Source organism: Capricornis sumatraensis, chromosome 20, assembly GCF_032405125.1.
Source record: "Capricornis sumatraensis isolate serow.1 chromosome 20, serow.2, whole genome shotgun sequence".
Taxonomy (NCBI): domain Eukaryota; kingdom Metazoa; phylum Chordata; class Mammalia; order Artiodactyla; family Bovidae; genus Capricornis; species Capricornis sumatraensis.
This window is the reverse complement of record NC_091088.1, coordinates 21,216,312-21,288,400: the sequence shown is the minus strand read 5'-3', so window position 1 is coordinate 21,288,400 and position 72,089 is coordinate 21,216,312. Positions and strand designations below refer to the sequence as shown.

Below are 72,089 nucleotides of genomic sequence, written 5' to 3'. Positions count from 1 at the left end.
ACAGCAGGGTGGCCAGTTCTGAAAGCATAGGAAAAGGGAGTCACCAACAGACAGACCAGCCTCTCCTGAGCAGTGTCCAAAGGAAATGGTGGCTCCATTTCAGCTGATCAAAAATAGAAATGGTAACTAAGTCAAAAAGAGAAAGACAACATATGATATCACTTATATATGGAATCTAAGAAATGACACAAATAAACTCATTTATGAAATAGAAACAGGCCCACGATATAGAGAACAGATCTGTGGTTGCTACTGGAATGGGTAGCCTTTCCCTTATCCAGGGGTTCTTCCCAATCCAAGGATTGAACCCAGGTTTCTCTCATTGCAGGTGGATTCTGTACCAACTGAGCCATCAGGGAAGCCCTCAAGAAAAAGGGGGAGTAGGGTGGCGAATTTGGGATTAGCAGAAGCAAACTATTATATGTAGGCTAGAAAAACAATAAGGCACAATATAGCACAGGGAACTATATTCAATATCCTGTGATAAATCTTAATGGAAAAGAATATGAAAAGAATGCATGTATAACTGAATGACTTTGCTGTATAGCAAAAATTAACACAATATTGTAAACCAACTATACTTCAATAAATTTCTTGGAAATAAAAAGTCATCACACACACAAAAAAAAAAAATGAAAGAAAAATGTTTGACTTGAGAGGTTCTGGAGGAACGTGGGGCTACATTGGGAAAGGTGGCTGACTCAGACCACCATTGACATCCCAGCGCACAAGTCATCGCTGTGTGCCCACTGTGACCCCTTCTGATAACCAGACCTGCCACATGACTGGCCAACAGAAGGAAAGGCTCTGGTCCAGGCCATATAAACCTCTGCCAGGCAGTTATAATTCTCACCAGTGACTCATCAGTGGATGTATGATTCTGCCTCCCACTTCCGTGGCTTTGGAGGTGTGGGTCAGCTTTCCTGAGTCCTGTGGGCTTGAAGATGCTGACCAGATACAGATTCTGAGCTCTGAGGACTAGGCGTTGGACTAGGGGCTGTGGTAAGTCCACCAAAGGAAGAACTACCCTATAGATTCAGCCTCTCCCCCAATGTCTGCATGCAGTTTCTCTACCCAAAGTGGGTACTTGGTGTAGGATGGATGAGAGACAGATGGACACACAGATGAACAGAAAGATGAACTACAAGATTAATTTCCTGGCCTCAAGAGCTGAGACTTGCTCACCTGGGACAGCTCCTTGGCTGTATCTTTGTTCTTTCCTCTCCCCAGTGTGCCCAGCCCATTTAATCTGGAATCCAGCAGCAGGAATGGGGTCAGTGAACTTCACACAGTCAGGAGAGGAGACTGTCCTCCTCACTGGAGGTCCTGCCCTCACCCCCGTCCAGCTCTAGAAAGGAGGAGTGGGTGGGATAGGAAACCCGTTCCTCAGGACAGTGCCCTGCTTGAAACCATGCAACTCAGATTGGGACTTGAACCCACGGACTTTTAACTGAGATCACATACCTGGTCTCAGGCCTTAGTAAAGCTCATGTTCTTGCTGTCTTGTTGCAGAAAGAATTCAGTGAGAGACAAAGTGACAGGTAAGAAATGGATTCATTTAGAGAGAAACACACTCCACAGACAGAGTTTAGACCATCTCAGAAGGTGAGAGGCCCTGAGAAATGGAGTAGTTAGTTTTTATGGACGGAGTACAGGCTCCTCTGTCCATGGAATTTTCCAGGCAAGAATACTGGAGTGAGGGCCATTCCCTTCTCCAGGGGATCTTCCTGACCCAGGGACTGAACCCAGGTGTTTGTGCATTGCAGGCAGATTCTTTACCATCTGAGTCACCAGGGAAGCTTTAATTGAATAGGCTAACGGGTGGGAGGATTATTCCAACTATTCTGGGGAAGGAGGGATTTCCAGGAATTGGGCCACCACCTACTTTTTGGCCTTTTGAACTGTCGTAACTCTGGTGGGTGTGTTATTTAGATGCTAATACATTACAATGAGCAAATAATGAGGATCAAGGCCCACTGGAAGTCACATCTTCTGCTTTCTTGGACCTAGTTGGTTCTAACCAGTTTTGTCCTGTCCTCTGGCTACGTCATTCTTTTAAAGTTGTGCCCTGCCCCCTTTTCATACTGCCCCTGTTTCATGCTGAGAGCCACATTTCATGGGCAGCCATCTTCTGGGACTGTCTGTGGCTAGTAACACAAGAGATAGGAATGTTTTAGAATTTGTTTGTTTTGGTATACAGCATAAAGAAGTCTCCACCAAGCTCTGAACACTGTCCAGGCAGTCAGCATGGACATATGGCAAATGGTTCTGAAACAGGAGGGAAGAGGGCAGGGCACAGCCTTTGAAAAGATGAACATAGCTCAAGGACAAAACATAAACTGATTAGAATCAAATGGGTCCGAGATAGCAGACAAGTCAACTTCCACTAGACCTTGGTCCTGAGTATACGCTCATTGTCACACATCAGCAAGCTAAAAGACACACTGAGAGGCACCGGGACAGTTCCAAAGCTGACCATCAAAGACCAAAAATTGGGGGGGTGGGGGGGGTGGAGTGGGCAATTGGGCCCAGTTCCTGGAAATCTCCACCCTGTTGGCTACAAATTGGCACTTACCAAGAGCACTGCCAGTGACTGAACAAGAAGGCATTTGCCACCTGCCTCTAGGGAGACTGGACCCCATGCTGCCCTAGCTATTGACCTTCAACACCCCCTGAGGGAGTTCAGGGTGGAGTCAGACGCTCTGCGCTCCAGGGAATCTGGTGGGACAGGTCTTCAGATAGTTGGATGTTTTTAGAAACAGATTTTATGATCTCAACCCTTGCATCTCCTCATATCTAGAGAAGCACTAAATCCCTTCATGGTGACGTCAGGCCCTCATGACTAACAAAAAACCTTTTGTAAACTGAGGGCTTCGTGGTACTGAACTCCCCCTCCACCAAAACCTTATATACTGACTTTCCCCCACTGCCGCTTTGGGGCAGTCTCTCAGAGCCATCTGAGATGCTGCCTCCCTGGCTGCAGTCCTCATTTTGCCCCAAATAAAACTTAACTCACAACTCTCAAGCTGTACATCTTTTTCAGTCAACAACCCCTTCCCCAAAATAGTTGGAATAAGCTTCTCACTCATTAGCCTATGAAATTACCTGGCCCATAAAAACTAGCCACACCACCTGCTGAGGCCTCATTTGCTTTCTGTAATGGTCCACACTCTTGTATGTGGAGTGTGCTTCCAAGGCTGCACTTGCCCTCTGAGAGGGCCCAACTCTGTCAGCAGAGTGCGTTTCTCTCTAAATAAATCCACTTCTTACCTATCACTTTGCCTTTCACTGAATTCTTTCCCCAATGAGACATCAAGAACCTGAGGTTAGGTCCTAAAACCAGGTCTATGATCTCAGTTGGAAGACTGTGGGTTTTGGCTAGCTTTCAATACAGGCCACATGGATTCAAATCCCAAACTGAGGAAAATGGTTTCAGGTTCTGCCCAAGGCAGTTATCAGTCTGTACCTAACAACCCCTTACCCAAAGCAGAACCAGGCACCCTAGGACCAGAGGATAGAGAATCAAACTTCTCGAACCATGTTGACTTTCATGATTACCATGGTGTTCCCCACCCTTCCCATTGCCCCATTTTCTTCTGGACTGTTCTAGGGGTGGAAGGAACTAGGAATTTGGAGTTCAGAGACCATGGTTCCAGCCCAGTCAGGGCTGCTGGGTACATTTGTATCCCTTGTACCCCCAAATAACTGGCAGATTGAGTTCTGCTGCCAGCTGTGTGTCTATAGGATTGAGTTCATCCAAAGGTACTGATACCAAGCAGGACTCTATGACCCCCATTTCTTGATTACAGGAAATAAGCATCATTGAGCCTCTATGATCTTCCAAGGAGCAGGTTCAAACTGTTGCTAATCAGGGAAGGGAAGGAATGTAGAGATAAGGAACAGTCAAAAGAGATAATAGTGCAGCCTTGGGGCAGGGTTCTGACTCCCCATCAAGGGATACACACAAGAATATCTTTGAGTTGTTTGGGAGATACTGAAACCCCCACCAGATCGGAGGAGAAATTAACAGAATGCTGCCCATAAGACCAATTGTGGGCACTTTCCTCCCATTTACCTCACCACCAACCAATCAGAAGAATGTCCTCAAGCTGAGCATGCCCTCTCTGAACCATTGCTATTGATATAAAACCTCTCACTACACCCTCCAGGTTAGGACACACGGTTCTGAAAGCATTAGCTGCCATACCTCCCTTTGCCTGGCAAAGCAATAAAGCTATTCTTTTCTGCTTCAACCAAAACTCTGTCTCTGAGAATTAATTTGGTCTCAGGGCATAGAAGCCGGATTCAGCTTCAGTGCCATATGGGCTGGTAGGGGTCAAGGCCCTCCCATTACTCAGCTGTGAGAGTTTAGGAAAGCTATGGCATCTTCCCCAGGTCTTAGCTTTCTCACCTGTAAATTGGGGGTAATGTTGATACCCTGACCAACTCCAAACTCACTTTGCTCGCTGCACAACAGGTCAATAAATCCTAGAGACAAAGTGTTAAGGCAAGGAATATGACTTTATTGGGAAAGCCAGCAGACCAAGAAGATGGCAGACTAATGTCTCAAAATAACCATATTATCAGGGTCTGGATGCCAGATTCTTTCATAGAAGAGAGATGAAGGGAAGTTGGGAAATAAAGTAAAAGGGCAGACTAGAGAGGAAGAGGTGATGAGGAAATAAGTTAAAAAGGGCTATCAATCTTGAAAACCATTTCCAGGAATGGCCAGTCCATGGAAGGAATGTGTTAATCTCTTCTTTCCTGTTCAGTTCAGTTCAGTCACTCAGTCATGTCTGACTCTTTGCAACCCTGTGGACCGCAGAACTCCAGGATTCCCCGTCCATCATCAACTCCCGTAGCTTGCTCAAACTCATGTCCATCGAGTCAGTGATGCCATCCAACCATCTCATCCTCTGTCGTTCCCTTCTCCTCCTGCCTTCAATCTTTCCCAATATCAGGGTCTTTTCCAATGTGTCGGTTCTTTGCATCAGGTGGCCAAAGTATTGGAGTTTCAGCTTCAGCATCAGTCCTTCCAATGAACATTCAGGGCTGATTTCCTTTAGGATGGACTTGTTGAATCTCCTTGCAGTCCAAGGGACTCTAAAGAGTCTTCGCCAACACCACAATTCAAAAGTATCGATTCTTCAGTGCTCATCTTTCTTTATAGTCCAACTCTCACATGACTACCAAAAAAAAACAAAGCTTTGACTATATGGACTTTTGTCAGCAGAGTAATGCCTCTGCTTTTTAATATGCTGTCTAGGTTGGTCATAGCTTTTCTTCCAAGGAGTAAGCATCTTTTAATTTCATGGCTGCAGTCACCTTCTGCAGTGTTTTTTGGAGTCCAAGAAAATAAAGCCTTTCACTGTTTCCAGTGTTTCCCCATCTATTTGCCATGAAATGATGGGACCAGATGCCATGATCTTAGTTTTTTGAATGTTGAGTTTTAAGCCAGCTTTTTCAATCTCCTCTTTCACTTTCATCAAGAGGCTCTTTAGTTCCTGTTTGCTTTCTGCTATAAGGGTGGTGTCATCTGTGTATCTGAGGTAACTGATATTTCTCCCAGCAATTTTGATTCCAGCTTGTGCTTCATCCAGCCGGAATTTCGCATGATGTACTCTGTATAAAGAAATGCAAAAAAGCAAAATGGCTGTCTGAGGATGCCTTACAAATAGCTGTGAAAAGAAGAGAAGTGGAAAACAAAAGAGAAAAGGAAAGATATACCCATTTGAATGCAGAGTTCCAAAGAATACCAAGGAGAGATAAGAAAGCCTTCCTCAGCGATCAATGTAAAGAAATAGAGGAAAACAATAGAATGGGAAAGATTAGAGATCTCTTCAAGAAAATTGGAGGAATCAAGGGAACATTTCATGCAAAGATGGACTCAATAAAGGACAGAAATGGTATGGGCCTAACAGAAGTAGAAGAGATTAAAAAGAGGTGGTAACAATACACAGAAGGACTATACAAAAAAGATCTTCACGACCCAGATAATCACGATGGGGTGATCACTCACCTAGTGCCAGACATCCTGGAATGTGAAGTCAAGAGGGCCTTAGAAAGCATCACTTAGAACAAAGCTAGTGGAGGTGATGGAATTCCAGTTGAGCTATTTCAAATCCTGAAAGATGCTGCTGTGAAAGTGCTGCACTCAATAGGCTAGCAAATTTGGAAAACTCAGCAGTGGCCACAGGACTGGAAAAGGTCAGTTTTCATTCCAATCCCAAGAAAGGCAATGCCAGAGAATGCTCAAAATTCTCCAAGCCAGGCTTCAGCAATATGTGAACTGTAAACTTCCAAATGTTCAAGCTGGATTTAGAAAAGGCAGATAACCAGAGATCAAACTGCCAACACTTGCTGGATCATCAAAAAAGCAAGAGACTTCCAGAAAAACATCTATTTCTGCATTATTGACTATGCCAAAGCCTTTGACTGTGTGGATCACAATAAACTGTGGAAAATTCTGAAAGAAATGGGAATACCAGACTACCTGAACCTGCCTCTTGAGAAACCTGTATGCAGGTCAGGAAGCAACAGTTAGAACTGGACATGGAACAGCAGACTGGTTCCAAATAGGAAAAGGAGTACAGCAAAGCTGCATGCTGTCACCCTGTTTATTAAATTATATGTAGAGTACATCATGAGAAACCCTGGGCTGGAGGAAGCACAAACTGGAATCAAGATTGCTGGGGGAAATATGAATAACCTCAGATATCCAGATGACACCACCCTTATGGCAGAAAGTGAAGAAGAACTAAAGAGCCTCTTGATGAAGGTGAAAGAGGAGAGTGAAAAAGTTGGCTTAAAGCTCAGCATTCAGAAAACGAAGATCATGGCATCTGGTCCCATCACTTCATGACAAATAGATGGGGAAACAGTGGAAACCGTGGCTGACTTTATGTTTTGGGGCTCCAAAATCACTGCAGAAGGTGATTGCATCCATGAAATTAAAAGATGCTTACTCCTTGGAAGGAAAGTTATGACCAACCTAGACAGCATATTCAAAAGCAGAGACATTACTTTGTCAACAAAGGTCCATCTTGTCAAAGCTATGGTTTTTCCAGTCGTAATGTATGGATGTGAGAGTTGGACTATAAAGAAAGCTGAGCACCGAAGAATTGATGCTTTTGAACTGTGGTGTTGGAGAAGACTCTTGAGAGTCCATTGGACTGCAAGGAGATCCAACCAGTCTATCGTAAAGGAGATCAGTGCTGGGTATTCATTGGCAGGTCTGATACTGAAGCTGAAACTCCTATATTTTGGTCACCAGATGTGAAGAGCTGACTCATTTTAAAAGACCCGGATGTTGGGAAAGATTGAAGGCAGGAGGAGAAAGGGACAACAGAGGATTAGATGGTTAGATGGCATCACGGACTCCATGGACAGGAGTCTGAGTGGACTCCAGAAGTTGGAGATAGACAGGGAGGCCTGGCGTGCTGTGGTTCATGGGGTCACAAAGAACTGGACATGACTGAGCGACTGAACTGAACTGACTGAACTGAACTCAGTTCAGTCAGTTCAGTTCAGTTCATTTCAGTTGCTCAGTTGTGTCCGACTCTTTGCGACCCCATGAATCACAGCACGCCAGGCCTCCCTGTCCATCACCATCTCCCGGAGTTCACTCAGACTCACATCCATCGAGTCCGTGATGCCATCCAGCCATCTCATCCTGGGTCGTCCCCTTCTCCTCCTGCCCCCAATCTCTCCCAGCATCAGAGCATTTTCCAATGAGGCAACTGTTCGCATGAGGTGGCCAAAACACTGGAGCTTCAGCTTTAGCATCATTCCTTCCAAAGAAATCCCAGGGTTGATCTCCTTCAGAATGGACTGGTTGGATCTCCTTGCAGTCCAAGGGACTCTCAAGAGTCTTCTCCAACACCACAGTTCAAAAGCATCAATTCTTCGGCGCTCAGCCTTCTTCACAGTCCAACTCTCACATCCATACATTACGACTGGAAAAACCATAGCCTTGACTAGACAGACCTTAGTCGACAAAGTAATGTCTCTGCTCTTGAATATACTATCGAGGTTGGTCATAACTTTTCTTCCAAGGATTAAGCGTCTTTTAATTTCATGGCTGCAGTCACCATCTGCAGTGATTTTGGAGCCCAAAAACATTAAGTCTGACACTGTTTCCACTGTTTCCCCATCTATTTCCCATGAAGTGATGGGACCAGATGCCATGATCTTCGTTTTCTGAAGGTTGAACTTTAAGCCAACTTTTTCACTCTCCTCTTTTACTTTCATCAAGAGGCTTTTTAGCTCCTCTTCACTTTCTGCCATAAGGGAGGTGTCATCTGCATATCTGAAGATATTGATATTTCTCCCGGCAATCTTGATTCCAGCTTGTGCTTCTTCCAGTCCAGCGTTTCTCATGATGTACTCTGCATATAAGTTAAATAAGCAGGGTGACAATATATAGCCTTGACGTACACCTTTTCCTATTTGGAACCAGTCTGTTGTTCCATGTCCAGTTCTAACTGTTGCTTCCTGACTTCCATATAGGTTTCTCAAGAGGCAGGTCAGGTGGTCTGGTATTCCCATCTCTTTCAGAATTTTCCACAGTTTATTGTGATCCACACTGTCAAAGGCTTTGGCATAGTCCATAAAGCAGAAAGAGATGTTTTTCTGGAACTCTCTTGCTTTTCTGATGATCCAGCGGATGTTGGCAATTTGATCTCTGGTTCCTCTGCCTTTTCTAAAACCAGCTTGAACATCTGGAAGTTCATGCTTCACATATTGCTGAAGTCTGGCTTGGAGAAGTTTGAGCATTACTTTACTAGCATGTGAGATGAGTGCAATTGTGTGGTAGTTTGAGCATTCTTTTGCATTGCCTTTCTTTGGAATTGGAATGAAAACTGACCTTTTCCGGTCCTGTGGCCACTGCTGAGTTTTCCAAACTCGCCGGCATATTGAATGCAGCACTTTCACAGCATCATCTTTCAGGATTTGAAATAGCTCAACTGGAATTCCATCACCTCCACTAGCTTTGTTCGTAGTGATGCTTTCTAAGGCCCACTTGACTTCACATTCCAAGATGTCTGGCTCTAGATTAGTGATCACAACATCATGATTATCTGGGTCATGAAGATCTTTTTTGTACAGTTCTTCTGTGTATTCTTGCCACCTCTTCTTAATATCTTCTGCTTCTGATAGGTCCATACCATTTCTGTCCTTTATCGAGCCCATCTTTGCATGAAATGTTCCCTTGGTATCTCTAATTTTCTTGAAGAGATCTCTAGTCTTTCCCATTCTCTTCTTTTCCTCTATTTCTTTGCATTGATTGCTGAAGAAGGCTTTCTTATCTCTCCTTGCTATTCTTTGGAACTCTGCATTCAGATGCTTATATAAGTTAAATAAGCAGGGTGACAATATACAGCCTTGACATACTCCTTTCCCAATTTGGAACCAGTCTGTTGTTCCATGTCCAGTTCTAAGTGTTGCTTCTTGACCTGCATACAGATTTCTCAGGAGGCAGGTCAGGTGGTCTTGTATTCATATCTCTTGAAGAATTTTCCACAGTTTGTTGTGATCCACACAGTCAAAGGCTTTGGCATAGTCAATAAAGCAGAAGTAGCTATTTTTCAGGAACTCTTCTCGCTTTTTTGATGATCCAACGGATGATGACAATTTGATCTCTGGTCCTCTCCCTTTTCTAAATCCAGCTTGAACATCTGGAAGTTCACAGTTCAGGTACTGTTGAAGCCTGGCTTGGAAAATTTTGAGCTATACTTTGCTAGCGTGTGAGATGAGGGCAATTATGCAGTAGTTTGAACATTCTTTGACATTGCCTTTCTTTGGAATTGGAATGAAAACACCTTTTCCAGACCTGTGGCAACTGCTGAGTCTTCCAAATTTGCTGGCATATTGGTTGCAGCACTTTCACAGCATCATTTTTCAGGATTTGAAATAGCTCAACTGCAATTCCATCACCTCCACTCGCTTTGTTCACAGTGATGCTTCCTAAGACCCTCTTGACTTCACATTCCAGGATGTCTGGTCCTAGGTGAGTGATCACACCATCGTGATTATCTAAGTCATGAAGATCTTTTTTGTATAGTTCTTCTGTGTATTGTTACCACCTCTTCTCAATATCTTCTGCTTCTTTTAGGTCCATACCATTTCAGTCCTTTATTGTGCCGTTTTCATGAAAACTTCCCTTGGTATCTCTAATTTTCTTGAAGAGATCTCTAGTCTTTCCCATTCTGTTGTTTTCCTCTATTTCTTTGCATTGATCACTGAGGAAGGCTTTCTCATCTCTCCTTGCTAGTCTTTGGAACTCTGCACTCAAATGGGTATATCTTTCCTTTTCTACTTTGCTTTCTCTTCTCTTCTTTTCTCAGCTATTTGTAAGTCCTCCTCAGACAACAATTTTGCCTTTTTGTGTTTCTTGGGGATGGTCTTGATCCCTGCATCCTGTACAATATCATGAATTCTGTCCATTGTTTTTCAGGCACTCTATAAGATCGAGTTCCTTGAATCTATTTGTCATTTCGACTGTATAGTCATAAGGGATTTGATTTAGGTCATACCTGAATGGTCTAGTGGTTTTCCCTACTTTCTTCAATTTAATGATCTGAGCTACAGTCAGCTCCTGGTCTTGTTTTGGCTGACTGTATAGAGCTTCTCCATCTTTGGCTGCAAATATAATCAATCTGACTTCAGTATTGACTATCTGGTGATGTCCATATGTAGAGTCTTCTCTTGTGTTTTTGGAAGAGAATTCTCTTCTTCAGGATCCTGACTTGCTGAGAGATTGGAGAACAACTTTCTCAGCTTCCTTTTCCTTGATCCCAAGTTTACAAACTCCTTTCCTGCAGCCATTCACTGATGGACAGGGTCAGATTATCTCCCTGGGAGCTGAACAAAGGCACTTTTGTTAACAGTCATGCATGTTCTCTGAGGCGGGCCATTACGTATAAATATATTTTCAAAAGCAAGAAACAGTTCCAGGATGGAGTCAGAATTGGCTCTTCCCTGCAACAATACTTGTTCTGCTCACTTGGCAGGCGTAGATCAGTGACACGTGGCACCTGACAGTGTTTTGTGAATCATGAGGATGCTGGCCCACTTGGGCAGGCCCTCCTCCACCTCCAGTGTGCCTGGACCCTGCTCCCGCTCCCCTCCGGGGACCTGGCAGGGCTCTGGGACCCTGCCCCTGTTGCATCTGCTCACATCCCTATCCTTTTATTTCTCCTCAAGACATCTTCTCAGTTTACTGTTACATTTTCTTAATTGATTGATATTTTCTGAATTATTATAAAAGTAATCAAATGTCCTGGTTAAAACAAAAATGCAAACAGCTCTCTGAGGTAGAAGATGAAAAGGAGAGGTTTCCCTTTTCCAAGATTCTCAAGCCTCCCCCTGTATCAGCAGCTTAGCATCCCAGAAGCTAACTTCTTGTTCTCCCCATACAGCCCAGGGCATGAGACAGCCTCTGCTTGCAAGGGTGCTGACCTGCCCCACTCAGGGAAATCACCTTGCATTGGCAACCTCACCAGATGTTTGCGGGGATGGAAGGAGTATACACCACTAGCCCCTCAGCAGAAGTCTGAGCCCCCATGCTCATCTCTGGGCAGCAAGGTGACCAGAATCTGCTGGATGCCTGACACTGCTGCCCATACCCCATCACTGTGGGGGGAAGCAGGAGAGGGGCCTCCTGGCACTGTGCCTGCAAGGGAGTTGCTGACTGGGGTGGCTGACAGCTTTTTCTGAAATGCCAATAAATCACCAATCTCTGCCTGGCTCACTAGGATAGATTCCATCACTTTATAAACTCTAATCCTCAGAAGCTCATCACCCCCTATCCAGTGTCTTTATCTTCCCATGGCAGGTGACAAACATATGACCTCTGGTTGGTGGTGTCAACTATAAAAATATATGCACAACCTAAAAGTTGAGAGTTATATTTTATTCAATGGAAGTTTCTAGGACTTCAAGCCCAGGAGGCAGCATCTCAAGAAACCCTGAGAGAACTGCTCTGAGAAGGCGAGTTGTGCAGCCAGGTTATATAGAAGTTTTGCAACAAAAGGCAAGTAGGAGAAACAAAAGATTAATTAATTAAAGCTAACTAGATATCTAATTAAAGTTAATTAAAGAAAACTAGATATCTCAAGGAATTTAACAATTTTCTATGTATGGAAAGATGCAAAAGTCTGGGCTTACTGAAATCATTCCTTTGCTATGCACCTCAGCTATCTGGGTCTAGTATCCTATGACTTCACATCCCGAATTTCCTCAGAGCTCACCATAGGGAGTGGCTACAGCCTGGTGGCTGCTAGATGTCAGGTATTTGCTTCCTTCCTAAGTTCCTTTAGGGTGTACCAGCTCACTGTTGGTGGTGGCTGAAATTACTGATGACTGTGACATCCTTTGTTTACTGACATAGCACGAAATATTCCATTTCTCAGAGGCATCACATCTGCAGACCTCTGGCCATGGGAGTGGGCATGAGGGGTGATTGTACTCTCTCTGGGTCTTTCTAGGCCAGATGTGCCTGGTTTCTGGTCCCAGTCTGTCCTGGCGGCAATGAAACCTTGAATGAAATGCTTTCCCTTTCTTTACCTCAGTTTCCCCATCTTTACTAATCAACATTCATTGAATTCACTATTTTACTTATAAATACAGTTTATTTGGGAACTTCCCAGTGGCTCAGTCAGTAAAGAATCTTCCTGTGATGCAGGAGACACGGGTTGGATCAGGAAGATCCCCTAGCGAAGGAAATGGCAACCCACTCCAGTATTCTTGCCTGGGAAATCCCATGGACAAAGGAACCCAGTGGGCTACAGTCCATGGGGTTGCAAGAGAGTCAGACACAACTTAGCAACTAAACCACCATCAGTGGCTCAGAGGTATAGAATCTGCCTGAAATGCAGAACACCCGGGTTTGATCCCTGGGTTGAGAAGATCCCCTGGAGAAGGAAATGGCAACCCATTCCATTCAGTATTCTTGCCTGGAGAATTTCATGAACAGAGAAGCCTGACACACTACAGTTTACGGGGTCTCAAAAGAGTTGGACACGACTTAGGGGCTAAACAACACTGTATTTATAATATATTTGAGTCCTAACACTCATTCCTTAAGGCAGGTACTCACTTTGTCCTTGACCTCTTTTTTGTTACAAATTTTAACACCCGAGGCATGGAGAGGTCAAAGGACATCCCTATAGGGCACAAGACCAGTGGATGGCAGAGCCAAGGTTTGAGCAATCTAAGCACAGCCCCCATGTTCTGTCTTGCCGACTCAGGAGGCCAAAAGGGGAATTCTTCAGTCCAGCAGGAGCCCCAGGCCCTCTTTTCACAAGGGACTTGGGGGATGAGGAGAGAGAGCAAGCCTGGAAAGCACTTACCAGCTTCATACCATTCAGGGAGGCCCAGGAGTAGACGAGGAAAGCTGGGGACCCTCCAGGCTGTGCCCGGAGCAATGGCCAGAGGCTGGTTCATAGACATCTTCACCTCCCCCACACCTCACCCCAAGATGGCTGTGGCCTCCTTCCTCTCAAAATCTCAAAGCCCCAAAGTGAAAGAGGAGGGAATGGGGCAGGGTACAATCTTTAAATACATCCAAGATGGTAGATGAGTCGACTTCCACTAGACCTTAAGCCTCAGTATACTCTCACTGTAAGACAACAGCAAGCTAAGTGACACACCCACAGACATCATGACAGTTCCAAGGCCAGCCATCAGAAACCAAAAACTAGGCAGTGCCCCAATTCATGGATATCTCTGTCTCGTCCTCAAAACAGTTGGAATAATCCTTCCACTCATTAGCCTATGAAATGACTCAGTCCATAAACACTAAGCACACCAGATTTAAGGGCCTCTCAAGGAAATGGCACCCCACTCCAGTATTCTTGCCTGGAAAATCCCATGGATGGAGGAGCCTGGTGGGCTACAGTCCGTGGGGTCGCAAAGAGTCGGACATGACTGAGTGACTTCACTCACTCACTCACACCTTACAAAATGCCCCACATTCTGTCTATGGAGTGTTTCTCTCTAAATAAATCCACTTCTTACCCATCAATTTGTCTCTCACTGAATTCTTTCTACAACAAGATATCAAGGAGCTGAGCATCATTAGGTCCTGAAACCAGGTATGTGATCTCATTTGGAAGACTGAGGCTTTGGCTTAGGTTTTGGTGAGGTCCAAGTCCTAATCTGAGGTGAACAGTTTCAACAGGGCCAGCCCCGCCAGTCACCTGAGCATTTCCCCTAGTGCAGTGATCTGGGGCTTCAGCTGAGGACTCAGCCTCAGCTCACTTGTCCTTCCCTGGGGCTCTTTTGCAGGCAGGGGGACCTACAGGCCCTGCTGCCAAGGAGGGGAGTGACACCAAGAACTAGTGGCCCATCAAGGCTGTCCCCATCCCCCCAGACATGTCTCGAAGGGAGAGGCCCAGGAGGCCCTGGACACTGGTGCAGATGGAATGAGACTCCAGTCCCTGTTACATACACACTTCCTGGGGGAACCACGCTGAGGACTGTGGTTTCAAGAGAGAGAAACCTGGATCCAACAAGCTCCAGAAGAAGGGGGTTTATTGGAAGCTACTGAGGCTTCTCACCACACATGTGCCTCAGGGACAACTAGAATAAAGGGCTCAAATACTACAGGGTGCGGCCTATTCTGCCCTGCATGTTCCTGACTTCCTCCACACGGGAGTGACCTCACATGGCCTCAGCCAGCAGTGGCTTGAAGCAGGGTTTCGATTCCTGGTCAGAGGCTGAGTCCAGGCCACAGTGGTGAGGACACCAAATGCTAGTGCTAGACCAGTGGTCAGTGATCAGGCCTTGGCTCTTTGGCTTTGAGGAAAAGAATTCCCACAAAGACAAAAAGGAGTGAAACAAAGTATTTATTAGGACAAAAAAAAGTACAGCACCTCTGGATAGACATAAAGGCAGACTCAGAGAGAGAGCTGCGCCCTCATAGAGGTTTAAGTCGCTTTCTTTGGGGTTTCCTTTGGCCAATTATTTTGATTTGCCTGGTTCAGAGTCCATATTTGGTATATCTCAGGATCTTCCCATGCGTGTACATGCATCTCTTAGCCAACATGGATTCTTCTGAAGAGGCCTATGGATAGTCATCATCACTTGCCTTTTGACCATCAGGGAACATTTCTGCACATGTGTAGTCAGGGAGGTCTTCTGACTTTGAGAATGAGAAATATGTGGTCTCTTATCTTCTATCAGAGCAGGGCCCAGACTCCTCTCCCAATTTCCCTGCTATTCTCATCTTGAAGTATTAATCCATAGGGAACAAATCTCCAATTGCTCCTCTGGGGTGAGGAGGGGGCCCGTCAACCTCCAGCCTCAGGAAATATAAGGCTGCCACAGCTCCAGCCATCACCAGAGGGGGACTGCTCCCTTGCCTTACTTCCAGCCTGTCAAATCCAAGAAAGGGGCTTTGATTGGCCAAGCTCGTGTCAGTAGCCCATTCCTAGCCCAAACAGGTTACCAAGAGGGCAGGGCAACATGACATAGGCAAAGCCATTGGCTAGAGAAGGAAACTGGAGAAGGAGATTCACTGAGGGCCAGGAAGTCAATTCAGTTGTTATCTGTTACACCTCTGTGAGGTTTCATTTCCTCACAGTGAATTGATGCTGACGTCAGTGACGACTTCATGGGTGGTTGCGATTTAATGATGAGATAGTGAAGTAAATAGTTTGGTGCCTAGAAGTAATCCACAAATATTGGCTTTATTATTGTTGATGTTGTTAATAGGATTTGCTGTAGCCAAGTGAGGAATAAGGTTCCCACTGAGAAGGTTGTGCGTGGAGCAGGGCCTCAGCTGTCAGTCCTGCCTGAACCCCACTACTCTTGACGTCACTCAGTGGCCCGTTAACATGCCCCAGGCAGCAGAGAGGAGGGCTTCCTCCCCTGCTGAACCCCACCCCACCCCCATCTCAGTTTCTTGGTCATCAAACGGACAATAATCCAGACTTGTTTTCCTTTGCTACAGTTGTGAGCAGCATGCATGAAAACCTGAGAAGGGGGAACTGCAACATCTTACTAGCACTTTATTGTTGTTGTTATTAATTATCAGCTCCAGAAAACTGCTGGGATTATGAGCGGGTGTTTTCCCCACCCCAAAGGCCATTACAACAAGGGAGGCCAAGCAGACTTAATTTGCTAATGCCAACCGCTAAATTATGCAAAACCAGATCTGCTAATGAATTTCTCCCCTCTGGCTGCCGGTGCTGATTTGTTTGGGGCGCCTTGTTGGAGGGAGAAGCAGGGAAGGGGCCCAGTGCTCAGCTCCCTCTTCCACACCCAGGCAGCAGTTTGCCTGCACACTTCCCCTGGATGAGGGCCTCTTAAGATGTAGCTCCCTACCCGAGAGGCTTTCAAGGGGCTGAAGAGCTTCTTTGGAAATTCAAGATGGTTTTCGGTTTCTTCAGTTTGAAAAGAATCACATAGCTTATTTCAGAGGAAGAAAAAGAACACCTTTGAATTAAGTGTGAGCCTACAAATGACTTCTCTCTTTCTCTGCTTTATTTCTGATGACTATTTATAGATCTGAGTCCCTTCACTGCAAAGGAAGGAACTTTTCATTCTCCCTCAGCCTCCACTGCTCCCATCCCAGCTCGTGAGGATGATGGTCATTGGGGGGCTCACCTGAGGCTCCCCTCCTGACAAGGAGCTCCTCCAGGAGAGGGGCGGGGCTGCATGCCCAGGGCCAGGTGAGGCAGGCAAAGGACTGGCCTCATATCCACCTGGTAAGTCACGGCAAGCTAAGGAAAAACCCTTGGCTTACTTAGGCCAAAGAATGTAGTTTATCAGAAGGATGCAGGCAACTCACAGATGAAGAGAAAGGTCTGAATGACCTTTCCCAGCCTTGGAAAGGGCTGGAGCGGGACAGCTTGGGGACCCAGGTGACAGGAACTGTATTTTCACTGTTCTTCCCCAAGGAAATCCAATCAGTCTATCCTAAAGGAAATCAGTCCTGAATATTCATTGGAAAGACTGATGCCGAAGCTAAAACTCCAATATTTTGGCCACCTCATGTGAAGAACTGACTCACTGGAAAAGACCCTGATGCTGCGAAAGAAGGAAGGCAGGAGGAGAAGGGGACAACAGAGGATGAGATGACTGGATAACATCACCAACTCAATGGACATGTGTTTGAGTAAATTCTGGGAATTGGTGATGGACAGGGAGGCCTGGCGTGCTGCAGTCCATGGGGTCGCAAAGAGTCGGTCGCAAAGAGAGCAACTGAACTGAACTGAACTGAACTGAACTGAACTAAGCTACTCCCCAGTTGTTCTTAGCCAAAGTGGTTCAAATCCCTCAGTGCCAACCCTGTGTGTGACCTTGGATGGGTTTCTGAATCTGTCTGGGTTAATTTATTTTGTGAAATGGGGCTCACAGAACCTTTCTCCCCATCTCTCACAGTTGCTGCGTGTATATCCCAGATGCCAGCTGAGTTAGACACTGTTCTTTGAAACTTAAATTAAATTGGCTTTAATCCATTGTATATTCTTGCCTCCTTTGTCAAAGATAAGGTGTCCATATGTGTGTGGACTTATCTCTGGGCTTTCTATTTTGTTCCATTGATCTATATTTCTGTCTTTGTGCCAGTACCATACTGTCTTGATGACTGTGGCTTTGTAGTAGGGCCTGAAGTCAGGCAAGTTGATTCCTCCAGTTCCATTCTTCTTTCTCAAGATTACTTTGGCTATTCGAGGTTTTTTGTATTTCCATACAAATCTTGATATTATTTGTTCTAGTTCTGTGAAAAATATCGCTGGTAGCTTGATAGGGATTGCATTGAATCTGTAGATTGCTTTGGGTAGTATACTCATTTTCACTATATTGATTCTTCCAATCCATGAACATGGTATATTTCTCCATCTATTAGTGTCCTCTTTGATTTCTTTCATCAGTGTTTTGTAGTTTTCTATATATAGGTCTTTAGTTTCTTTAGGTAGATATATTCAGAATGGCATTGAAACATGTATACTATCATGTAACAAACGAATCACCAGTCTATGTTTGATGCAGGTTACAGGATGCTTGGGGCTGGTGCATGGGGATGATCCAGAGAGATGATATGGGGTGGGAGGTGGGAGAGGAGTTCATGTTTGGGAACTCATGTACACCCGTGGTGGATTCATGTCAACGTATGGCAAAACCAATACAGTATTGTAAAGTAAAATAAAGTAAGAATAAAAAAATTTTTTAATAAAAAAAATAAATTAAATTGGCTGGGACTTCAATCCCCTGTGAACAGGAAATTCAGTATTTTCCCCCAAGATTTCTGTGACTCCCTGGGGATGGCTTCACTCAGGGCCACCTCCTGCCCCTGCTGGCCTCTCCTGCTCATTCCTATCTCACTCCCATGGCTGTTGTGGTGTCTGATCAGTGCTGATCCCAACGTGCAACTCAGCACCTCCCTAAAGGCTCCCAGGAGACATTTACATGTGAGACTTTACTGAAAATGGGGGCCAGGGAAGAGGAGGTTTACTCTGTCAATCACAAACAACCACATATAGCATATTAGACTGTTTTCTAAGACACAGAGAGGCAACGTAGCCTACTGGGTAACAGCTCAGGCACTGAGGGGGCCCTGTGGAGGCTCAGGTCCCAGCATCACCACTTACTGGGCATGTGACCTGGGACAAACAAGTGACCTCATATCACCTCCCTACAGAGTGAAGATTAGAAGCTTCATGATATGTGAATGTGTGCGTGTGTGTGTGTGCACGCACTGCTTATGACGCGCCCAGGACACAGTACATCGTATAAGGGTTACGGACTCCTGTGAAGAATCAGCCTCCTGCCCTCTTGCCTGGCACTGCCCACCCCACCTCCTTTCCTCTCCTCTGTCCCAGGCCCACCTAAAGTCTCCTTGCATTTCTATGTAGAGCAGTAGGATGCCTCTTTGCTTCACTGTCACCTTCTAAACCAGGATATTACCTTCCACCTCTGAACTGTTTTATCAAGGACTTTCCTAAAGTTGGTGTCCTTCTTTAGCAGTCCCAGTCAAAATAATTGTTTCATATTCAGTGCATGAAGAGTGTATAAATGTGAAAATGCTTTGAAAACCCCTAAGTACAGCTCACGGATGAAGGGTCATTTACCTGTTTCTATAAGTAACCCATTTTGTGGACAAAGCTTCCTCGGAGGTACCTAAGTCTCTCTTGGCTCATATTACTGATATCTGTCTCTTCCCATTGTTGGTCATGAATAAGATGGTAAGGATTTTTCTGAAAGAATCCTTTCCAGGCTCAAAATTAACTCAGTCCCCTGAAACTAAACAAATCTATCTCTAACCACCCCTTCCCACCTTTTAAACTTCTTACTGGAAAATAATTTACATAGGCAAAGTCGTGTAATCAACTTTCACACCTGCACCACCAGCCCTGCGCTGAAGACACAGACAACGACCAACTCCCAGAAGCATCCCCTGTGTTTCCTTCCATCTGACCCCAAAGGGTGCCCGCCAGCCATCCCGACTGCTACCAGCTCCCTCAGCTCTGCCTGCTTCTGTCCTTTATGTGCACGGAGTCTTAGCTCGTACATGATACTGTGTCTGGCTCCTCCACCACGTGTCTGTGAGATTCACGAATATTACTGCAGGTCCCTGTTGCTGCACAGAACTCTGTCCTGTGCAGCGTCTACTGCTGATGAACACTGGGGTAGTTCCCACTGCTTTGGACATTCTAGGAGCTGTTTTTCAGCACACATATGGATGTATTTCTGTTGGGTAGCTACCTAGGAGTAAAACTGTTGACTCACTGGTACCCTTGTGTTCATTTTAAATAAAAGTTGCCAAGTATTTCTCTTCCCACCTTCTTTTCTGAGAGTCTGCTCTCAGACCACATTCTGTGGGTCACATGCACTAAACGGCAGTGCTGGGATTGGAGTCTATGCTCAGAGGCTGACCTCCTAACCACTAGGCAACACTGCCCTCCCATGTTTCTGAGAACAAAGACTCTAGTGTACAACAGAAAGCTGTGTGTATTTTGCTATGTAAACCTCCAAAAGAGGAATCCAGAACCTAGGGGAACAGAGCATTCTATAATGTGCAGTGGGCATGTCTACTCTTCACTCCAAAAGGAAACACTACCACTCACTTCTAAGGTTGTTTGTTATTCAAACATCCTAAAAATGATCATCTGGAAAAAATGCAATCAGAGCCTCTGCTCATGAAATGTGCAAAGTGTGAGAGACCCTAGAGGATTGTCTCTAACACCCAGCTTCTCCACCTGGAGGCTGGGCTCTAGCCACCTGCAGCATCTGCTGCCTCCGTCCCCAGCAGAGGTGCTCAGGGTGTAACACAGCTGGAATGCCTGGGAGCTGGCCTGGAGGGGTTGCAGTGCCATCTGGAGGACACCAGCTGCTGCCACTCTTGGGGGCGGGGGGGCACATGAAGGCCTCAGCCCAGGCCCTGCAGGGCTCTCCCCATCTCTCCTCTGCCCTTTGCCTCCGCCTCCTTCATCTCTGCTCCCCTGACCCTCTTTCTCCCTGTGCTTTATGCTCTCTTCATTGCTTCTTCTCCTTCCCTCCTTCTTGCCCTTCATGTATCTCTCTTACTCTCCTTCTCGCACTTTCTCTCTGGATGATTTTATCTCAGGGACTGTGAGACTTTAAAAGACAAACTTTAAAAAACAAATTAAACAAACATGAACCGCAAATGTGAGGAAGGAAGCAAGTGAGGCTCACCCACAATCCCCCACCCAGAGATAACCACCGTGAACACCCACTCCAGAGTTTTAAACACACACGTGTCTGCACCTATCAACACACTTCCCACCAAATTGGGACCCTAAGTAGACAGAGCTCACACTTCCTGGCTACTCCAAAGAAGGGGAGGCTTGTGGAAAGAGCTGAAGGAAGGCTTTCTTCCCCCTTGAGAAAAAGAATGAGAAGGAACCCAGGACCACTGCAGGCTGCCCAGGGCCTTGAACTTCCAGGGCCCAGACAATCCTAAGCCCCATCTCCCAGCCCATTCTTGTCAGCAGGGTGAGGCCAGGGGCAAAGTCAGGGAGAGGGCCTGGCAGTGGGGGGGGGGGGGTTCCCAGGACTGGCCTGGGGCAGAGAACTACATGTGAGCCCTCAACCCCAAGCAGAGGCCAGATCAGAGGCGTGTGCTGGGGGCAGGAAGGTAACAGGCCTGGTACGTGTGTGTGCACATGCTCACACAGCAGACACTGGGGTCCCTGCCATGGCCGCACAATTCTCTTTTCTTTGACTCAACTCTGGACTGATTCCCACCCTTAGATGTGTCTCACCTTCAACCCTATTGCAGGCTGGGCTGGAAGGGCAGCCTGACTAGACAGAGCGGGGAGCCCTCCAGGGTTGGCCTGGGGCCTTTGGGTTGTCTCTACATTTTCCCTGTTACAAACATTCCATTTCCAACGTTCCTGAAGGATAAGGATTGTTACAAGAAACTCAGACAGCAGCCAATATCACAGAATGTTGGACGTTCTCCCTACCCTCCCCCTCTTCAGTGCCACTCCCCGTGGAGGTGACCACCGGAGACAGCGGTTAATACCCTCTCAGAGTTATCCCTCACAGAAACAAAAATATGAGCCCACGGGACATTTTGTTCCCAGTGCACTGGCCTGCAGAGTTCCACAACTTCCCTTTTCACTCACTCATCAAGGCTTCGGAGGCATTTTGCCAGGTCAGCACACACAGAGCTGCTTTGCAGTCAAGAGGGCTGCTCAGAGAGAGAACCCCGTCAAGATCTGGCAGGTAAGAACTATCAGTTTTTCCACATCTGCATGTCCTGGGCACTGTTCACAGCCTGAGCAAGACTCAGAGAGCCCTATGCTCAGAGTCCCTACCTTCCAGCTGTGCGGCCCTGGAGACGTCACTCAACCTGAGGGCCTGTCCGTGGTGCTGTGGGGATTAAGCGATCCTCTGTGTGGGAGGCTTGGCAGAGCATGAAGGGCACACAACTGTGCGAGCCATGACAGTTACCCCAGAAACAGACAAGCGAGGGGAGCAGTGGCTCAGCCTTCCGTGGGCTGAAGGCATGGAGCCGCTTCACCCCGCTTGTTTCCAGTTTTCCACAGCGTTCTGATTTATTCCACAAACAAGATCACTGTCCTCTTGATGCACTTATCAGATCACTATGTTTGGAGTGTTAGTCTGAAAAGAGGCTATTAGTCTGACCACTCTCTGTGGTCACCTCGGGCAGCACTTGGGGTCCCTGAACCTTGACTCCTGTCTCTAAAATGGAGAAATGGAGAAACCAATCCCATCCCTCAGCTGCCTAGATGACAGGAGAAACTTCCTGTAGAAGTGTAAACTGAGGTCTTGTGGACGTAGGGGGAATTGTGTGGGGTACAGGCTGTGCCCCACTAGGAGGTTCCCTCTTGTGAGGGCAGAAACATGGGCTCAGCAAATGCTAGCTGCATAATGAAGAAACCTGCTCACCTGAAATAAGAAAATCAAAGCCCTGGGTCCCTAGAATATTTAGCAAATGGACAGAAGGGAAGAGGAAATGCTGATCACACCTAGAGTGTGCCTCCTGCCTTCTCTCCTCTCCCTTCACTCTTTCCTCCTTCCCTCCCTCCTTTCCTCCTTTTATTCAACACACTGTCCTGACTTTTTTAGGGGAAAAAGAGGTTAACAATGATACTAGCCGACAGCTCCTCATTATCACACACATTTTACGGTTTACAAAGCACTGTCACATGGTCACATGTTTTCTCTTTTGACCACTGAAATTCAAATTGAACTAGGCCATCCAGTGTTTTGTCTGACAACCCTGGCTCCTATCCAGCCTCTAGGAGACCTCCCCTCAGGTCCTACAGGCCCAACCGACCTAGGGCCTCCCAGTGAGATAAACTCCCCTTCCGGGTTCATCTGGAGTTCATTGACCCTGAATATTCATTGGAAGGACTGATGCTGAAGCTGAAACTCCAATACTTTGGCCACCTGATGCAAAGAACAGACTCACTGGAAAAGACCCTGATGCTGGGAAAGATTGAAGGCAGGAGGAGAAGGGGACGACAGAGGATGAAATGGTTGGATGGCCTCACTGACTCGATGGACATGAGCTTAAGCAAGCTCTGGGAGTTGGTGACGGACAGGGAAGCCTGACGTGCTGCAGACCATGGGGTCGCAAAGAGTCAGACACGATTGAGCAACTGAACTGACATTGACCCAGGCTTCAGAAATGGCCCAAGCATCCCCCACCTGCCCACTGGCTGTGAAGAGAGCCCTGTGCCAGACTCTTCAGGGTGAGATGACCTGGCAGGGTCTGCCCTGGAGAACCTCAGTAGGAGAGAGAGGATGCATTCATGAGCAACACTGTTAACAGGTGGCAAGTGCCAAGTACATCCATGATGTGGAAACTGAGGTCTGAAAAAGAAGTTATACAGTCTAAGTGTGAAAGCCATGGTGTGATTTCTACACCATTTTCACTACGCCTCTCTCTTTCTGAAACGTTCCCCTTCCCTCCTGTGCCCTCCTACCCCTTCTCCTTCCCAGGCTTCCCTCTAGACCACCATCAGTACCCTGAATGCTTGGTTCTCAGTGCTTCCCTTCCTGGGGGACCACTCGTTCTCTCTTTCAACCAGTGTTTCATCAGGCGTCTGTGGTGTGTCAAGCCCTGGGCTGGACCACTGAGATCACTATGTGGGTCCTGACCCAGCAAGAACAGCGGCCTGTCCTCTCTCCTTCACCCTTCTTCCCTCCCGCCTTGCCTTGCCTGCCTGCCTTCCTTTCTCCCTCCCTCCTTTCTTCTCTCTTTCCTTTCTCCATTCCTCCCTCCCTCCCTCCATCCAGTCCAGTACTTCCTGCCCACCGCCTAAGTGCCTCTGAGCCCCTTGTTCTCATGGGGCTTTCAGGAAGACCCCTCGCTGTCACAGAGGAGGGGATGTACCCTCGGTTTTCTCTCGTTTAGAAAGAGAACTTCTATCCTGAATGAAACGCAGGGCGTTTTCCTCCTGGTGGCGGAGAATCATTTCACAAGCCAGCGCGCCCTCTGGTGGCCAAAGTCGGGGCCCGGCCGTGGTTGCGTTACCCCGACGAGCTCAGGAGGCTGGGCTTCCCGCGGCATCGCTCCGCCCCCGCTCCGCGCCCCCGCTCTCCCGGCCCCTAGGTGCCGCCCTCCCGCGGGGTGTCCCCCTCCGAGACCACCTCCTCCTGGAGCCTTCCGCCCCAGCCCACCTCAATTCGAGAGTTAAAGGCGGCACTCGTACTTAGAGCTTCCCACGTTATAACAGTGATGCGCTCCCACGGAACTGGAACCAAGGGTTCACCCAGGCCCACCCTGCCAGGTCGTCTCACCCCCCAGTCTGGCACGGGGCTCTCTTCACAGCGGTTGGGCCAGGGGTCGGAGGTGGGGGTTGCTCGGGCCATTTCTGTAGCCCGGATCAATGAATTCCAGATAAACCAGGAACCAGCTGGGAGGACCTGGGCTTGCTGGAGCTGAAGGAAGTCTCTCAGAGGCTGGGTATTAGGTTGTCAGATAATACACAGGACATCTCAGTTAAATTTTAATTTCAGATAAACATAAATGAAAAAAAACTTTTTTTTTTCCTTTTGTTTGTTTAAGTAAGTCCCGAATACTGGAAAATCCCATGGATGGAGGAGCCTGATAGGCTGCAGTCCATGCTAAGGGTCGGACACGACCGAGCAACTTCCCTTTCACTTTTCACTTTCATGCATTGGAGAAGGAAATGGCAACCCACTCCAGTGTTCTTGCCTGGAAAATCCCAGGGGCGGGGGAGCCTGGTGGGCTGCCGTCTATGGGGTCGCACAGAGTCGGACACGACTGAAGTAACTTAGCAGCAACAGCAAATACTGTAGGGTGCACACATACTTAAGCTAAAAACTGTTTTTGTTGTTCGTTTGAAATTTGAATTTAAGTGATGTCCTGCAATTTATTTGCTAAATCTGGTGCCCTTACTGAGTGTAATGGCCATATGGAGCCCATCTTAACAAGGAGGGGGCAAACTGGAGGGAGGCTGGGCAGGCAGGTCCCCAGAGGAGCCTGGGGCAGGTCAGGTGTGGGGTGGGGGGCAGTGGTCTGAGTCTGAATCCTGCTTGGGACCACAGAGACCAGTAATGCAAACTTCATATTTTTACATGGAATTTACATCCACATCATGGTGGTGAGGTGTGGGTGACAACAAGGAGAGCCTTGTCTGTTCTCAAGGTTCTGCTCAAATGCTGACCTTTGCAACCCGGGCCCTGCTTCCCTGGGACTGTAATCACACATGCAGTAGCAACATTGTTACCAGCCAAATACAGATAGACTTTACCCACGTGAAATTTGAGGACTGAAAAAAAGTTATACAAGGTAAAAGCATAAGCCCTACCATTCCTCCACCACTTTCCTCTTTCCTCTCTCTTCCTGAAGTTTCCCCTCGTTCCTGTCCCCTCCCACCAGTGGCCCTTCAACATCTTCAAACTTCTGTCTGCAGGGCACACCAGCACATACCACAACCAAAAGCACCTAGAGGGTATCATCAACAATTGGTGTGAACCGAATGGGTGTCAAGAGGGAAAGTTGCAACCTGGGAGGGCTACCTCCAAGCCTGCCTCCTAAGGTAGGTAATTGGTGTCAAGTCCCTAGAATGATACCTCGCAACCCAGTCAGTGCTCTGTAAGCCTCAGTGCTTTCTTCCGTGATAGCTGTTAAGACACTGATTCCTGGGGGGCGTAGCTGCTGATTTTTCTCCTGGAATGATATTGCATTCCACTGTTTTCCCACCTTTGATGGCACTCTTTCACAAGACATTTTGGGGAGATTTCCTTTGCTTTCTGAACAGAGGTTCAGGTGAGTCTTGAGAGCACAGTGTGATCTCACATTCCCTCAGAGAAACAATCTCTTGGCCTCATTTCCCGTGACCATGGCCGAGCATCTATGTTCCTAGCAGTATTAGAGCTTATTTATAATGATTTACAGTAATTATATTGGACAGGAGTTTGATGGCTATTAGGCCTCTTTATTTGGCTGAAAAACATTTGAAGCATGAAGCTGTGTGAGAGAATCAGCGCCAGCACCATCACGAAACATCCTTGTATTTGGAACCAATTTAGAGTGTCATTTTTGATATCACAAATTATCCATCTTCGGATTCCAAGTCCTTGGTACCTGTGTTCTCCTGCTCTGGTATTGGGAGGACAGCCAATGGCCGCAGGCCTGCCCTGGGAGTGAGCAGACAGGCCAGCACCAGCCCTAGGAGCTGAGTTCCCAGGGGATGCTGGGTCACCTGACACTCAGCATTTTCACCAGCATCATTCCACCTCCTGTTAGAGCAAGGCCTTAGGATAAATGGAAATGCCATCTGAAGTCTTACTTCAGTGTCCGCTCCTCTTCCCTCACTCACAGAGTGAAAGGATAGCCAGGACTGCCACCGGCTGGCACACACCGATGCCGGCTATTTGGGGCTGGCATTCATGCCAAACCTGATGTTCAGTATTTGAATATCACTCAAGTAGAACAGCCACGGCATTGGCTGTGAAGAATCTCTCAAGCTGTGACTGTACCATGCCAAAAATGCTGGCTTGAAAGGTAAAAAATTAACAGGCCAGATGTTTAATATTCCATAATGACAAATAGAATGTATTTCATCTAGGTGTTTCTGTGTAAATATACTCTGGCTTTTTTTCAGATCACTGCAACCTGCCCACACCAACACCTAAGAGATGGTTTCATATGTGTACATTTTTATCAACACAGGAAAAGTAGATTCTGCCCAGGAAGAATTGAGGTAAGGGCATGAAAGTGCAAGATTGACCCACGGCCACTGCCATTATTGTGACTGCCCCTGGAAGGGCTCAAGGGCCCCTCCACTCTCTCCAGGGCCCCATGGAAAAATGTCTCTTTCTAAAAGCAAGAACAGTAAATGCCATATGGTTAGTTTTACCATCATTTTAATGGGAAAGAACAATAAGGGAGCGATTACTGGGCTGAGGAGCTGGCTGCCGGGCCTGCCAGGTCCGATTCATGTATCCTCCTTTTTGTCAGAAAACTCGGACTGACTTTAATGATGAGAAATAATGTGGCTTCCAGGAGTTCTCTCCACACTAATGGAGCCTGGGCACCCTTTCTTTAAATAGACATTGAAATATGCAAGAGTATCTATGTCATATGAACACCCCCAGACCGAGATTTGGACACTTTAACTGCTCTTGGTAATTGGATTCTGTACAACTTCAGCCATTTTGTTGTCTCCATTTGCTGGGTGAAATTCATTGTTTTAATATTCACAGTCAGCTTAAGGTTTCATTTGCACAGAGAAAACCTATGAAACAGAAACTTGAGGTAAGCATGGGAAAACTAGTGTTTGCGTGGGTGACTTTACCATTTCCCTCTCTGCCTCTGCCCGGGCTGGGGGAGTGCCTATGGGGCCAGCAGACACTGATGGTTTCAGGTCATCTGCTCCCTGTTTCTTCCAAGGCTGGGACGGGAAGCCTGCGGAGGGTGATGGCTTCAGCCTCCCTCCAGAGAGATGGCACAAACCTGCAGGCAGGTGTCCACCTGAGTGCCCTGGTCTGGAAGCCAGGGTCCGAGGAGCAGGGACCAAGGCAGCAGCTTTCTGCTTTAGTTAACTGCGCACCCTGAGTGCTGACCAGTGTCCTCACCCCAGCTGTGGACATGCCTGGCATCCTAGAGCCCACTGCTCTCTCTCCCTGGTACTTCCATCTCCACCCACAGCCAGACATTTCCTCTGAGCCTAAGAGCCAAAACTCCTACTGCCTTCTGACATCTCCACATGGATGAGTCAGGCTCAACATGTTCAAACCAACCTCCTTCTCCAGTGCTTCCCCCACCTACTCCCATTCCAGTGCTCCCTGTCTCCAGGAAGGGCCCTCTGACCCCTTCCAATGCCTAAGCCAGAAACCTGAAAGTCACCTGTGTCCTTTTGGAGTTATCCTTGTCCAACCTGTGTCCCTAAGAACAGACCATGTCGTAATGACGCTGGCATACTTCCAACCTCCAGGATCTACATGAAGAAGCCAGGGGAATCCATTCTTCTAGGCAGGGCAGGCTGGAAACGCCAGGAAGGTGGAACACTCCAGGAGCAGCCTTTGGCCATTGACTGATGGCGCTCTGATTCTTCTGAGCTGTGTGTTTTATCTCATTTCACCCAGCTTCCTGCAGGATTAAGCTCCAGTTGCCCAAAGGCAGGATGGGCTTCACCGACTTGCGATGTGCATGGGACTCCATTGTTTAAAGGGCCTGCGCTTGGCTAAACACTCTGCTGTTTTCATTCTGAATTTCTCAATAATTTATGATCACAAGACCTCACAGTTTCATTTGCACCAGCCCTGCAAATTGCACACTGGTCCTGCTAAAAAGGTAGCTGGCTTGAGAAGACACTGGCTGCCTTCCATCCTTCCTTCCATGTCTCTCCTCCCCATTCACCTGTTTGTATTTCCTGACCCTAAATGAGCTACTTGAGCTGAAATCCTTGTCTCGGGGTCTGCTTCTGGGGGAAGCTGACACTGACATATTCATTCCTCCAGAATCTGTCCACTGCCCTTGGTTTATCCTCACCTCACCATGACACTGGCCCTCCTGGACTACTGCAGTGGCCTCCCAACTGGTCTCTCCATGTCCACTTCGTTCCCTCCAACTCCTTCTCCACAGTAGCCAGAGGGCTGGTTGGTTGGTGGGTTTGAATATAAAGTTAATCATATCACTTTCCTGCTTGAAACATTTTAAGGGTTAATTGTTGAAGCTGTGTGATGGTATTAGGTACCACCCCTGTACCGTAAAAGTAATTATGGTACCAAACCATAAAATAACGATGGTTTCAGGCCCTGAATTTAAATCATTATAACTAGGCTCAACACATCTTAATTAATCAAAATACCACCATCACATTTTTGCCAAGGAGAAATAAGTTTATTTCTGTAGCATAAAAATCTGTGTTTCGGGATTCGATGAACTCTTAGAAAGCATTTTCTGCCTCCTGCTGGTTGTGGAAGCATTTTCTGTGAAAAAACTTGTCGAGAAGCTTGAAGAAGTGAGTCAGTTGGTGAGAGGTCAGGTGACTAGGGCAAATGAGGCAAAACTTCATAGCCCAGTTCATTCAACTTTCAAAGCATTGGTTGTGCACCGTGTGGTCGGTTGTGGTCTTGGAGAAGAACTGGGCACTTTCTGTTGTCCAATACCAGTTGCTGTTATTGCATTTATCAGCGCATCGATTTGCTGAGCATACTTCTCAGATGTAATGGTTTCCCTGGGATTCAGGAAGCTGTAGAGGATCAGACAGGTAGCAGACCACCAAACCATGACCTTTTTTTTGGTACAAGTTTGACTTTGAGATGTGGTTTGGAGCTTCTTTTGGTCCAACCACTGAGCTGGTCATCAACAGTTGTCATATAGAATCTTCGTTTCGTCGCATGGAATGGTTTATTGTGGTTGCATAGAATATGAGAAGATGACTCTGGAAAAGGACTTTTTTTTTCCTTTGTGGTCGGCTCATGAGGCTCCCACTTATTGAGCTTTTTCACCTTTCCAATTAGCTTCAAATCCCAAACAACCATAGAATGGTCGACATTGAGTTCTTGGGCAACTTCTCATGTAGTTGTAAGAGGATCAGCTTTGATAATGGCTCTCAATTGGTTGTTATCAACTTCCAGTGACCAGCCACTATGCTCCTCACCTTCCAGACTCTCATCTCCTTTGCAAAACTTCTTGAGTCATGCTGCACTGTACATTCACTAGCAGTTCCTGGGCCAAATGTGTTGTTGATGCTGCAAGTTGTCTCTGCTGCTTTGTGATCCATTTTGAACTCAAGAAAACCGTTCAGATTTCCTTTTTGTCTAATATCATTTCCATAGTCTAAAATACATAAACAGCAAGTAATATTTCATGAGTAAAAAACATAAAGCGAGAAATGTACTTCAAAATGATGAATAACATAACCACATATCTTTAAGAATGTATTCTAATATCCAATGGCAAAGTTCAACAATGCAAAACCACAATTACTTTTGCACCAACCTTAATATATAGGAATCTGTGATCTTTTTCTTTCTACTTTTACGTATGTTTTTAAAACTCTAAAATGGAAGTTAAATTAAAAATAAAGTCTCAATCACTTCTCAATGCTATCATGAGAATAGACAAAATCACGGTGCCCTATGAGGCCTAATGGGCTGACGGCCCTTGCTTTTTTACAGTCTGGACAGTAGCTGTCCTGGCCTTTCCCCTTACATGTACTGTGTTCCTTTTGGCCTCAGGGCCTCTGCACATGTTGGGCCCTCTGCCAGGAATGCCTTCTCTCATAATCTGTACTCCCAACAGTTACCCAGCCTCTCTATTTCTCAGTCTTTCCTCATATATAAAACAAGAATGATATTTGTATTTACAGCACAGGATTTTCTCATAGGAGTGTTATTAGGATAAAAGTGCCTGGCACAAAGAAGACACTCAAAAAACAAAACAAAACAAAAAACCACCAGCTAGTAATAATGTAAAAATGATGCTACTTCCTCCGGGATTTGAGTAACACTGACGATCCAGGAAGCCTGGTCATGTTTATTCTGAGTTCCCTCAGTGTCTGCACCTCAAGATCCTAGGCCTACTAGTTGCTGTCTGCCTTCCACTCATTATGGTGAGAATCAAGTTAACTTTAAAAGAGACACAGATGTGTAGAGCGGACTTTTGGACTCTGAGGGAGAGGGTGGGATGATTTGGGAGAATGGCATTGAAACATGTATACTATCATGTAAGAAATGAATCGCCAGTCTATGTTCGATGCAGGATGCAGGATGCAGGATGCTTGGGGCTGGTGCACAGGGATGATCTGGAGGGATGATGTGGGGTGGGAGGTGGGAGGGGGGTTCATGTTTGGGACCTCATGTACACCCGTGGCAGATTCATGTCAATGTATGCCAAAACCAATACAGTATTGTAAAGTAAAATAAAGTAAAAATAAAAAATTAAATAAATAAAAATAAAGATATCGAGGGCCTACATGCATGAGGCATGATTATAGCATGCTTGAGGGACCCAAAAGGAGTTATATCACTCGGTGAATCAGAAGCCCTGAGGTTCTGCCAGCCTGCTTAACTGGTTCCTTCTAGCTGCTGTTGGCCTTTGAGTGGGCAGCCACACTCCCAATCAAGTTCAACCTGAGGTTATCAGAATTAACCAGATGTCAAACACTTCCTGTCTGATTCATCCAGCTTCTTGACCTTCTACGTGGCTCTCTGATTATGGTTAAATTGAGTATCATCACATCCGCAGGAATCCCAAAGGGCATGAGGAGGGAGTAGCCCATGGTGCCTACAGTAGACTGTTTGCATCCATACAGAATTCATGTGTTAACATCCTAACTCCCAATGTGAGAGTATTTGGGAGATGGTTAGGTCATAAGAATGGAGACCTCATGAATGAGATTGAAGTGAAGTGAAGTGAAATTCACTCAGTTGTGTCCGACTCTTTGTGATCCCATGGAATATACAGTCCATGAAATTCTCCAGGCAAGAATACTGGAGTGGGTAGCCTTTCCTTTCTCCAGGGGATCTTTCCAACCCAGGGATTGAGCCCAGGTCTCCCGCATTGTGGGCAGATTCTTTACCAGCTGAGCCACAAGAGAAGCCCAAGAATACTGTAGTGGTTAGCCTATCCCTTCTCCAGAAGATCTTCCCGACCCAGGCATCGAACCGGGGTCTCCTGCATTGCAGGCAGATTCCTCACCAACTGAGCTATGAGGGAAGCCCTGAATGAGATTGATACCCTTATTAAAAAGACCCCAGAGAACTCCCTTGTCCATTTGGCCATGTGCAGTTACAGGGCAGCTGTCTATGAACCAAAGAAGCAAATCCTCACCAGACACCAAATTTACTTTAATCTTGAGCTTCTCAGCCTTCAAAAAGGTGTGAAATAAGTGTTTATTGTTTAAGCCAGCTAGTGTATTGTTATAGAGCCTGAATGGACTGAGACAATTACCAAGTGCCTAATAATGTCTAGTTTCTGTGTAAACTTTTTGAGATACCTTACTGATCATCCCAAAGTTACTATTCTTAGGGGTTCTAAGGTTCAGAAGAGTCTGGAAACATGCTCAAGATCACACTAGCAAGATTCAAAACCAGATCTATCTGTCCCTAAGCCTAAATTCTTTCTCCAGGGTTCAGCAGTTCTCAAACTCAATATTCCTGGGCTCCCTCCAGCCACTGCTAATCAGTAAATTAGGAATTTGTATTTTTAAAGTCCCCTGGGTGACTCTGAAGATCATCTAAGTTTGAGCACCATTTATGGGGGGCCACTGTATTCCCCCAAATCCAAACAAAATGGCCCCATGAGGCTGTCTGTGAGCTGGGCCCACGTTCACCATTCACCTTAAACAATTAGTTAGCCATTGTATCTTACATCATGCCTGTCTTATCTCAAATCAAGTCTTTTGACATCTAAACAGAAAAAGTCCTTTATTTATTGACCAAATCTCTGTCGTAAGACAGCATTTGTTCTGGGACTTCACACACTGCACACCCCTCTGGCGCTGTGCCCTCTCTCATACTGTAGCCACCGAGAAAGAGAAATTGGGCATCTTTCATCTCATCTGTACAGAAAGATACATAATACATGCCTCAGCCCAGCACACGTGGCTTGATAGGAAGAGATGTCCACCTTGTCATCCTCCAAGATTAGTTCCTGGAGTTTTATAGGCTCCTTTCTGGCAGGGAAGTTAGAGCAAGAGCTGCTTTAAAGATACAGTTTTATGCCCTCAAAGGCTTTAATAGACTGGAATCATGTAGGAGCTTTCTAAAACAGAACCATGTCTGCAGTCAGAGCTGCGAGTCTGAACCAATTCAGGAGAGAAGTTGCTGCCTATGAATAGGGACTTGCTGAGCTTATAAATGGATTTTTTAAATGAACTTCTTATCCCACCTCTGATTTCAGCACTGGAGAGTGCTAGATTATGCTTCTAATGCCTTTCCCAATTCAAAAATTACGTTTACAATAAGAACCACTTTTAATAAGTCAAGGAATTTATCTAAAGAATGACTTATTTCATGCAGACTGTATTCCTCTCTATTCAAAAACACTATAACCCTCTTGTTCCACTACCATCTACAGAAAGCCTCAAGGAGCAATCACTAACTTAATAGCTAAACTAAATGTTTCAATTTTCTATATTAAAAATAATAATGTTGCTAAACTTAAACTTTAAAAATGAATTATTGGCTCTCTTGATGAGTCTCTTTCCTTCAGAGTTGGCCAGAAAATATGTTTAAAATGGCCCACAGAGTTAAAAAAAAAAAAAACTCACTAGGAAAGGCAGACACATGATTCTGACAGTATAAATGATGATAAAACTTTTTAATGAAGAGCAAAACTTAGTCAATTAACTCCTGTCTATTCTATGTCAGGAAATGTGTTTGATCTTTTCCCAGTGATTTGTGTTGCTTCTTACTAAACTAATTCGGTTTGCCTGATCAAGACTGTATGTAAACCAACTTCATAAGTGCAAGTTAATTTAGTTCCTGCATGTATGGGGTTGTCCCTGGTGGGTCAATGGTAAAGAATCTGCCTGCCAATACAGGAGATACAGTAAGACCCCCTGGAGAAAGAAATGGTACTGGGAATACTCCAGTATTCTTGCTTGGGAAATCTCAAGGAGCATGGTGGGCTACAGCTACAGTCCATGGGGTCACAAAAGAGTCAGACATGACTTAGCAACTAAACAGGTACAAATGCGTGTATGGCGGAGACGATAATGTATGGAGTATGGTTGGCCTTGCTTGTCTGGACATTCTATCACTTGGACTTGGGGACCAACGACATGCTAAGTACTAGCCCCAGGTTTTGCCCACTGTGACCTTTTTGCTGTGGTCACTAGACTGCCACTATATGAACAGAAACCAAAGGCACATTGAGGAAGGGACATGACTGAGCTAGGGATGGGGAGAGGAGAGGGGTTTCACCGAGAGGGGACTTTGCAGCCACACCTTGAAGGATGACTAGAGAAACTGGCTGATCACGTCTCAGAGACTGAATAGCCAGCTGACTGCTGCACAGCCAGTGCAACCATTTCATGCTGCAGAGCCAGTGCAGCTGAATCCTCTCTCCTTGCAAACGTCCTCTCCTCTGCAGGAAAATGTTACTGGCAGGAGATTTCTGCTGGCACACATCCTCAACTTTCCAATTCTCAGTCTCCATGATTTCCTTTGCTCACCAGTGGACTGGCTCAGGCAGCACATCTGTGACTGTGGTGACAGGGAGCACGTCCCTCCTGTTCTCCTTGTGATTGTCCATTAGCACAGTCAGCCCACAGGCAGGGCAGGACCATGCAGGCAGCTCTCTTGTCAGCTTGGCTGTGTCCCCCTGACCAGTACTCATTTTCAGCTACTCTAATCTTTCTTAAATCTACCTACAGCCAGTGTCTTGTGCAGACTAGGGAGAAATGACATCCAGTGGGCCACCAAGGTCTTAGGACTCTGGGCTGAGTCTTTGTCCAGGCATCTGAAAAGTGGTGATCTCTTTAGTCAAGGCTCCAAAACCATTTCCAAATGGTACTCCATGTGTGTGATAGGCTCCATTTTAAGAACACTCAATTTATGAAAACCTGAATTGACAAAACAAATACCTCAAAGGCACATATGTTTGACTCCACATTCAGGCTGCTTCTTCAATCTGAGATTCTTATATTTCATCAAGTCTGACTATTCTTTTTCTGTAGGGTCTTTTCTCTTGTTGTTAGCTATCTCAGATTCTCAGGGGTACTGACTTTTTTGTGATTGTGTCTGCTCATATTCTCTAATGGTCTATGAATTTCACATGTGAGCCCGTCTTTCCTGGGGAGGTTACGTGTGTGTGTGCGCGCACTCGCACATACGTGCATGCATGCTTTATACCCTTGCGTGCGTGCTCAGTTGCGTCTGACTCTTTGCAAATGTGTATGTATATGCCTTCACACATGTTCTATGGACTATGGTATGTGAAAATAGCCACACAGAGCAAGTCTAAGTTCTTCTTTGCTGGACACCCAAGTATTTCACCTGTCTGTGGTTAGTTTCTCTCAATTTATTGGCTCTACATTGCTAAAACAAGCAGGAAGAGTAAATTTGGGTTCCACATCCTTGCATGGAGAAGGCTCGGGGTTTCAATTTCTCAAAAAGGTCCTTTTTTTCCATCCAGAGTCTTGACAAGATAAACCCCCATGCTAGGGGTATGTGTGTAATGGTTTAGGTTCCCGAATCACAGAGATGCTGCCATTTCAGAACCCAAGTTTACACAGGTGTCGATTCCAGGTCCCCACGCCTTGTGGCTGAAGGCCATGTGCCCTGTCTGACTGTGGCCAATGAACAGTTTCAGTCAGTGTCAAGGTCCACTGGCCCTGGGCCATCATGGTGCTGACTTTCACGAGCAGCAGTCTAGTGTGAACTCCTCTTCATTGCTGGCACCCAGGGAAGTCTGCTTATTTTGTGCTTGCCCTTGAATCTGAACTTTTCAAAAAATATTTTACCCTACTATTTAAAGTGGGCTTCCCTTGTAGCTCAGCTAGGAAAGAATTCGCTTGCAATGCAGGAGACCTGGGTTCAGTCCCTGGGTTGGGAAGATCCCCTGGAGAAGGGAAAGGCTACCCACTCCACTATTCTGGCCCAGAGAATTCCATGGACTGTATAGTCCATGGGGTCACAAAGAGTCAGACACAAGTTAAAGCAAGAGGGGGGACTCCACATTAGTTCATCGTACTAGATACTGAAGTCCAAACTAGAATTAATATGTTAAAGGTAAGATAGTTCAACAAACAACTACAGGGGGCCAGACAGCTTCACCTATGAATTCTGCCAAACACTGAAAGAAGAATCAATACCAATCCTTCTCAAATTCTTCCAAAAAATAGAAGAGGAGGGAGTACTTCCAAACTCATTTCTTAAGGCCACCATTACTCTGATCTCAAAACCAGTATATCACAAGAAAAAAATTAAAGACCAATATCCTTCATGAACATAGATCCAAAAATCTTTAGCAAAATATTATCAAACTGAATTCAACAATACATTAAAAGGATCGTATGACAGAAGCAGAGGATATTAAGAAGAGGTGGCAAGAATACACAGAAGAACTGTACAAAAACTATCCTCCCAACCCAGATAATCATGATGGTGTGATCATTCACACTTATCTAGAGTCAGACATCCTGGAATGTGAAGTCAAGTGGGCTTTAGGAAGCATCACTACGAACAGCGCTAGTGAAGGTGATGGAATTCCAGTTGAGCTGTTTCAAATCCTAAAACATGATGTTGTGAAAGAGTTGCACTCAATATGTCAGCAAATTTGGAAAACTCAGCAGTGGCCACAAGGACTGGAAAAGGTCAGTTTTCATTCCAATTCCAAAGAAAGGCAATGTCAAAGAATGCTCAAACTACCGCACAATTGCACTCATCTCACATGCTAGTAAAGTAATGCTCAAAATTCGCCAAGCCAGGCTTCAGCAATATGTGAACTGTGAACTTCCAAATGTTCAAGCTGGTTTTAGAAAAGGCAGAGGAACCAGAGATCAAATTGCCGACATCTGCTGGATCATGGAAAAAGCAAGAGAGTTCCAGAAAAACATCTTTTTCTGCTTTATGGACTATGCCAAAGCCTTTGACTGTGTGGATCACAATAAACTGTGCAAGATTCTGAGAGAGATGGGAATACCAGACCACCTGACCTGCCTCTTAAGAAATCTGTATGCAGATCAGGAAGCAACAGTTAGAACTGGACATGGAACAACAGACTGGTTCCTAACAGGAAAAGGAGTACATCAAGGCTGTATATTGTCACCCTGCTTGTTTAACTTCTATGCAGAGTACATCATGAGAAATGCTGGACTGGAAGAAACACAAGCTGGAATCCAGATTGCCAGGAGAAATATCAATAACCTCAGATATGCAGATGACACCACCCTTATGGCAGAAAGTGAAGAAGAACTCAAAAGCCTCTTGATGAAGTAAAAGAGGAGAGTGAAAAAGTTGGCTTAAAGCTCAGCATTCAGAAAATGAAGATCATGGCATCCAGTCCCATCACTTCATGGGAAATAGATTTGGAAACAGTGGAAACAGTGTCAGACTTTATTTTGGGGGGCTCCAAAATCACTGCAGATAGTGATTGCAGCCATGAAATTAAAAGACTCTTACTCCTTGGAAGAAAAGTTATGACCAACCTAGATAGCATATTCAAAAGCAGAGACATTACTTTGCCAACTAAGGTCCATCTAGTCAAGGCTATGGTTTTTCCAGTAGTCATGTATGAATGTGAGAGTTGGACTGTGACGAAGGCTGAGTGCTGAAGAATTGATGCTTTTGAACTGTAGTGTTGGAGAAGACTCTTGAGAGTCCCTTGGACTGCAAGGAGATCCAACCAGTCCATTCTGAAGGAGATCAACCCTGGGATTTCTTTGGAAGGAATGATGCTAAAGCTGAAGCTCCAGTACTTTGGACACCTCATGTGAAGAGTTGACTCATTGGAAAAGACTCTGACGCTGGGAGGGATTGGGGGCAGGAGAAGAAGGGGACGACAGAGGATGAGATGGCTGGATGGCATCACCGACTCGATGGACGCGAGTCTGAGTGAACTCCGGGAGTTGGTGATGGACAGGGAGGCCAGGCGTGCTGTGATTCATGGGGTCGCAAAGAGTCGGACACAACTGAGCAACTGAACTGAACTGAACTGAAAATCACTGCAGATGGTGATTGCAGCCATGAAATTAAAAGACGCTTACTCCTTGGAAGAAAAGTTATGACCAACCTAGACAACATATTAAAAAGCAGAGACATTGCTTCGTCCACAAAGGTCCATCTAGTCAAGGCTATGGTTTTTTCAGTAGTCATGTATGGATGTGAGAGTTTGACTATAAAGAAAGCTGGGCACCAAAGAATTGATGCTTTTGAACTGCGGTGTTGGAGAAGACTTTTGAGAGTCCCTTGGACTGCAAGAAGATCCAACAAGTCCATCCTAAAGAAGATCAGTCCTGGGTGTTCACTGGAAGGACTGATGTTGAAGCTGAAACTCCAATACTTTGGCCACCTGATGCAGAGAGCTGACTCATTTGAAAAGACCCTGATGCTGGGAAAGATTGAAGGCAGGAGGAGAAGAGGACGACAGAGGATAAGATGGTTGGACGGCATCACCGACTCAATGGACATGGTTTTGGGTGGACTCCGGGAGTTGGTGATGGACAGGGAGGCCTGGCGTGCTGTGATTCATGGGGTCGCAAAGAGTCAGACACAACTGAGCGACTGAACTGAACTGATATCATAATCACACGAGATTTGTTTGTGAAATGCAAGGATTATTTAACATTTGAAAATCATTGTTATACACCACATTATGAAAATGAAGGATGAAAATTATACAATCATCTCAATAGATACAGGAAAAGCTTTTGACAAAATTCAGCATTCATTTATGATAAAATCTCTGAACAAGTAGGTATAGCGAAAATATACCTCCATATGATAAAAGCTATGTGAAAGACAAGCCTATAGTTAACATCAAACTCAGTGGTGAAAAGCTGAAAGTATTTCCTCTAAGATAAAGAGTAAAACAAGGGTGTCCACTATTGCCACTTTTATTCAACAAAGTTTTTTGGGGGAGGAACAAATTATTGGAAGCTCTTGCCATAGCAATCGGAAAAGAAAAAGAAATAGAAGATCTCCAAATTGTAATGGAAGAAGTAAAACTGTCACTATTTGCAGATGATATGATACTATATGAGGGCTTCCCCGGTGGCTCAGTAGTAAAGAATCCACTGCAATGCAGGAGTCTCAGGAGACGGGTTCGATCCCTGGCTTGGGAAGATCCCCTGGAGGGGGGCACTCCAGTATTCTTCCCTGGAGAATCCCATGGACAGAGGAACCTGGAGGGCTACAGTCAATAGGGATGAAAAGAGCCAGAACCTACTGAAGTGTCTTGGCATGCACAATGCATGGTACTCTACATAGAAAATCCTAAACATGTCACAAAAAAACTACTAGTGCTCATCAATAAAGCCAGAAAAGTTGTAGAATACTAAATTAATATACAGAAATCTGCTGCATTTCTAAACATTAATGACAAACTATTTGAAGAAAAATTAAGGAAACAATCCCATTTACAAGGTATCAAAAAGAATAAAATACCTAGGAATAAATCTACCTGAGGAGGTAAAAGACCTGTACTGAGAAAACATTAAGACACTGATGAAATAAATTGAAGATGACATGAACAGATGGAAAGGTATACTGTATTCATTAATTGGATTAGTTAATATTTTTAAATGACTAGATTCAATGTAACTTCTAATAAAATATCAATGGTATTTTTCACGAAAACCCAAACAACCCAATCAGAAAACGGGCAGTAGATCTGAATAGATATTTTTTCCAAAGAAGATATACAGATGGCTGACAGACACATGAAGAATTGCCCAACATCAGTAATTATTAAAGGAATGCAAGTTGAAATAACAATGAGGTATTACTTCACTCGTCAGAATGACTATCATCAAAAAGTCTACAAATAACAAATATTGGTGAGGATGTGGAAAAAAAGAGAACCCTGGTTCACTATTGGTGGGAATGTAAGTTGGTGCCACATTATGGAAAACAGTATACAGCTTCCTCAAAAAACTAAAAATAGAAATACAAGATGATCCAGCAATTCCAATCCTGGGTATATATCAAAAAAAACCCCACTAATTAGAAAAGATATATGCACCTCAACGTTCATACATATATACACACAATGGAATATAACTCAGCCACAAAAAGGAATGAAATCTTGGGACTTCCCTGGTGGTCTAATGGTTAACAATCAGACTTGCAATGCAGGGGATGCAGGTTCAAACCCTGGTTGGGGAACTAAGATCCACCATCCCACATGCCATGCAAGAAGGCCAGAAAAAACAAACAGTGTATGGCCCTGGAAGAGATTATGCTCAGTCGAGAAGGAGAGACAAATGCTGTATATTTTCATATATTTTTAACATATGAAAAATTAAAATATAAATATAGTAGAACAGAAACAGACTCTTAGAATAAATTAGTGGTTACCAGTGGTGAGCGGAGAAGGCAATGGCACCCCACTCCAGTACTCTTGCCTGGAAAATCCCATGGATGGAGGAGCCTGGTGGGCTGCAGTCCATGGAGTTGCTAAGAGTCGGACACGACTGAGCGACTTCACTTTCATGCATTGGAGAAGGAAATGGCAGCCCACTCCAGTGTTCTTGCCTGGAGAATCCCAGGGATGGGGGAGCCTGGTGGGCTACCGTCTATGGGGTCGCACAGAGTCGGACACGACTGAAGCGACTTAGCAGCAGCAGCAGCAGCAGTGGTGAGAGGGTTCTGATGAGAGACAACACAAAGAAAAAGGATCTTAAGGAACAAACTACTAGGTATGAAATAAATAAGATACAGAATGTAATGTACAGCACAGGGAATATGACCAATATATTCTAATAACATTAAATGGAGTACAATCTATAATAATATTGAGTCATTATGTTGTATATTTGAAACTAATGCAACATTATAAATCAACTACATTTTGTAGTTGTACCAAGTTAGATCTTAGGGTTGTGATAGATTTACCATGGCAATGTAGGATATTAAGACTAGGAGAAACGAGGTGAAGGGTTTGTGGGAACTCTCTGTAGTATCTCTGTAACTGTTCTGTAAATCTAAAACTCTTCTTAAATAGTTTATGAAGCCCATCTTCCCCTCTGAAAAGGATGGCCAAGATATGCTTTCTTCTGGATCTCTGCTTAGTTAGAGACTAGGTAGAGTCTGCTCCTTTTTGGATGTATGGGTAGATCAATCCTGAGTATCCTTATTTCTCAAAATTTTTGCCCTTTAAGTCATTTTTCAGTTCAGTTCAGTTCAGTCACTCAGCAGTGTCTGACTCTTTGCAACCCTATGGACTGCAGCATGCCAGGCTTGTCTGTCCATCACCAACTCTTGGAGCTTACTCAAACTCATGTCCACGAGTTGCCATCATGGACATGTGATACACATGTGATGCCATCCAACCATTTCATCCTCTGTCATCCCCTTCTCCTCTCACCTTCAATCTTTCCCAGTATCAGGGTCTTTTCAAATGAGTCTTCTCTTCCCATCAGGTGGCCAAAGTATTGGAGCTTCAGGTTCAGCATCAGTCTTTCCAATGAACATTCAGGACTGATTTCTTTAGGACTGACTGGTTTGAACTCCTTGCAGTCCAAGGGACTCTCAGTAGTCTTCTCCAACACCACAGCTCAAAAGCATCTATTCCTTGATACTTACCTTTCTTTATAGTCCAACTCTCCCATCCATACATGACTACGGGAAAAAACATAGCTTTGACTAGATGGACCTTTGTTGGAAAAGTAATGTCTCTGCTTTTTGATATGCTGTCTAGGATTGCCATAGCTTTTCGTCCAAGGAGCAAGTGTCTTCTAATTTCACAGCTGCAGTCACCTACTGCAGTGACTTTGAAGCCCCCAAAATAAAGTCTCTCACTGTTTCCATTGTTTCCCCATCTATTTGCCAAGAAGTGACTGAATGGGATGCCATGATCTCAGCTTTTTGAAAGTTGGCTTTTAAGCCAGCTTTTTCACTCTCCTCTTTCTCTTTCATCAAGAGGCTCTTTACTTCTTCTTCCCTTTCTGCCATAAGAGTGGTGTCATCTGTGTATCTGCAGTAACTGATATTTCTCCCGGCAATCTTGATTCCAGCTCGTGCTTCATCCATCCTGGCATTTAACATGATGTACCCTACATATAAGTCAAATAAGCGGGATAACAATATACAGCCTTGACACACTCCTTTCCCAATTTGGAACCAGTCTTTTTTTCCTTGTCCAGTTCTAACTGTTGCTTCTTGACCTGCATACAGATTTCTCAGGAGGCAGGTAAGTGGTCTGGTATCCCCATCTCTTGAAGAATTTTCCACAGTTTGTTGTGATCCACACAGTCAAAGGATTTTGTGTAGTCAATAAAGAAGAAGTAGATGTTTTTCTGGAATTCTCTTGCTTTTTCGATGATCCAAAGGATGCTGGCAATTTGATCTGTGGTTCCTCTGCCTTTTCTAAATCCAGCTTGAACATTTAGAATTTCATGGTTCATGTATTATTGAAGCCTGGCTTGGAGAATTTTGAGCATTACTTTGCTAGTGTATGAGATGAGTGCAATTGAGTGGTAGTTGGAACATTCTTTGGTATTGCCTTTCTTCGGGATTGGAAGACATTTTCCAGTCCTATGGCCACTACTGAGTTTTCCAAATTTGCTGGTATATTAAGTGCAGCACTTTCACAGCATCATCTTTTAGGATTTGAAATAGCTCAAGAGGAATTCCATCCCTTCCACTAGTTTTGTTGGTAGTGATGCTTCCTAAGGCCCACTTGACTTTACACTCCAGGCTGTCTGGCTCTAGGTGGGTGATTACACCATCATGGTTATCTGGGTCATGAAGATGTTTTCATTTAGTTCTGTGTATTCTTGCCACCTCTTCTTAATATCTTCTGCTTCTGTTAGGTCCATACATTTCTGTCCTTTATTGTGCCAATTTTGCATCAAATGTTCCCTTGGTATCTCTAATTTTCTTGAAGAGATCTCTCACCTTTCCCATTCTATTGCTTTCCTCTATTTCTTTGCATTGATCACTGAGGAAGGCTTCCTTATCACTCCTTGCTATTCTTTGGAACTCTGCATTCAAATGGGTATGTCTTTCCTTTTCTCCTTTGCCTTTTGCTTCTCTTCTTTTCTCTGCTATTTGTAAAGGCTCCTCACACAACCATTTTGCCTTTTTGCGTTTCTTTTTCTTGGGGATGGTCTTGATCACTGTGTCCTGTACAATGTCATGAACCTCTGTCCATAGTTCCTCATGCACTCTGTCTATCAGATCTAATCCCTTGAATCTATTTGCGACTTCCACTGTATATTCGTAAGAGATTTGATTTAGGTCATACCTGAATGGTCTAGAGGTTTTCCCTACTTTCTTCAATTTAAGTCTGAATTTGGCAATAAGGAGTTCATGATCTGAGCCACAGTCAGCTCCTGGTCTTGTTTTTGCTGACCATATAGAGCTTCTCCACCTTTGACTGCAAAGAATATCATCAATCTGATTTCGGTGTTAACCATCTGGTGATGTCCATGTTAGTCTTCTTTTGTGTTGTTGGAAGAGGGTGTTTGCTATGACCAGTGTGTTCTCTTGGCAAAACTGTTAGCCTTTGTCCTGCTTCATTCCATATTCCAAGGCCCAATTTGTCTGTTACTCCAGGTATTGCTTGACTTCCTACTTTTGCATTCCACTCCCCTATGATGAAAAGGACACCTTTTTTGGGTGTTAGTTCTAGAAGGTCTTGTAAGTCTTCATAGAACTGTTCAACTTCAGCTTCTTCAGCCTTTTTGGTCGGGCCACAGACTTGGATTACTGTGATACTGAATGGTTTCCCTTGAAAACTGGCAGAGATCATTCTGTTGTTTTTGAGATTGCATCCAATTATCTTTTCTTAATTTTCATATTTCTAGTTGTTGGTCTTTACTGCTTAGAGAAGTCCCTTTAGTATTTCTTGTAAAACCAACTTAGTGGTGCTGAAATCTTTCAGCTTTTTCTTTCTGTAAAACTGTTTATCTCTCCTTCAAATCTGAATGACAGCTTTTCTGGGTAGAGTATTCTCAGTTTTAGGCTTTCTCCTTTCATTACTTTGAACATATCATGCCACTTCCTTCTGTTCTAAAAATTTCTATGGAGAAGTCAACAGAGTATTTGGGAGTTCTCTTTTAAATAACTAGTTGCTTTTCTCTCCTGCTTTAAAGATTCATTATCTTTAATTTTTTCCACTTTAATTTTAATATGTCTTGGTGTTGACCTCTTTGTGTTCATTTTGTTTGGGGCTGTCTGTACTTCCTGGATATAGATGTCTGTTTACTTTCCCAGACAGGAAGTTTTCAGCTGTAATTTCTTCAACTAAGTTCTCTGCCCCTTTCTTTCTATTTTCTTCTTCTGGGACCCTTATAATGTGAATGTTAGTATTTTGACATTGTCTCAGAGGTCTCATAAACTATCTTCATATTTTTTAATTCTTTTTTTTCTGTTCAGCTTGGGTAGTTTCCACTACTCTTTCAGTTAGCTCATCTGTTCCTCTGTATTACCTAGTCCTTCTAGTGCATTTTTATTTCAGCTATTGTTCTCTTTATCTCCGTTTAGTTCTTCTTTAAGTTTTCTAAGTCTTTAACTTCTCACTGTGTTCATCTATGTGTCTCTTAGTTCATTAATCATTTTTATGATCACTACCTTGAACTCTTTATAAGGTAGGTTTTTTAATCTCCACTTCATTTGGTTCTTCCAAAATTTTGTCTTGTTCCTTCATTTCAAAAATATTCCTCTGTTGCCTCATCTGACCTGGTTCTCTATGCTTACTTCTATGAATTAGGTAGTTCAGTTCCATTTCCTGACCTTGGAGAAGTAGCCTTAGTAGCAGACATCCTATAGGGCCCTAGAGCACTCTTCCCTCTAGCCAGCAGAGCTATATGCTCTAGGAGGGCCATCTATGTGGGCTGTGTGGGCCCTTCTTCTGTTATAATGGGGCTGCCTGGTGTAAGTGTCCTGGTAGACAGGACTGGCCACTGACCTGGTTGGCTGCCAGGCCCTGCCTTTTGTGATGGCTTCTGGCCCATGAGTGGGAAAAACCAGGTTCCACCACAGCTGACTACATAACTCAGTGTCGTGGGCCTGATTCTGGCCTACTGGTGTGTGGGGCCAGGTTTCAAGCTAGATGACTAAGCAACCCGTGAGGTCCCAGGGCTGGTGCCAGTTCACTGATAGGCAGGGCTGTGTCCTGGAGCAACTGGCTGTAGGGGGCCAAGGGAATCTTGGTACTAGTGCCATCCCATTAGTGGGCAGGGACAGGTGTCAGGGTGGCTGACTGTGGCACCTGGGGTCCAGGGATGGTACTAACTCACTAGTGCGGGGTGGGGATGTGGGGCTCGGTCTTGGGGTAACTACTTGTGGGGTCCACTTGTGAATGAGGTTGGGTCCCAGGACTGCTGCTGGTCCATTGGTAGAAGGACTGGGTCCTGGGCTCATGAAGACCCACTGGAAGTTATGTAAGCCCCTGGAGATAATAGGCTAGAGGGAAGACTCCAAATTGCACTTGTTAGCACAGTGCTGTCATGGCAAAACAAATCCCCCCAAATGGTTGCTGCCAGCATCTGTGTCCCCAGCATGAATCCCAGTAACCTCCTATCTTTGCAGGAGCCTCTCCAAGATGAGCAAGGAGGTCTGGCCTGGGCCTCTTCCAAATCACTGCATCTGCCAGCACTCAGGGTAGGAGCTTTGGGGCATGTCCTTTCAGAGCAGTGTGTTCCCTACAGCCCTCCTGCTCTCCCACCACTCCCACTGGCCCACAGTGTCAGAAGTCCTGGGGGCTTGTCTTCCTGGCTCAAGACCCCTGGGCAGGGGAGCCCAGTATGCAACTTGGACTCCTTACTCCGTGGGGACAGCCTTCGCATTGGTGATTATCTCATTTGTGGGTCACCTACCTGGGGGCTTACATCTTGACTAGGCTGCATTTCTGTTCCTCCTACCCGTCTCACATTTCCTTCTTCGTATTTTTAGTTTGGAAAACCTTTTCTTCTAGTCTTCAGGTAGTTCTCATAGAGGGGGGTCTCCACAAATAGTGTAATTGTGGTGTGCCTGTGGGAGGAGGTGAGTACAGGCCTTTCTACTCTGCCATCCTGGTGATGCCTCTGTCACGTCCTTTTCTAAAAGGTATTTTCCCCCATGTCCAAATTCTTTCAGTGAACATTTTTTGCTCTATTCTTATTCTCTGAAGAAAGGTGTCAAAATTGCCACTGTTTGGAGGGAGTTTTAATTTTTCACTCTCTTTCCTGGATTAAAAATATGTTCTCTAATGTCTGTATTGATTTGGCAAAAATCAGCCAAGATCTTCCTTATGGAGTCTTATAGTTTAATTTTAATAACAGAAATATTATAAACCAGAATGTTGAGAATAGAAGTTTCAACCAGGTGACCCATAGGCTAAATCTGGCATGAAGGTTTGTTTTGGTAGGAACCATGTAATTAAAAAAAAATTAATTTCTCATGAAAATTTGGAATTTCACATTGTCTTGAAATAGTAGTTCTGTCAACATAAGACTCACATTTTTCTTCTTCTTTTTTTTTTTTTGGCCATGTGATATGTGCAATCTTAGTTGCCCAACCAGGGATTGAACTCATGTCCCCTACAGTGGAAGTGTGGCATCTTAACCATTGGACCACCAAGGAAGTCCCAGGACTCATTTCTATCTGGTTACAGCTAGCTGGACCTGAAAAAGGGCTTCTTCATTTTGTTGATATATAAGTCCTTCCCATTCCAGAATTCTTGCCTGGAGAATTCCATGGACAGAGGAGCCTGGTGGGCTATAGTCCATGGGGTCACAAAGAGTCAGACACGACTGAGTGACTAACTTTCACTTTCACTTTTCAAGTCCTTCAGAATGTTACAATCCTCTTCTATCCAAATTGTAGGACCCTCCTTGGAAGAAAAGCTGTGACTAAACTAGACAACATATTAAAAAGCAGAGACATTACTTTGCCAACAATGATCAGTCTAGCCAAAGCTGTGGTTTTTCTAGTAGTCATGTATGGATGTGAGACTTGTACTATAAAGAAATCTTGGCACTGAAGAATTGATGCTTTTGTACTGTAGTGTTGGAGAAGACTCTTGAAAGTCCCTTGGACTGCATGGAGATCCAACCAGTCCATCCTAAAGAAAATCAGTCCAGATATTCATTGGAAGGACTGATGCCGAAGCTGAAACTCCAATACTTTGGCCACCTGATGTAAAGAACTGACTCACTGGAAAAGACCCTGATGCTGGGAAAGATTGAAGGCAGGAGGAGAAGGGGACAACAGAGGATGAGATGGTTGGATGGCATCACTGACTTGATGGACATGAGTTTGAGCAAACTTCGGGAGTTGGTGATGGACAGGGAGGCCTGGCGTGCTGCAGTCCATGGGGTCGCAAAGAGTCGGACACGACTGAACGACTGAACTGAACAGTTTACCCCATTTGTGCCTCTCTGCAGCTGATTAAATTACCAAGTCCTGACCTAGAATACCAAATGCCTTCTTGTCTAAATGATTTTCTTTGAAGTATCATAAAGAGTAAGAGAAAATAGTTAAACATATGAAGCAAAATGAACCCTGTGCAAACCCTATACAATCAGGTTAAAATAATCAGTTTATACATTTTTAGAATAAAGTAATAAAGAAATTAGCAACTTATTATAAATGTACTAATTTAGGGATTTGATTTAGGTCATAACTGAATGGTCTAGCGGTTTTCCCTATTTTCTTCAATTTGAGTCTGAATTTGGTAATAAGGAGTTCATGATCTGAGCCACAGTCAGCTCCTGGTCTTGTTTTTGTTGACTGTATAGAGCTTCTCCATCTTTGGCTGCAAAGAATATAATCAATCTAATTTCGGTGTTGACCATCTGGTGATGTCCATGTGTAGAGTCTTCTCTTGTGTTGTTGGATATACAGTGGAAGTGAGAAATAGATTTAAGGGTCTAGATCTGATTGATAGAGTGCCTGATGATCTATGGACTGAGGTTCGTGACATTGTACAGGAGACAGGGATCAAGACCATCCCCATGGAAAAGAAATGCAAAGAAGCAAAATGGCTGTCTGGGGAGGCCTTACAAATAGCTGTGAAAAGAAGAGAGGCGAAAAGCAAAGGAGAAAAAGAAAGATGTAAGCATCTGAATGCAGAGTTCCAAAGAATAGCAAGAAGAGATAAGAAAGCCTTCTTCAGTGATCAATGCAAAGAAATAGAGGAAAAGAACTGAAGGGAAAAAACTAGAGATCTCTTCAAGAAAATTAGAGATACCAAGGGAACATTTCATGCAAAGATGGGCTCGATAAAGGACAGAAATGGTATGGACCTAACAGACGCAGAAGATATTAAGAAGAGGTGGCAAGAATACACAGAAGAACTGTACAAAAAAGATCTTCAGGACCCAGATAATCATGATGATGTGATCACTAATCTAGAGCCAGACATCTTGGAATGTGAAGTCAAGTGGGCCTTAGAAAGCATCACTATGATCAAAGCTAGTGGAGGTGATGGAATTCCAGTTGAGCTATTTCAAATCCTGAAAGATGATGCTGTGAAAGTGCTGCACTCAATATGCCAGCAAATTTGGAAAACTCAGCAGTGGCCACAAGGACTGGAAAAGGTCAGTTTTCATTCCAATTCCAAAGAAAGGCAATGTCAAAGAATGCTCAAACTACCGCACAATTGCACTCATCTCACATGCTAGTAAAGTAATGCTCAAAATTCGCCAAGCCAGGCTTCAGCAATACGTGAACCGTGAACTCCCTGATGTTCAAGCTGGTTTTAGAAAAGGCAGAGGAACCAGAGATCAAATTGCCAACATCCACTGGATCATCAAAAAAGCAAGAGAGTTCCAGAGAAACATCTTTTTCTGCTTTATTGACTATGCCAAAGCCTTTGACTGTGTGGATCACAATCAACTGTGGAAAATTCTGAAAGAGATGGGAATACCAGACCACCTGACCTGCCTCTTGAGAAATCTGTATGCAGGTCAGGAAACAACAGTTAGAACTGGACATGGAACAACAGACTGGTTCCAAATAGGAAAAGGAGTATGTCAAGGCTGTCTATTGTCACCCTGCTTATTTAACTTATATGCAGAGTACATCATGAGAAATGCTGGGTTGGAAGAAACACAAGCTGGAATCAAGATTGCTGGGAGAAATATCAATAACCTCAGATATGCAGATGACACCACTCTTATGGCAGAAAGTGAAGAGGAGCTAAAAAGCCTCTTGATGAAAGTAAAAGAGGAGAGTGAAAAAGTTGGCTTAAACCTCAACATTAAGAAAACGAAGATCATGGCATCTGGTCCCATCACTTCATGGGAAATAGATTTGGAAACAGTGGAAACAGTGTCAGACTTTATTTTTGGGGGCTCCAAAACCACTGCAGATGGTGACTACAGCCATGAAATTAAAAGATGCTTACTCCTTGGAAGAAAAGTTATGACCAACTTAGATAATATATTCAAAAGCAGAGACATTACTTTGCCGACTAAGGTCCATCTAGCCAAGGCTATGGTTTTTCCAGTAGTCATGTATGGATGTGAGAGTTGGACTGTGAAGAAGGCTGAGCGCCAAAGAATTGATGCTTTTGAACTGTGGTGTTGGAGAAGACTCTTGAGAGTCCCCCAACCAGTCCATTCTGAAGGAGGTCAACCCTGGGATTTCTTTGGAAGGAATGATGCTAAAGCTGAAGCTCAGTACTTTGGACACCTCATGCAAAGAGTTGACTCATTGGAAAAGACCCTGATGCTGGGAGGGATTGGGGGCAGGAGGAGAAGGGGACGACACAGGATGAGATGGCTGGATGGCATCACGGACTCAATGGACGTGAGTCTGAGTGAACTCGGGAGACGGTGATGGACAGGGAGGCCTGGCGTGCTGCGATTCATGGGGTCACAAAGGGTCAGACACAACTGAGTGACTGAACTGAACTGAACTGAATTTGGGGATAGTACTATTGAAGCTGCCAACCAAAGTTTGGGGTTCTTGGTACTCAAGGCAAGAAACAAAGTCAGTTCCCTGGATCCACCTTTGCACTTGCTGTGAGATACAATGCAGTCCTAAGACTCTAAATTACATGCTGAGTGTTTTTCTAAATTTGAAGTATAATTGTGACTGGAAAACATCAGTTCACAGATGATGAAGTAAGACCAATGGTGTTGAAAGAGGGAAAGAGATGAATGAATTTTCTGCAGCCTTTGCCATAGTGGCAGTACACTTAGAGACAAAGCTGCTCGGGGAGGAGCAGCACAAACAAGGCGGAGATGCATGCTGCCAACCCTAGTGTCTCAGACTATGTTGGACATTGGCTTTTTAAAGTCTATGTCACGAACAAAACTCTACATATTTTCACTTCTTTCCTGAAGGCTTAATCTTTGTTAATATTATGGGCTTCCCCAATGGATCTGCAGTAAAGAATCCGCCTGCAGTGCAGGAGACACAGGAGACACGGGTTCGATCCCTGGAGAAGGAAATGGCAACCCACTCCAATATTCTTGCCAAAAAAATCCTGTGGACAGAGGAGCCTGGTGGACTACAGTCCAAAAGGTTGCAAAGAGTCAGACACGACTGAGCACACACACCCGCACACACATACGTGATAATACTATATAGTAAACCCAAATAGAAAAAAGAAAGAAACTGAGTTTTTCAGCCTAATAGAATGTATATACTGCCTCTTGTTTAGTGCAATGAAATTAATTTTGTCTTAAGCATTTCTAAATAATTCTGCCACATCTTAGAGCCCTGAATCAAGAGTCATATACACTATGTATTGGATTTCTCTCTAAAGCAGGAGTTGGTAGAGATATATCTGGAAAGGCTTGAAAGAAGGAAACCACAAAGCCTAGTTGTCCCAAAGGTAGATAGGACCAATAATGAGCTGGGGAGACATAAGTGGTTGTGCTGCCCACACCCAAAATTGTTCATCTCCTGGGACCGAGACTTGATCCAGCTCACTTTCTGGGCCTTCTCAGATATTTGCTTAGGGCATTACCCTTCAGGAACAGACAAAGAACAGATTTTACTGTCCTCTGGTTCAGGTTTGCCAAATACTCTGCCCCTTTTAACCCTATGAATTCAGATACAAAGAGGAAGACCGAATTTTAACAAATAGAATCCTCTGGAAAGTTAAATGCTGACCTGGTAGAGCACTTCTAATGGATTTTCCTTTATACGATGTAATAGGAGGCGGCTGATATGCTGGGGCCGGAAGGGAGGGGGCCAGATGTAGGCAGGGGGAGGGCCAGCTGAGTAATATCCCAGAACAGAAACCTAAAAGAAATGCTAAGAGATTTTACCAGCAGAATAATGACCCCTTTCACCTCTTGGCTCTTTTTCCCCACCCCATCTACATCTATCCCTGATTGAAGACTGGTAGCTTGTTGGGGAGAAAAGAGAAATGGAGAGAAACCAATGAAGGTTCAGACACAGTGAAAACCGAGTGAATGGGGCTGAATGCTGTCTGATGAACAATGCGGAAAGAAACTTGCTAAAACCTCGGAGTTTGAAAACAAACCCACTTGCATCCCCTTACATGGAGAAAGTTGCAAAGCCCCAGAGAGGAAATGACTGCAAAGGAGTCTAGGCATATGTGGCTTCAGAGGAGCACAATTCCTGCCCAAAGCCCAAGCACAACGAAAGCAGCAGCAATGATGCCATTCTCTACAGGGTGAACTTGGCTACATGACCTGAAGGGACCAGCAGATGGGGGGAAGCATGGTTTCATGGACACCTAGTAGGCAACAAAGAGGGCACCCCAACTTTGTGGTATGACAAAAGCCCCTAGAGCTTAGACAGAACCACAGGAAAAGGAGGAACTCCATCTTTCCACAACCTTGGTCAAACAGAGGTCTTAGATAGAGATTGAGTTATAGAGCAATAGAAAAAGTTCTATTTCTCGCCCACTGCAAGATGGAAACTGCTCTGGTCTTGGCCAAAAATGATAGCACTGTGAAGCTGAAATCATAAAACATTTGTAGCAACACACAACCATGGTCAATGTATCTGAACTGAATAAATAATATGTGGTGTTGCATTGCTTATTGGGAATGAGTGATTTATTTTATGAACCAAATTTTAAATCCTCTGAATTTTATATGCCTCCGAAGGGGTGATCTGGTATGGAAAAACAAAAAGGAGTGAATAACTAATGAATGAAAAAGACTATAGAAAAAGTAGAAACTGTTTTATTGAATTTTTTTCTAACATGAATTGCTTTGACCAGAGAAGGTAAATTAGTAAACCAATCTGTTCCTAGGTACAATTTTTATTAAAATTTGGTGGAAAAAGAAAACTGCATTCTATGCAATTATTTGTGAATAAAATGTATATATGCTTACATGTACATAGAAAATGCCTGAGATTATGCAAAAGAGGGTGTTATTAACAGAAATAGCTTTCTAAGGAAAAAGGCTGAGAGTCTGGAGCAAAGGAAAAATAATATTTTATTCATGAATATATCATTTTAATTTAATTTTAAAGTAACCTTTTCCCCTTTCCTTTCTTTCTTTTTGTTTTTGTTGTTTTGTTGTTTTGTTTTTTTGGTTGTGCTGGGTCTTCAATGTGGCATGTGGGCTTTCTCTAGTTGAGACATGTGGGCTTAGTATTTATGGCACATGGGCTTAATTGCTCTGCAGCATATGGGATATTCCTGGACCAGGAGATTGAACCCATGTTCCCTGCATTGGCAGGTAGATTCTTAACCACTGGATCCCCAGGGAAGTCCCCAGAAGAGTTTAAAATTAATTAATATGGGAATATAACATATTTAGAAAAATCTATTCACTTACTAAATGTGTATTTAGTGTCTACACTACGCCAGGTACTTTGCTAGGAAATAGAGAAATAAAAACAAAAGTCACAAACCTTACCCATTAAGAGCCTAAACTCTATGGGGTTTAACAATCAAGTGAAACATACTCTAGTGTGGTAAATGCTAAGCAGATGCACAAGTCAAGAAATTGGTGGGGCATGCTATTTTACACTACCTATTTTTGTGGAGCATTATATTTTTGCTTTACACATGTGAATAATGTTTCAGTGTAACATACTGTGGTCAAAGACACAGCTCAGCACCAACTGTAAGCATTTGCCCATGTTTCTCACCCTTCCCTTTTTTTCACACCTCACAACAGATCCGTAAGCTATTACTTTCTTTGTTGTCTTCAAAAGTCAACCTAGAATTCAGCCACTGATAAATATCTGGTATCAAAAACACCCTGGACATCTCTTGCCTCAGTTCAATTCAGTCGTTCAGTTGTGTCTGACTCTTTGCAGTCCCATGGACTGCAGCATGCGAGGCTTCCCTCTATGATATCAACTCCCAGAGCTTGCTCAGACTCATATCCATCAAGTCGGTGATGCCACCCAACCACCTCATCCACTGTCGTCCCCTTCTCCTTCTGTCTTCAATCTTTTCCAGCATCAGAGTCTTTTCCAAGGAGTCAGTTCTTTGCATCAGGTGGCCAAAGTATTGGAGTTTCATCTTAAGCATCAGTCCTTCCAATGAATATTCAGGACTGATTGCCTTGAGGATTGACTGGTTTGATCTCCTTGCAGTCCAAGGGACTCCCAAGGGTCTTCTCCAACACCACAGTTCAAAAGGATCAATTCTTTGGTGCTCAGCTTTCTTTATAGTCCAACTCTTACATCCATACATGCTGCTGCTGCTGCTAAGTCGCATCAATCATGTCCGACTCTGTGCGACTCCATAGACAGCAGCCCAACAGGCTCCTCCATCCATGGGATTATCCAGGCAAGAATACAGGAGTGGGTTGCCATTGCCCTCTCCATCCATACATGACTACTAGAAAAACCATAGCTTTGACTAGACAGACCTTTGTTGGCAAAGCAATGTCTCTGCTTTTTAATATTCTGTCTAGGTTGGTCATAGCTTTTCTTCCAAGAAGCAAGCATCTTTTAATTTCATGGCTGCAGTCACCATCTGCAGTGACTTTGGAACCCCAAAAAATAAAGTCTCTCACTGTTTCCATTGTTTCTCCATCTATTTGCCATGAAGTGATGGGACTAGTTGCCATGATCTTCGTTTTTTTGATTGCTGAGTTTTAAGCCAACTTTTTCAGTCTCCTCTTTCACTTTCATCAAGAGGCTCTTTACTTCCTCTTCACTTTCTGTCATAAGGGTGGTGTCATCTGCATATCTGAGGTAACTGGTATTTCTCCCAGCAATCTTGATTCCAGCTTGGGCTTCACCCAGCCCAGCATTTCACATGATGTACTCTGCATATAAGTTAAATAAGCAGGGTGACAATATACAGCCTTGACATACTCTTTTCCCAATTTGGAACCAGTCTTTTTTTCCATGTCCGGTTCTAACTGTTGCTTCTTGACCTGCATACAGACTTTTCAGGAGGCAGCTAAGGTGATCTGGTATTCCCATCTCTTTCAGAATTTTCCACAGTTTGTTGTGATCCACACAGTCAAAAGCTTTGGCATAGTGAATAAAGCAGAAATAGATGTTTTTCTGGAACTCTCTTGCTTTTTCTATGATCCAACATATGCTGGCAATTTGATCTCTGATTCCTCTGCCTTTTCTAAATCCAGCTTGAACGTCTGGAAATTCATGGTTCACATACTGTTGAAGACTGGCTTGGAGAATATGAGCATTACTTTGCTAGTGTGTGAGATGAGTGCAATTGTGCAGAGTTGGAACATTCTTTGGCATTCCCTTTCTTTGGGATTGTAATGAAAACTGACCTTTTCCAGTCCTGTGGCCACTGCTGAGTTTTCCAGATTTGCTGGCATATTGAGTACAGCACTTTCACAGCATCATCATTTAGGATTTGAAATAGCTCAGCTGGAATCCCATCACCTCCACTAGCTCTTTTTGTAGTGATGCTTCCTAAGGCCCTCTTGACTTCTCATTCCAGGATGTTTGGCTCTAGGGGGGTGATGACACCATCATGGTTATCTAGGTCATGAAGATTTTTTTTTTATAGTTCTTCTGTGTATTCTTGCCACCTCTTCTTATTATCTTCTGCTTCTATTAGGTCCATACCATTTCTGTCCTTTATTGTGCCCATCTTTGCATGAAAAGTTCCCTTGGTATCTCCAATTTTCTTGAAGAGATCTCCAGTCTTTCTCATTCTATTGTTTTTCTCTATTGCTTTGCAATGATCACTGAGGAAACCTTTCTTATCTTGCCTGGATTGTTGTAATAACCTCTTAACTTCTGCCCTTATTGCTCTTCAATCCATTCGCAATGCAGTAGAGTACCCTTTGAAAATGTCCATCCCAGCACCTTGCTTCCCTGCTCAAAATCTTTCAGTGTCTTCCCATCTAATGCTATGTAAAGGTCAAAGTCTACACAAGGAACATAAGGCTCTGTATGTCCTGTCTTGCTTTAGCTTTCTAACTTTGGCAGACTCCTTGGCACACTCCTGTCACAGGATTTGTACACGTGCTGTTCCTTCTGCTTGAATTGGAATGTTCTTTCCCCAGATATCTGGCAGATCCTTCCTTCTTCATTTATATCTGGGCTTTACTTAAATGTCACCATCTTAGGGAGGTCTTCTCCGGACACCATTTCTACAATTTCAATCCTATATCCTTCTCACAACATTTATTTTTCTCTTTCACTGCTTCTTCTTCTCTGAAGCACTGGTCTCTATCAAACTTTATATATATTTTACTTACTTATCTTGTTTACAACTAGAATATAAGTTCCAAGAGGACAGAAATTGAATCTGGGAGTTGTTCACTGACTTTTTTCCCCCAAGTGCCTAGAACAGTGTCTATATAAATATTTCACTTAGGTATTTGTGAAATGAACAAATGGGTGAATACGTGAATATTTTATACAAGGAATTCATTGTTATTCATTATCCATTCCACAGATAATTGACTGCTTTCTTTTGAAAAATATTCTCTCATTGACCAAACTTTACTCAGATGCCCCTGAACTTTTTTCAACTCAACCTGACTTTCAGACTTCTGTGTTCATCTACTACATTGTCCAATTTAAACAAGAATCCTGATAAGTCCGTTTAGCCAGAATCTCCCATCCTGCATATCTCATCACCCTCTATATCTTAACAGCTTCCTCAACCACTAGAATCTCTCAGATGATGTTTTATCACCCTAGGCTGCCTTTACCAAGAAGCCCATTAGGTCAGTTTAGCAGCATCTCCAGTTACCTCTGATGTTGTTTCCTAGTAATTTTCTACCCACTGATCCCCACTTTGCTTCTTAACTATAAATTCTCACCTGTCCATGCTATGTTAAGAGTTGCTATGTCCAGTCTTCCTCTCTCACTGCAAATTCTACCCAGTGGTACTATACCAATTACTACATTGCTCTCCCCTCCCTTCCCCCCTGTAAAGTTTTCCTTATGGTTAATTGTCATTTTAATACTTTACTACTATGTACAAAGTACTTTTTAAAGTAGAGGAAGTAAAACAAGCAAGAGAGATATAATTTCTGCTCCCATGAAACTTATAGAAAAGTAGGAAGGGATCTTTAAATTACTTTCACCCTCAGAAAACTTACTGTACAACAGACATGAGAACCATGACTTTGGTCTTTGCACAATCTACAGATGGCATTTCCTTTAGCCTAATAGAGCATCCTGGAACCTACAGTTACAGTATTTATACAATTATAGTTATAGTATGCATCTCCCATCTCCAAAGAGCAATTGAAATCTTTTTATTAGTGATAAACCACATTCACATCTCAATGTTCCTCCAATTGTGGAATCCAACTGCTGGAAAACACAGCAGTGTTGAAGCTATCTTCATGATGATTTTCTTGAGGAAAGAGGCCATGCCTATTCTATGGTACCTGGTAGGAGTGAGTACTCAATAAATGTTAGATTGTTAGCTGCTGTTACTGAGGACTACCTTAGCAAAGGAGAACAGCCACAACTTGTGGACTTTTCAAAGTTGTGGAGCAATTTTTAGAGGACTAACAACTAACTTTTAAAACTTAATTAATCCTGCTCAGAAAAGAGATAAAAGAACTCTTACAAGAAATTCTTGCTGGAGTTGAGGTGGGTCACTTCACTTAAGGTTACCATTGGCTTTTTAGAGAATGAGAGCTATTCATTCATAAACCTTATTAGTCTGCCAGCCCCCTAATCTGGCTGGAAAAAAAATTAAATAAATTTGCTGAAAGAAAATTTCAGAATGGAATCTTCTTTCCAAGGAGACACAGACTTGAACAATAATCATTTCAGTGAGCTTTATTGCTCATGGAGATCCCCCTAAAGAGTACTCTATTGTGGTTTCTTTTAGAGCAGAAAGAGGGCTTCCATCGTCAAGGCCAACAATCCTCTGGATTTCTTCTATGTATTTTTCCAGTTGGACCTGAGTAGTTTGTTTCTTTAGAAGAATAAATCTGCTAGCCAAATTCACAGCTAAACCACAGCTAAAGAAATGTCTCCATTACGTTGACCTAGAATTCTAGGATATTTGAAAACAATGCCTTCTGTTCTCAAGAAAATTGGAATTTTTCTTTTGATTAATTTCCTTTAAAAATTAAGCTATCAAAAATAAACTCAATACTTTTTTCACCCTTGTAGAATACTGCTGAAGAATTTGATCCTATTTCCTGAAATTGGTAAATAAAGAATAACTTCTAAGGCATTTTCATCTCTGGGATAGATACATATCTTAGTTACCAGATAACAGGTCAATTGTTCATCAAAAAGAGCTAATTAAATAAATCATGGTACGTTCTCACAATGTATGTTGCTACAAAAAAGAATGAAGAGTCTGGTTCAAGATGATGGAGTAGAAGGACGCGTGCTCATCTCCACCTGTGAGAGCACCAAAGTTGCAACTAGCTCTTGAACAACCATCGACAGGTGGACACTGGAACCCACCAAGAAAAGATACCCCACATCCAAAGTCAAAGAAGAAGCTGCAGTGAGGAGGCAGGAGGAGCACAATATCGATAAAATCAAATCCCATCCCTGTCAGGTGGGTGAGCCACAGACTGGAGAATAATAATACCAAAGAAGTTCTCACACTGTTGTGAAGGTTCTGAACCCCTTGTCAGGCTTCCCAGCCTGGGGATCGCACAAAGGGACTGGGAATCCCCAGGGAATCTGGCCTGGAGGGCCAGTGGGATTTGATTATAGGCTTTCCAGAGGACTGAGGGAAACAGAGAGCTCAGTCTTAGAGGGCACAAGCAAAATTTTGCGTGCTCCTGGACCCAGAGGAGAGGAGCAGTGACCACAGGAGACTGCGCCAAAGCTCCCTGCTTGTGTTGTAGGGCCTGGGTTGGCAGGGGCTCACCATAGGGACGGGGGCACTGGCAGGTCTCTCTTGGCATAAATCCTCTTGGAGTTCACCATTAACCCTACCACACAGCCCTAGGCCCCAGCGCTGGGTCATCTCAGGCCAAACAACTACCAGGGAGGGAGTGCAACCCCATCTATCACCAGATAATTGGATTAAAGCTTTACTGAGCAAGGCCCTGCCTACCAGAGCAAGACCCAGTTTTTCCTACCACCAGTCTCTCCCATCAGAATGGTGGAAATCACTGCCAGAGAACAGAATATAGAAAAAAGAATGAAAAGAAATGAAGACAGCCTAAGAGACCTCTGGACAACATCAAATGCACAAACATTCGCATTAGAGGGGTCCCAGAAGGAGAAGAGAAAGAGAAAGGTCCTGAGAAATATTTTTGTTTTCTAGGAAAATATTTGAAGAGATAATAGCTGAAAACTTCCTGAATATGGGACAGGAAATAGTCAATGAAGTCCAGGAACCACAGAGTCCCAGGAAGGATAAACCCAAGGAAGAACACACTGAGACATACAGTAATCAAACTGACAAAAATTAAAGACAGAGATAAAATATTAAAAGCAACAAGGGAAAAATGACAAATAACATACAAGGGAACTCCCATTAGGCTACCGGCTGATTTCTCAATAGAAACTCTACAAGCCAGAAGGGAATGGCATGATATATTTAAAGTGATGAAAGGGAAGAACCTAAATCAAGAATACTCTACCCAGCAAGACTCTCCTCCTTCAGATTTTTTGGAGAAATCAAAATCTTTCCAGACAAGCAAAAGTTAAGAGAATTCAGCACCACCAAACCAGCTTTACAACAAATGCTAAAGGAACTTCACTAGGAAGGAAACACAAGGAAAGGAAAAGCCCTACAGAAAATAAACCCAAAACAATTAAGAAAACAGTAATAGGATCATACATATTGATGGTGGTGGTTTAGTCGCTAAGTCATGTCCAACTCTGCGAATCCATGGACTGTAGCCCGCCAGGCTGCTCTGTCCATGGGATTTTCCAGGCAAGAATACTGCAGTGGATGGCCATTACCTTCTCTGGGGGATCTTCCCGACTTGGGAATTGAACCCAGGTCTCCTGCATTGCAGGCAGATTCTTCACCAACTGAGCTATGAAGGAAGCCCATACATATTGATAACTACCTTAAATGTGAATAGATTAAATGCACCAACCGAAAAAGACATAGACTGGCTGGGTGGATGAAGCGCATGTATGCACTTCCACTTACCACATCACTCTGCTTGACACCCCCTGCCAAATAGTATGTAATTATTTTATATTGTTAAGTTAAACATGTTCCCACTATGGCTTGCAATTGTAATTATCTTTTATTTTTTGTCTAGCTATTGATTGTGAAAACAGATAAACATCTTTTACTATTGTGAAAAAAAAAAGAATGAGGAAAATCTCTCTGTACTGATGTGGAAGGATTTTAAGGATTTTAGTTCAAATACAGTGCAGAGCAGAACATATATTAATAGTATTCTACTTTTATATTAAAAAGAAGTGGAGGTAAGAATATAAATTTAAATTGTTTGACTTGTATAAAGAAATGATAGAAAGACAAGAAATACAGGCAATTGGTATGAGGTAAACAGGGGTGAAGAGGACAGGGATGGAAGCAAGATTTCTCTTTGTATAATTTTGAATGACATAAATATATTAATTAAAATAAATTTTAAAATAACTTTACTGTAAGCAACATGTCTGCTGCTGCCGCTAAGTCACTTCAGTCATGTCCGACTCTGTGCGACCCCATAGATGGCAGCCCACCAGGCTTCCCCATCCCTGGGATTCTCCAGGCAAGAACACTGGAGTGGGTGGCCATTTCCTTCTCCAATGCATGAAAATAAAAAGTGAAAGTGAAGTCGCTCAGTCATGTCTGACTCTAGTGACCCCATGGACTGCAGCCCACCGGGCTCCTCTGTCCATGGGATTTTCCAGGCAAAAGTACTGGAGTGGGGTGCCATTGCCTTCTCCAAAGCAAGATGTCTACATTCATAAATTCATAGGTATGAGAAACATTCAAGTTGAGATAGATGAAACTGAAGAATAGGTGATTTGAACATCATTTAATGAAATGATTAAATGATTATAATCATTTAAGTAGGCTGAATCAAGTTATTTTTCTTTCTTTCTTTTTCCTTTAAAAAACTGATAAATCCTTCAGACCCAGATATTTAGAGAGAAAGTGTTAGGACTCTTGATTATGCTAGAATTGGAAAAATACCCAACATCTTTTGATATAATTAAAGTTCTGTAATAAACCATCCTGGAAAACCATTTTCCATTCTGGAAAAACCAAAGCTATGGTTTTTCTAGTAGTCATGTATGGATGTGAGAGCTGGACCATAAAGAAGATTGAGTGCTAAAGAATTGATGTTTTTGAATTGTGGTGTTGGAGAAGACTCTTGAGAGTCCCTTGGACTGCAAGGATATCCAACCAGTCCATCCTAAAGGAAATTAGTCCTGAATATTCATTGGAAGGACTGATGCTGAAGCTGAAACTCCAACACTTTGGCCACCTGATGTGAAGAGCTGACTCGTTAGAAAAGACCCTGATGCTGGGAAAGATTGAAGGCAGGAGGAGAAGGGGATGACAGAGGATGAGGTGGTTGGATGGCATCACCAACTCGATGGACATGAGTTTGAACAAACTCCGGGAGATGGTGAAGGACAGGGAAGCCTGGTGTGCTGCAGTCCAAGGGATTAAAAAGAGTTGGACATGACTGAGCAACTGAACAATAACAACAATAAACCATTCAAGAATTTTTATAGCCAGATCACACCAGATTTGAGCTGGAAAAAAATTGAAGTAGTAAAAATTTAAATTCCTGTCGATTGGGTCTAAAATAATTAAGTCTGAAATTCTTCCTCTCTGCCCTCTGGAATTCACTGCCCATCAAAATTCCCATAGCGTCAACTCCTATGAACTTTGCCTTCTTATTCAGATTGAAAGTGCAGCCCTCTTAAACTGTGGCTGGACTGGTTGGCTCTCCTTTCCTCCTTTCCCCTGGGCCTAGAAGGTGACTTCAACCACTCCCCAGACTTTGAAAGCCACCTGGGATAACTGTTGCAAAATTTCTATCCCAGCTTTGACCTCTTCCTTGAGCTCTAAGTGATTAATTAGATTTGGTTCCTTAGTCTACATTTCTAGTTAGATACTGGAATTTCAAATTTAACTCTGCCAAAATATTTAATAGTCTTGATTCATACAACCACCAAATCTGCTCCTTCCTTAGCCTTTTTCATCTCTGTAAATGATTTTACCACCACTTTAGTGCCTCAAATAAAAATATGAAATCATTTCAATTTTTCTCATCTTTCAAACATCTATTAATATATCAAATCCATCCCCCTATAGGACCAGGACCCCATAACCCATTGATAGTACTACATTCTGACATCCACCATGAAACATTATCATCTCTCCACTGTATACTTTAAAAGTCCTTGTTCCATTCTCATAATGGTCTCCACTTTGCTAAATCCAGTCCTGGTGTGGTTGAAAGATTGTTGGGTTCAGAGTATTAGAGGGAGTGGAAAGATAAGTGGTAATCAGTGAATGAGATTAATGAGAGTTTGGCAATGACAAAGTTATAAAACCACCAGAGTAAGTAGCTCCATGGCAATGGAGGACAAGACCATTGAATGTGAGTTCAAGGAAGTGGCCAGGGTGTTAGAAGGATCATTTACACATGTTTCAAGCTAAAAATTAAGACAGAAGTGAAGCTGGAGAGTAAACCAAGAGCTACAAGAGAAATAAGAGGAGTAACAAGGGTCAATAAACTGGCAATGCAATATCAGGTAGTAAATGATGTTATCTGGTGACTAAAAACTAAAGGCTTTATGTTTTCAGGAATGTGGGAGGGAGAAATACCTGGAAATAGCAATGAGATTCATCCATATTACCTGCAGGCTTTATTTCTAAAATGCTGGGAAAGATTGAAGGAGGGAGGAGAAGGGGATGACAGAGGATGAGATGGTTGGATGCATAACCGACTCAACAGACATGAGTTTGAGTAAACTCTGGGAGTTGGTGATGGACAGGGAGGCCTGGCATGCTGCAGTGCACGGGGTCACAAAGAGTCGGGCACGACTGAGCGATTGAACTGAACTGATACCAAATTCATTCACGCCTCTCCATTTTTACTGTTGGCATCCTAGTCCATACTGCCTGAATTCCTGCAATTGAGCTTCCTAATTCCATACTTAACAGGGAAGCCCTGATCCTTGTTTACCAACATTTTATACTGTGTGTCTTTGATACTGTGATTTGTTTTAACCTGATGAAATATATTGAGAAAAAAGGTATCTGATAAGAAAATTAAGCTGACTTTCAGATTGTGACTACCTTAATGACTAAGTCAGAATTGAATGAACTTTCTGGATTCTGTTCATTTACATTGTTTAATCAGAAGAAATTCTTAGCAACAATTTCTTTTGATTAAACAATGTTAAGACCTTTAAGCACTATGTCTAGGAAAAAGATTTGACACTTCAATGTCACTATAGATTTTGGGTGATTTTCTTAATTTATATTATCAATTGTTTAATAACAAATTATTCTAACACTTAAGGTATGGAAATTTTATTTAAAAAAAAAACCCACACTTTTAGAATATTTTAAAGGCTATTGCCAAGAATCGAATCGCCAGTCTATGTCTGACGCAGGATACAACATGCTTGGGGCTGGTGCATGGGGATGACCCAGAGAGATGTTATGGGGAAGGAGGTGGGAGGGGGGTTCATGTTTGGGAACGCATGTAAGAATTAAAGATTTTAAAATTAAAAAAATAAAATAAAATAAAGGCTATTGCCAAGCCCTTTGCCAATTTTTCTGCCCTCCTGTTGTGTATTATCCAATCATTCCATGTCCTTTTCCCATCTCAGCAGTGAAGTGAAAGTGAAAGTCGCTCAGTCGTGTCTGACTCTTTGCGACCCCATGGACTATACAGCCCATGGAATTCTCCAGGTCAGAATACTGGAGCGGGTAGCCTTTCCCTTCTCCAGGGGATCTTCCCAACCCAGGGATCAAACCCTGCTCTCCTGCATTGCAGGCAGATTCTTTACCAGCTGAGCCACAAGGGAAGCCCAGAATATTTTAAGATTATATTCCAGAACAAAAGCATGTGTTCTTCAGGAGTAAATTGACAAAATGAAAATATTAACAATATTCTAGAAATGTATCCTATGAAAGCAACTAAGAATATGCACAGAAATTAGACTATAAGGCAGTTCATAGCATTGTTTACAATGTTAAAAAAAACATTGTAATGTGAAAAAACATTTACTACGTTAAAAAACAAACTATAACAATCTAAGTATTCAAAAATAGAATCAATCTAAGTATTCAAAAATAGACTATTTAAAAAAATATAATGCCTTCCTCTATTTCTGATCAGTTTAGTCAGGACCTCTGGGACACTGGAATTTTTAAAAATTCCTCCAGGGGTTCTAATGTGTAGTTACTGAGTAAACTATCATAGGTGAGATTACCAAGTCTTAAGTTATATACCATCAATGTGTTGAGGGAATCTTCAATTTACATCTAAACTGCAGCCCTTCCAACTCCATTCTTATAAACCCACTGCTTACTCAGCATTGCTCCTTGAATGTCTAATAAGCATCTCTAATTTAACATGAACTCTTATTTTTACCATTTCCACCCCAGATTTAACTCTATCAGTTCCAAATTCTAAATATATCCAGAATCTAACCATTCCTCAACAACTTCCACATCTTCAACCTGGGCCCAAGTCATCCCTCTCTTGGGTTTTATTACAATAGATTCTCAACAGTTACTGGATGCATTTATTTATGTTTAATCTTTATTTATTTGGCTGCACTGGGTCTCAGTTGCAGCATGCAGGATCTTTGATCTTTCTTTCAGCATGTGGGATCTAGTTTCTTGACCAGAAGCCAGGCCCCCTGCATTGAAAGCTCATAGTCTTAGCCACTGGATCGCCAGGGAGGTCCTACAGACCCATTTAAAATGTCACTTAGTTTATGTTTCTCTTCTGGTCAATCTCGTTAAAGGCTTCCCATCACACTAAGGGTAAAAGCCAGTCTTTACAATGGACCTAACTGGGTCTTTCACAACATCTCTGACTTTAGCTCCTTGTACTATCTCCTTAACTTGCTGTCACCCAGCCATACTGGCCTCCTTCCTCTAATAAAGCAGGCATGTTCTGCCTTAGGGCCTTTGCTTGCCTTTGCTTGCCACTGCCTGGAAAGTTTTCTCAAATATTCCTGTGGCTAACTCCATCACTTCTTTTACAGTTCAAATGTCACCTTATCAATGAAGTCTTCCCCAAATATTGTAAATAAAAATACTGTCCAACCCCAATACTTCCTTATCTTTCTTCTTTTTCATCTGTTATACCATGTATTTACTTGTTTGTTTACCTTCTATCTTCACCACTAGAATGTAAGTTCTGTAAAGGAAAGGATTTTTTGTTTATGATTGTATCCCTTACCCTAAAGAATGCCCAACACATAATGGGTCCATAATACATATTTGTTGAATGAGTGAATAAATATATAGACACATTTTCCCCATTATTTGTCCCTAAACAAATGGTTAAACTTTCCAGTTTTTCTGCTTACTACACCATTGCAATGATATAAGCAAACTGAAAAGTTAAATGTGCTAATTGACAAGAAAGGTTTGACATGACAGGGTTTAACAGGTTAGCTGTGGAGCTATACAATGATGTACACCATATGTATATGTGTATGTATATAAATGTATATATATGTGTATATGTGTACATGCACACACATATATATTTATATATAGATATATTTGATACTTAAATGTCAGTATAGATTTTGGATGATTTTCCTAATCTATATTGTCAATTGTTTATTAACAATTGTTCTAACACTTAAGGTATGGAAATTTTATTTAAGCAAACCCACAACTTTAGAATATATTAAGATTATATGCCAGAACAAAAGCATGTGCTCTTCATATGCAAACTGACAAAATGAAAATATTAACAGTATCCTAGAAATGCATCCTATGGAAGCAACTAAGAACATGCACAAAAATGAGACTGTAACACAGTTCATAGAAACACTGTACTGTGTATGTGCAATATATACACACACATATACATATATACCCTATATAACCATGCTGTACCATTACTAAACAATCTAGCTTAGGAACTGCAAGGAATGCAGATTATCCAGCGATCCAAACTCCACAATTTTTTTTCTCAGAGTACCAACAATCATCAATTCTAATTGTACTAATATCCTCATGACAAGGGTATGTCTTGTGTATGCCCTGACAAACATTTCAACTGGTGTCATCTGCTTTGTACATTCAAAACTAGTTAGATTTACAGAACATTCCACACAATAGCAGAATAAACATTCAAGTGCACACACACACACATGCATACACACACACACACACACACACACACAAACTAGTTAGATAAAAGGCAGAAAGCAAAACTACTGTCTGAACTGCCTGAACCATATATTTAAGGCTATTTAAAATCATGGATCTCATGGTACTGTATTCAGTTAGTTGTGAACAATATGAATGGCCTTTCTGGTTCATACAGTCTCTCCCTAGTCCTTATCCACCTCCACCCCACTCCCAATCCCACAAAATTACACAAGCACAGTAAATTTAAAGAAGAAAAAGAAATTGAACAACAATATAAACCTGGCAGAAATCTGAAACCACTCCAACTTCAAACTTTAAATCACTTGCCTAGTGAGAGCAGCCCTCAGATGCACTGTGACTCAGCATTTTATGATGCCTGAAACATGAAATGAGATAAAGATCTTGTTCCCTTCACGGCATTAGCTAAATATGGAGCTAAAATAAATGAGCTACCTTAAAAATACAAAGTCAGTGGCTGAAAACGTTACAGTGCTCACCCTGACACAGGTTTGACTCAGTATGTGATGACAGGGAGAAGAGCATGTGTCAGCTGAAGCACACAGAACTGTTCTGAAATAACTTGTTGACCTATAACATTAGCAAATAACAATGCTGACTACAATTAATGCTCAGAAATGGAGGAATTATTGTAAATAAATGAAAATAAAAATATGAACTGTGCCAACTGATTTAAGTCAGGTAGTAAAGTAAATCTGACCTGGGTGGGAGTGGTGCTGGCGGTGGGACTTACCCAGCTATTCTTCACTAGAAAACAGAAGCTAAAATCTAACCAAGGGAAAACCTTTGAAAAAAAAAAATTAAGTAAAACTGGAACAAATAGAAGTTTAACTCTTTATGGACAGAAAGAAAATAAGATGAAAATAAAATAATGAACTATACAAAAGTTGCAATTCAGACAAAGTTGTTAGTTCATAATCTCATGTGGAACAGGAATGGATGGAGGAAAGAGAGAATCTGGTAATCAGCAAGCAGGGAGAACTGGATAGCCAAGATCACCAAGAAGGACTGAGGACTATTCCACATAGGCAATGAAGGAAGTTGGGAAATCCCACTTGGAAAGCCAAGAATTTAGATAAAGACAATGAATAGAGATATGGTGACAGTTTATAGGCAAATGGGCAAAAAAAAGTTGCTAATACTTACTTGGTTTTAGCTCCTGTTTTCAGTACTGTATATCAACTCTTTTAATCATCAGAACAAGCCAATGATAAAAAACTATTAAACCCCATTTTACATGTGAGGCAATAGCCTCAGAAAAGTTAAGTAACTTGCTCAAGGTCATGTTGTTAATAAATGGCAGAGCCAGGCTACCAACCTACGTGTTTTAACTCCTCCACAACTTTATATTGCCTCTTATGAACCACTCAAAATGTGAAAAGGAAGTGGAGGAATTGAAATTATCGGGGCCTTTACTGCATTCAAAACTAGACCATCTGCATTCAAAAATAGAACAGTGAATTTCCCCTAAGGAACCTACTAATGGAGCTCAGACTCACGGCAAAATACCATTCAAGTTCCACAAGCCAAGAGTAGTGGGAATTCAAATAAGAAAGCAATGTTCAACTGGTTATGGAGTCAAGAAAAATTTCACTCAAAGAGCAGCATTTTGGTCAGGATTTGAGAAAAACAGGAGTTAGGTGAAAAGAGAATCATGACTTCAATTACTCCCCAGGGTTTTCAGGATAAATTTCAACTCCTTGGCTTGGCACTCAAAGCCCTCCAAACTAGGTCTGGAGGAATGCCAGGGAGAAGTGGTTTTCCTAAGTGAGATGCCTATGCTGGAGTTTTTATTACTATACTAGTTCAGGTTCCAAAGGATCAGAAGATGTTATTTTTTCTATCTCCATAAATAATTAGTGAGTTTAAAAGCTAGGCATTATGACTTATTCTTCTGTAACACTCCCCTCCACCAGAACAGGAGACCATACATCTTCAGTTCAGTTCACTCAGTTGTGTCCGACTCTTTGCGACCCCATGAATCGCAGCACGCCAGGCCTCCCTCTCCATCACCAACTCCCGAAGTTCACTCAGATTCACGTCCATCGAGTCAGTGATGCCATCCAGCCATCTCATCCTCTGTCATCCCCTTCTCCTCCTGCCTCCAGTCCCTCCCAGCATCAAAGTCTTTTCCAATGAGTCAACTCTTCGCATGAGGTGGCCAAAGTACTGGAGTTTCAGCTTTAGTATCATTCCTTCCAAAGAAATCCCAGGGTTGACCTCCTTCAGAATGGACTGGTTGGATCTCCTTGCAGTCCAAGGGACTCTCAAGAGTCTTCTCCAACACCACAGTTCAAAAGCATCAATTCTTCGGCACTCGGCCTTCTTCACAATCCAACTCTCACATCCATACATGACTACTGGAAAAACCATAGCCTTGACTAGACAGACCTTAGTCGGCAAAGTAATGTCTCTGCTTTTGAATATGCTATCTACGTTGGTCATCATCTTAATACGTGGTAAACAGTGAAAGTCGCTCAGTCGTGTCTGACTCTTTGCAACCCCATGGACTATACAGTCCATGGAATTCTCCAGGCCAGAATACTGGAGTGGGTGGCTTTTCCTTCTTCTTCAGGAGATCTTCCCAACTCAGGGATCGAACCCCGGTCTCCAGCATTGCTGACGGATTCTTTACCAGCTGAGCCACAAGGTAAGTCCGTGGCTAGGTGCATGGCAAACATTTTCTGAACCTAAATCATGAGCAACAATCACCAGATGACTGTGCGCCCAACCAGGCTGATGATACCATCTAGTCCTCTGACTAATTTTAAAGTTATTATATAACAAGTAAGAGACTTAGGCACTTGACCCAGATGCAAGGGGTAGAACTTGTGGATCTAGATGCTACGAACCAATTGTGAAAGGACATGGGACAATGGTGAAAGTCTAAACAGTCCTTAAAAAATTTTGCCTGCAATGCAGTAAACCCAGGTTCCATCCCTGGGTAGGGAAGATCCCAGGGAAAAGGGAATTGCTGCCCATTCCAGTATTCTTGCCTGGAGAATCCCATAGACAGAGGAGCCTGGCAGGCTCCAGTACCTAGGGTCGCAGAGTCCGACACGACTGAGCCACTAGGCTCAAATGCAGATTAGGAATTAGATGAGTTCATTTCATTACATGTGGGGATGTGATCATGCCTTAAAAAATATATGTATACACACAGAGTATAAACAAATGATTTCCCTTAAGACACTGTAAGTAAGGGGTATGGGGGTACATTAAACAAAATCGGCAAAATGCAGCTAACCGTTGAACAGTTTAACACACTACTTTTGGTGAATGTTTGAAAATGCCCTAATAGAACCTAATAGAAAACACCATTCAAGTCCTACAAGATGTTTTTCATCTTAAGCCCGGAAGGAACGAGACCCACAGGGTCCGCGGGCGGCATCTTTAACTCTGAGGAAGACCTCCGCGAGCCCGGAACAGACTCTCTACGGCGGGACTGGAAGTGGACCGAAGGGGCGGCCGTGGGCCGCATCGGCTTCTTCATCCTTTCAGTACCCCCAATAAATGCCTCTGGAAAGAGCTAATGCCCCTGAGAGCCCCATGAAGAGTTAGTTCTCCGGGTTTCTACGCTGGACCTCATCTGGCGGCCCATAGCCTCAATCTAGAAGAGTACCCAGCATGCTCCCTCACCACCCACGACCCCAACGGTCCCCTGAGCTCGCGGCGGGCTCTGCGCAGCGGCGTCACGGAGCGCCGTGCGTCGGGTCAAAGTTTAGCCCCACCTCCACTTCCTCGCTGTCTCCGCCTGCGCTGCCGCCACCTCTGCCGCTGCTTAGGGCCCGGCTCCGCTCCTCCTCCTTCTCCGCCTTCTTTCCTGAGCGCTGCCCGGCCGGCCGCCATGGCGAACGTGGCCGACACGAAACTGTACGACATCCTGGGCGTCCCGCCTGGCGCCAGCGAGAACGAGCTGAAGAAGGTATTGGGGCGCGGGCCGGCTGGGCAAGGTGTGAGGGGCGCGGGCCTGCGCGACTGGGACGGCCAGGCCGCGCTGCGGGGCAGCCCGCGAGCTGGCGGCGGCCGGCCCAGGCTGGGGGCTGGCGGCGAGACCGGCCCGCGTCGGGCCGCGCACTCCGGCCCCGGCTGACCTTGGGCCGCCGTCCCCGCCTGCCCGCCCGCAGATGCAGCAAATAAAACCCACCTCTGCGCAAACACTACGAAAACGCTTCCTTCCTCCCTCCCCCGGCGAGCGCCGGAGGCCGGGCGCTCCCGGGAGGCAGCTGCCTGACCGGCCTTCCTCGTGCGGAGGTCACCACCCTGGAAAAACAGGTTGGACCAAGGCGCCCAGCGCATCCCAGCCCCAAGAGAGGAGTTGACCACGCCGCGGACGTCGGCGCCCAGGCCGCATCGGGACTGATTTGGGGCCTGGTGGAGGGGTCGAGGCCGCCCCCGCTGGCTGCTTGGGGAAGCTTAGGGATGTTTCCTGGGAGCCGCGGCTGCGGAGCTTCTCCCGGCTTCCTCCCTCGCCTGTCGACCCGGAGGTGGCGTGGGTCTGTGTTTGGGTGCATTGTTCTGTAGGCAGGTAACCCAGATGTTCTCTACACGCTTCAGGAAGAAGCCATGGGTCCCAGCCAAACACCTGAGTGTACACTGACTAAAAATAAATAGAAGGCCTCATTATCGCACTTTGCAGTGCTGCGACTCTTCATCGCAGGATTTGAAAGCATTTTAGACATTTAAGTCCCACAGCATCTTCACGGGGCTTAGAGTATCCCGATTTGTAAGCTTAGAAAAATGAGAATGCTTCTTAGTCAGTGGGACGGGTGCAGTTCAGAGTAAAAGGACTTCCTGTTACCTTACCGGAAATGCTGTTCTCTATTACATAATTCATCTATCTGTGAATGAACGCTTAAGTGGTTTATAGCTCAGTCACCCAAATGTATGCAGCTTCGCGAAGACTGAAGTCACTCCAGTTGAGACCACAGTCAATTCACCGTATGAAAATAAACATGACATAGGAGGGTGTCTTGGCTTTTTCCTGATACTACAATTAGAGGAGCCATCATGAGCCTGGATTCTTACCTTAGCTTAATTTTTTAGTTTATTGGAGTCTTCTTGGTGTGGTTACTGGCCATCAAAGACATTTGACAGCAGTAAAAATATGGGATGTTTCAGTGTTTTGTTTTTCTCTGTGGTTTTGTTTGTCTGCGTCTGTCTTCAGTATAATGTATTTTCTAATGTAACTACTGTTTACTCTGTTATTAGTGAGTAAATGGTATTAAGATGGAAAATGTCCAACAGTGCCAATGGAAGTATTGCTTCTCAGAAATTTGGATGTTAAAGTTAGTACTCAACAAGTCATTAAACTGGTCTTTATATGTAACCTTTTTTTTTTTTAAATCTTTTATTGAAGGCGTACAGAAAGTTAGCCAAAGAATACCATCCTGATAAGAATCCAAATGCTGGTGACAAAGTAAGTTATTTGAGATCCCCGCCCCTGAGATTTTTGTTTTAAACTTAAATTGCCCTTTTTGGGGAAAAAGGGAATGTTGTAAGGAAAGTCCATTTATGCCCATAGAGCCACATTTTTATGTTAATATTTTGGACTTTATAATAGGGGTATATTTAGCATTCTGGGTAGCGGTAGTTGGTAAATAGGACCACCTGTAACTTTTCTTAGAATTAAATGAATTCTAGATTCCTATAGCCTTTCCCTAGTCCTTTGAAAATCCAACTGTTTTCCTTTTTCCTTTTTGTTCATAGTTCAAAGAAATAAGTTTTGCATATGAAGTCCTATCAAATCCTGAGAAGCGTGAACTCTACGACAGATATGGAGAACAAGGTCTTCGGGAAGGTAGCGGTGGAGGTGGTGGCATGGATGACATTTTCTCTCACATCTTTGGTGGAGGATTATTTAGCTTCATGGGTAATCAGAGCAGAAGTCGAAATGGCAGGAGAAGAGGAGAAGACATGATGCATCCACTCAAGTGAGTATCTCTTTTTTTTCTTTAAAATACTAAGCATGTTTTTTTCCAAGTAGAAGTATTCAGTACAGGAGAGGAAAAGTATCAAAAAATATTCTGTCTTTAATCAGAAAAAGAAAAATCTTCCATTTGCCATACTGTCCTTATTGGCTAAGTTGAATTTAATAACCTGGATGTTGGTATTTGGTGACAGATCTTAAAGGATGGTTGGAGTTTTTACAGAGTGGGAAGGTGGTTTTTGTATATGCTTCTGAGCCTTCTTGTTTTTAAAATTTCAATTAAGATCTTTTCTCTGAAGTATTTAAACCTTCTGAGTTAGTTTTAATTTAAAAACTTACAAAGTGAGTGACCATCAGACTGGTTGATGGACATGTTACAGTCACGTGTTACTTAATCCTCGGTGTGAGCTCTCCTAAATTGATTTTCATGGAGCTTGCTGGCTTCAAGCCTGACATTAACCTGCCAACACATGAATGGTATCTTACCTTAATCTTAGACTGTGAACCCAAGACGAAAATAGCTATTTTACTTTGCACATTCTGTGAAATCTTTTTATCTGTTAACTTCCCATGAACCAATAATGGTTTTACTAGCAAATGCCTGGCACTAAAGTTCAAGTGTGTATTTACAGTGTTTCATATTTTCTAGTTTATACATTTGAGTAGATAAGGGGACCATAAAGCATGATTTGTTAAAATCTTCATTACAGTGTTTCATTTTGGATGTCTTTATAATATTGCATTCCATGATTTATTTATTCATTCCCTTTTCTATAGGATGTTACCAGGTTTTTTTTTTCCTATAATGAATAGTGCTGCTGTATCTTTATATACAGCTTTGTCTCATTGGTAGAGATTCCTGGGGAGGTATCAGTGTTTTGAGGCTGATAAATAAATACAACTATATTGTCTTTAGAGGATGTGTCAGTTTAGCTCCACTGGTGGAGAGTGCCAGCTTCGCTA

The 72,089-nt window shown here is 43.6% G+C and overlaps 1 protein-coding gene and 1 long non-coding RNA gene across 2 annotated transcripts in view; one reads left to right on the top strand and one right to left on the bottom strand.

Moving 5' to 3' along the window:
• Positions 1 to 28,836: 28,836 nt before the first annotated feature.
• LOC138095791 (uncharacterized) lies at positions 28,837 to 66,419 on the bottom strand. The gene is made up of 3 exons (XR_011146416.1): positions 66,344 to 66,419; positions 39,946 to 40,236; positions 28,837 to 29,758 (listed from the first exon to the last, which is right to left on the bottom strand). It is a non-coding gene; the product is annotated as an uncharacterized lncRNA (long non-coding RNA).
• Positions 66,420 to 68,976: 2,557 nt separating this feature from the next.
• The window catches only part of DNAJA2 (DnaJ heat shock protein family (Hsp40) member A2), a 12,266-nt gene continuing 9,153 nt past the window's right edge, over positions 68,977 to 72,089 (top strand). Inside the window, exons 1-3 of the mRNA XM_068991690.1 lie at positions 68,977 to 69,122; positions 70,557 to 70,616; positions 70,907 to 71,130. Coding sequence (XP_068847791.1) covers positions 69,045 to 69,122; positions 70,557 to 70,616; positions 70,907 to 71,130 — 362 coding nt within the window. The 5' untranslated portion in view covers positions 68,977 to 69,044. The remainder of the gene's footprint in view (positions 69,123 to 70,556; positions 70,617 to 70,906; positions 71,131 to 72,089) is intronic.